The sequence below is a fragment of the Ornithodoros turicata genome, chromosome 7, assembly GCF_037126465.1.
Source record: "Ornithodoros turicata isolate Travis chromosome 7, ASM3712646v1, whole genome shotgun sequence".
Lineage (NCBI taxonomy): Eukaryota > Metazoa > Arthropoda > Arachnida > Ixodida > Argasidae > Ornithodoros > Ornithodoros turicata.
The window spans coordinates 54,063,253-54,114,975 of record NC_088207.1 but is presented as its reverse complement, the minus strand read 5'-3'; the positions used below and the strand labels follow the sequence as shown (position 1 = coordinate 54,114,975).

The 51,723-nt window shown below is 43.8% G+C and overlaps 4 protein-coding genes and 1 long non-coding RNA gene across 6 annotated transcripts; 1 reads left to right on the top strand and 4 right to left on the bottom strand.

Annotated features, from left to right (window-relative positions):
* Positions 1–681: 681 nt before the first annotated feature.
* On the bottom strand, positions 682–13,644 carry LOC135401573 (menin-like). 2 transcript variants are annotated; one of them, XM_064634047.1, is made up of 10 exons: positions 13,199–13,644; positions 12,425–12,577; positions 10,986–11,161; positions 10,577–10,842; positions 9,951–10,126; positions 9,386–9,558; positions 6,491–6,673; positions 6,323–6,425; positions 4,314–4,442; positions 1,052–1,166 (listed from the first exon to the last, which is right to left on the bottom strand). In XM_064634047.1, exons 1-9 carry the CDS (start codon positions 13,608–13,610, stop codon positions 4,351–4,353), a joined length of 1,734 nt encoding a protein of 577 aa, XP_064490117.1. In that variant the 5' UTR covers positions 13,611–13,644; the 3' UTR covers positions 1,052–1,166; positions 4,314–4,350. The 2 variants fall into 2 exon arrangements, with proteins under 2 accessions (XP_064490116.1, XP_064490117.1); XM_064634046.1 differs by lacking the exon at positions 6,323–6,425 and having other exon boundaries at positions 682–1,166.
* Positions 13,645–14,436: 792 nt separating this feature from the next.
* Positions 14,437–15,511, bottom strand: LOC135400119 (uncharacterized). Its single transcript, XR_010424529.1, has 3 exons — positions 15,378–15,511; positions 15,123–15,292; positions 14,437–14,718 (listed from the first exon to the last, which is right to left on the bottom strand). It is a non-coding gene; the product is annotated as an uncharacterized LOC135400119 (long non-coding RNA).
* A 3,847-nt stretch (positions 15,512–19,358) lies between these two features.
* Positions 19,359–23,992, bottom strand: LOC135400118 (cytochrome c oxidase subunit 7A-related protein, mitochondrial-like). Its single transcript, XM_064631849.1, has 3 exons — positions 23,861–23,992; positions 23,487–23,576; positions 19,359–19,569 (listed from the first exon to the last, which is right to left on the bottom strand). The coding sequence occupies exons 1-3, from the start codon at positions 23,873–23,875 to the stop codon at positions 19,423–19,425; spliced, it is 252 nt and encodes an 83-aa protein (XP_064487919.1). The 5' UTR covers positions 23,876–23,992; the 3' UTR covers positions 19,359–19,422.
* A 485-nt stretch (positions 23,993–24,477) lies between these two features.
* On the top strand, positions 24,478–32,346 carry LOC135401572 (putative lipid scramblase CLPTM1). Its single transcript, XM_064634045.1, has 12 exons — positions 24,478–24,702; positions 25,926–26,156; positions 26,235–26,393; positions 27,090–27,207; positions 27,590–27,675; positions 27,730–27,847; positions 27,907–28,009; positions 28,112–28,344; positions 29,390–29,676; positions 29,742–29,877; positions 30,589–30,756; positions 32,042–32,346. The coding sequence occupies exons 1-12, from the start codon at positions 24,643–24,645 to the stop codon at positions 32,206–32,208; spliced, it is 1,866 nt and encodes a 621-aa protein (XP_064490115.1). The 5' UTR covers positions 24,478–24,642; the 3' UTR covers positions 32,209–32,346.
* A 978-nt stretch (positions 32,347–33,324) lies between these two features.
* On the bottom strand, positions 33,325–51,293 carry LOC135401571 (glutamine-dependent NAD(+) synthetase-like). The gene is made up of 18 exons (XM_064634044.1): positions 50,825–51,293; positions 50,706–50,766; positions 48,555–48,671; positions 47,797–47,850; positions 47,591–47,732; positions 47,449–47,537; positions 46,351–46,468; positions 45,676–45,807; positions 44,897–44,971; positions 44,428–44,546; positions 43,828–43,979; positions 42,519–42,687; positions 40,919–41,161; positions 39,325–39,456; positions 39,194–39,263; positions 37,880–38,002; positions 37,088–37,264; positions 33,325–35,333 (listed from the first exon to the last, which is right to left on the bottom strand). The coding sequence occupies exons 1-18, from the start codon at positions 50,907–50,909 to the stop codon at positions 35,082–35,084; spliced, it is 2,310 nt and encodes a 769-aa protein (XP_064490114.1). The 5' UTR covers positions 50,910–51,293; the 3' UTR covers positions 33,325–35,081.
* Between the last annotated feature and the right edge of the window lie 430 nt (positions 51,294–51,723).

Genomic DNA, 51,723 nt, shown 5'->3' with positions numbered 1-51,723 from the left:
GCACCAAACCCAAAGTACACAGCTGGCATTTACCACCACACAGTTAGAAACTACCACATCTACGTAGGCTACTTGGAGAGACACTGAGAATGAAAAATAAATATACACATTGTGCGTTCATGTCATGCTATAATACATAAGTCTTTTGCAGAATTTGTGTCATCACTTTGACTGAGAAAAACGAGAGACAGCGCCGTAAAAGTCGGGACAAAGTACAGGGTTCGCCAAGATAAACTTCGGGGTTTGTAACGAAGATAAAACAAATTAGAACAGCGTCGTAAAGCCAAAGTAGATGTTAGAAGATGTATTTATTTATGCCCCAAAATTTTATGTCGATAATGCCGCTTGGTCCGTTTCTCTGCGGATAAATCGTGAAAATTAAAAAATCGCCGCTGCCTAAATGGCTACACCTGTGTTTCAGCTTCTTTCGCCAGATTGCAGACGCCAGATGCATTCAGTTCCACTTGTTCAGATTTCAATGTCGTCTGCAATGCCGCGTTCGACCGTTTCGCCATCTGACGGAAAGGAGCTGAAACACAGGTATAGCCGAATAGGGAGCGACGGTTTTCTAATTTTCACGATTTATCCACAGAGGGACCGACCAAACGGCAGTATCGACATAAAATTTTGGGGCGTAAATACGTCTTCAAACGTCTACTTTGGCTTTCCGACACTGTTCTTATTTGTTTAATCTTTGTGACAAACCCCAAAGTTTATCTTGGCGAACCCTGTACATATGGCCTCAAAACACACAGCCCCAATGGAATGTACGACACTGGTAGTAGCTGGAAAACGCCCGTTTTCATACTACAGGGTCACGTATGGCTAAGGCTAAAATGCATACTAGAACAGCTCACAGACGACAGAATAACTTGTCAGGTGGCTACACACCCCGTGGCCACTTGACGCCACAAACTCAGACACGCAATGACAATCTGAATGAGAGAAAAAAATAAAACGGTCGAAATACATTGACAAGGGCGCGACTACTCCCTACGGCTGCGCTTGGTGTGTCGCGAGAGGTGAGGCCCCGTACGTTTCACTACCTGCACCTGCGACTGCGCGGTCAGCTGCAGTTGGATGGCTGAGGCGTTGAGTTTCTCTGACAGGAGCAGGTCCTTCAGTCCCGCCATCTTCTGACTGGTCAGCGTCACGGACACAACCTCCTGTGATAGGTTCCAGATAGAACGTCACAACGGGACTTTTCAAATGACAAAAAAAAAAAGAAATACCCAAACGTATTTAGGGCCGGAGGTCTCTGGAAAATATTTTTTTGCAAACTTTGGGAGGTAAAAATCGGGCATGCAGTTCGGGGGAATGTGGCCATGATATATCCGTACGATACGGGTAAAAGTTGAGTTCATTAAGCTCATTATGCGTACGAAGAATGAAAAAAGCAAATAGCTTCCAAACTAAGTAATAGTACTGTGCATTAAGAGGTCCGCGGTAATTCAAGCCTGCAAACAGCAGCTCAATCTAAACACTCGCTTACAAAAGGGTCATTCAACGTCAAATGATCCAAACGTGCTGGTCTACCATAAACGATATTTGTTTAAAAATTCAATATTTGTTTAAAAATTGTGCAGGTAGAGGACTTTGAGGGAACAGCAGTTTCCAAGATCTCTGTTCAAAGTATACCTCCTTCAATATTTCAAACTGCTCGAAAGGTTGCACTGAGTGAGGAAAGTGCGCCTTACATTTTTGCGATCAATTGGTATCTATAGCTTTTCAAGAGTGATTTTTATCTAACTGGAAAATGCGTACGTATGGGCTCCCTACATTGAATCCTCGCATCACTACAGGGAAGACAAGCCTGCAGGGAGTCATAGAGGGTCCAATCCTAACGCAAAGAGACCTTTATATGTGGGCCAGATAAAGTCTTAATATTGTGGCCCGATGGGTTTCGAAGGAGGGTGTTGCTCGTGAAAGGAGTATTCTGACCGACAGACACACACAAAGGTCACACTGTGCTGCTGCTGTCGTGCACCTAAGAATGGCTGGAACGAAGCGGTCTCTGAGGTCGGTGGATTGTGCGTTTCTGGTCAGTACGACCATTCGCTTTAGGACTAAGATCTGCGGGAACGGTGGTGGTCATATTAACGAGGGTTTCACTGTATGCGTTATAGGTCTTCAGCCACGACTCTATAAATGTCATTTGTGAAGATAAGCCCAACGCAATCACGAACCCCGCTAACGCGAATATCGCAAACCCAATCCAAGAAAATATCAAATTGACGCCTTTTTCTTAGCTATGTATATCAACGGGAAGACTTGGTCCCCTCAAAACCGCGAGGCTTCCTTGCCTTGTGAACGACGATTAAGCAGCATCCCAAGCAGCACAATGCACTTCAGTGCATTGTGCTGCTGTGGTGCATAGGGGTGGTTGGTATGTGTCTTATCAGCACTCTTTAGCTTCACGAGTCTGTTCAAGGCCTTCCACCTACCCGTCCACCCCTATTGCACTCGACTTTCAGTACATTAGGCTGCTTGGGATAGTTCATTTGTGTGCACCGTGCTGTGGTGAATCGTTCCTTCCTCTGGCAGAGAAATGCGTGAGAAATAAGTAAAGGTGTCCCTGACATACAAGCGAAAGGTCGGCGCGTAGTCGTGTGCGGCCCTGCAAATTGTTCCAATAAACGGCACGTTCATACGCTGGAATTATTGGGCATTTTCCCCCATTGAAATGCAGATGGCTTTGCCGGGGCATCAGTTCGAATTACGTAACAGGATTGCGTTGTATATATATTTCCAGTATGGATATAGTATAACTACTTTGCTTAATACAACGTTGTTACAAGTCTTCACGTGAGAAACGTCAACAAGGTGCGCACATTCCACTTTCGTTTCTGCATCAAAGTTCCTTTACGTTAGGCGAAATAATTACGCTTATTTTTGGTCCCAATTTCTTTTCAGAACTATCGTTCGCTTCTTGAAGATCGCCGTAAAGTATGCCACAGAGTCAAACCAAACCTTGAACCAAAAACCGTTATTTTTTGCCAGACCAGAAACGAACCGAAACTATTGGCGCCATCTCGGAGATAAACCGGAACTGAACTGTTAAAAAAAAAACAAATTTGGTTCAAATAATGGTTCACACCTACCCCAATTACTGGCAAAATGGGAGAAATTTGAAATTATGCTTCGTAGTGTGTGACTGATGTATGCCGCACTTCCAAGAAAAAATGAAGTGTGACATCACAAAGGACGACGTATAAATGACCAAATTGACCCTATGTGAGGATATTTAGTCCTTCTGGAGACTGAAGTATTTACTCACGTAATTTGCGCACTTTTTCTAAATAAAAAATAAAAAATCGAAAAAGTTGCGCGGAACCTTGTTTACGATATCCAAACAACGCAAAATTTTAGTATGCCGGACACATAGGCTTCCAGTAGAACCGATACTGACGTTATCACTGCATTGCTCAAAATAAGTACTCACATACTGTGGAGGCTGTCAGGAGGCAAAATTGCATACTTGTACAGTACGGCCTTCATACATCAAATTCACAAAGAGTGTTCCCTTTTTCACTCACAGGCGGTTGAGGTGCTGATTTTGAGCGGATGGTCTTTGCCATTGGTTGGTTCATGAGCCAGAGCATAACCGTTTAGACCAATCACTACATAAGTGAAAGTTACATGATATAGGGGCGCTAGCGCATATTGAAAGGATCAAAATTAGGTTCGCAATTTGCTACGAAAGCGGGGCTTTGGACTTACAATTAAAATATACGCGAATACTGGCCCTGTTCTCAACTCCCGAGACGAAGTTCTAATTACCAGTTAACTCTGATTGTGGGTTGAGGATAGTTTCTTGTCCTCCGCGTCAAAACAACCTCAAGGATCTCCTGCCCCGCTCCGTCACACAAAATTACGTTGAACAACAAAAATACATGTATCGCACCAATGAAGAAAAGTCCATATTATTGAACTGGTTCATGAACCGAACCGTTTGGAATTCACTGGTTTGAACCACTATAGCTGCCTTCCAGAGCTGAACCGCAAGCAATAGCATTTTCGGTTCAACTCCTTGCTTGTCACAAAGTTTAAAGACACTGGGCATTGTTTTGGCTGCGAGGTCTGGAAACTCTGGTATCCAGTTTCCAGCAGTTACAGCACAGGATGAGCTCACTAGTGAACGGAAGTACACAGCCCCACAGTCATGCGTTCTGGGTCGCGGGACAAAAAAAGCCCGTTCAGGGAGCAATCAAGTTTTACATGAATCACTGAATGTGAGATTCAGGCAGTAAATTTGGGTAAATCCAAAAACCTCAGACACTAAATATACGTTGCAAATGACAAGTGGTGCGCACCTTTTGCTTAGTGTCGGGTTGTTGCACCTTTTTAGGCTCAGAGAGAGGGAAAAAAGGCTCGGGGCTCGAGTGGCCGTTGGACTTGATGCCAAACAGGTCCGGCACGGAGGAGTCGTCTCCTTTTGGACTCTGCTCCCAACATACAGAGAACAAATTTATGGCGGTCTCCTTTTTAATCCAACACCAAACAAACAATCCGCAAGAGCTCTCTCTCTCTCTCTCTCTTGCAATCACTCAATTACACACTCCAATTAGGGCTCACTACACTTGGTAACTTTCAGAGGAACCCGTTTCTTTTTCGGGTAACTTTACCAAAGTAAATTATGCTAAGTTCCAAGTTACTTTAAATTCACTTTTCACTTGCGTACATGTATTTTCTTGCTTTCTCTCCAGCTCTTTCATGGCATGCTATGCCATAAAACGTGATACATTCAATCAAATACGGTATTCTATTCAGGAAGTGAGAACTGCTGCCATGGAAATGAAGCTGAACTATTGTGCTCCCAGAAGGGGTAAGACGCAAAGCGTTCGATTTGTTCGTCATAAACGAAAACAATGTAAGCGTGTTGCACTCCTCCACAGGCAACCCAAGGTCTAACTCAACTGCTCACGATGGGCTGCGCCTGCGTAGCGCTATTTTGTGTCCGAAGTAACTTGGAAGTAACTCATTCTTTTTTCTAAGTAACTCCGTAACTGCGAGTTACATTTCGGGCTGAAGAACTTGGTTATTAACTTAGTTACATTTTTCACACGGTAACTTAACTCGTAACGAGTTCTTTTCGACGGGTAACTTCTCGATCTATGCTTCGTGAGTCAACTGAGATGATGGGCAATACCACAGTGGTCGGTCTGTGGATTGCTTTTGCCCACCTGAAGGTTCTTTAACGTGCAATGAAATCTCAACACACGGAAGCCCGTATTTAACGTCCCTCATGAAAGACGATCTCTCGTCTAAGCAACTTGTACCCTGCCACCAACTTGCTGACGTCCTCGGCCGGGTTCGAACCCGCGATCTTGGGATCAGAAGGCGAACACCGAGGCCGGTGGAACCAATTTTCACCGAAGCTTTACTTACTGCTGTGGTTGAGTTCACCTTTCACTTGTGCATTGATGCAATTGTACACAATGCACCCCCAAAACACTGTTGATGGTGGGCACTGACATTGCGATAGTCCAACTTTGTATTGCAACGTTCAACTGCGGTATACACTGCCTGTCCTCAAATATCGTATTTTGAGTTAACAGTTGAGTGTTCACGTAAGTACAATAACTCATCTGAAATGTTTTCAGCTGTTGCAAGAAAATCTGGATGTTTAGGAACAATTGTATACCTTTAGAAATGGGTCCAAAATGTCCGAGTCAAAATGCGTTACGACTACAGGTTTTCCCGGTGATTTTAATCTAAGCGCCATCAAAACTAATCCACGTGCCATGCAAACTTTATGGGGCATGGATTGATTTAGCTGGAACTTGGATTAAAATCTCCGGGAAAACCTATAGTATTGGACATTTGACGGTGGTCAGTCGAGTCAAACTGGTGATAATTCTCGGATTCCAAAACATTGATTTGCAAGTGTTGAATGACCTCACTAGGTCCAGGAGTTTCTAGGGAAAAAAAAAAGCTGTTCTGCAACTATTAAGTAAGTAGTATATTCATTCAAATGTAGGTCCATTGTGCAGTTTGAGTTTTATGTTGTTTTTTTTCAAAATCGGGATTAAAAATCGTGCTTTCTTCCAGGAGCTGTAAGACAGGGCCAAATCATGCTCCACTGGTATGAATCAGATGGAAAAGAAAATTTTTTTGGTGGGAAATAAATAAAGTGTTATGTCAGACAAATGGCTGTGCTGATTGCCTGTGCTGATTGTGCTGTGATTGTGCTGTGATTGTGCTGATTGTGCAGCGCCTGTATTAGTGACCAACTTTGCGCTTTATTAAGTTCATTTTCGGGGGTTTTCGGTATTACCCTAAGTAACGACGACACAAATTGGAGGAAAAAAACGGGATTCACCAGGTTTAAGTTTCATAATGGTCAAGATTGGCCTCAGAAAGCAGGCAGTGAAGCATGCAAGAGAAGTCAAATTATCCAATGCATTCAAATCCGTGGAAATGTTCTGAAGGAGCAGAAAACGGTCAAATTAGTGTGAGACAATAAAGCGAACAAAGCGGAAAAACACACCTGAGGATCAATGGTAAAGGGTTGCCCTCCGCAAAGAAGATAACCCGGGTTGAGGATGTTGTCTGCACACGCGGCAGCCAATGCTGCAATGTCGGGCCGCGGAGGGGCTCCACTTTGTCCCAGCTGGGACTCCAGGCTGCGGAGGAAGTCCTCTTTCGCTGCCACATTCGCGTCTTGGAAAGCCTGACAAAATAATACTATCCATAAGCACTTTAAAAGTATGTGCTCTAACCACCAATTGTGTCAACTATGATGCAACGGAAACCCCCCAAGCTGCCATACCACACTACCAACCTTTCCAAACCGCACTCTCTTAATGAGCTGGACTTTCGCCCCTCTATCAAAATTGATTGGTCCAAATCCAGCCCACCAACGCTCCGCCCTCAAAGCTCTTTAGACATGTTTCAATCCTTATTGTGAAGGGGGCTCGTTATTTCACCACAAGCATTCATCATCTCAAAATAAAATTGTTGTTACTAAAACGGTGGCAACCAGATATTCGTTTCACATTCAAAATTTTGAATATTTGCACAGCTCTAGGTGCACTGATGGGCTTACCACATCAATAACCAACCGATGTACGTACATTAAGCATAATTAGAGCCTGAAGTTTTAGGGTTTGACCCGATTCATCCCCGAATTTGCACCCCGAATTAAAGGTTGCCTCTTTAGGGTGAAGCCCGATTTTTACCCAGCAAATTGCCCTCACTGAATTGTCTGTAGAAAATGCACACTAGCTTGTATAGCAGGAAACACAAATTACATCACTGTTTGTAACAAACCAGTGCAGTTCGTTAGAGTAATAGAGCCCGATTTCTCCCTAAATTTAACATATTGGAAGCTTTTCGACCCGAATTCACATGAATTTAGAGCACATTTTTATTCCCTCAATTTTGACCTCCCGAATTTGGAAAAAAATATTTCCGGAAAGCTTCAGGCTCTAAGCATAATGTATCTGCCCAATGCAGCTGTGTGTAATTGCGATGGTGTGCAGTGTGTTGAGATTTTGGCACACGTTAAGGGACTCTCAGGTGGCCAACATTAATCCAACAACTGTGGAGTCTCTCATGATCATAGCTGTCTCGCACAGTTGTCCAAATTATTAAACGTGTATAATTGTAATTAATTGTGTCCACATTTCGTTATTTACGTAGCGGCAACTTTCGTGTAAATGCCTTCCTGTGAACCTTGTGCTTGATGGCGTCTTTGCACATATCTATCAGGCTCCCGTATGTGCAAAAATGTATGTGCGTACAGGGGGGTCGGAGCCCCTCGTGGCAAGGGCCTTAAGGGGAAGTCGCTTCTGCGCAAGACAATAGAGAACGTTTGTTTGCACAGCGATCGTCAAAACAGAAGTACTGGCGTGTTCTCCTTGCTTTGCCCTTGTCAACGACATATTTTGCAGAATTCCGGGATTATCCGTCGATTTGTATTCAGCCCAAATTCGCAAATATTTTAGTGTGAGACACACTATCGAGATGGCAGCACGTGTTCGAGACGCACCAAACTTTAATTTTTTTAAAAAATCAATGGCTCAACCTTGTCCTCTAAAAAATATGCCACCAACTACAGAAAAATAAGAGAGTTCCAGTACCAATCTTATGATGATAGTTTAGAGCGTTCACATGTCCTACGCGAACGAAAATCGCCCATAGACTTCTGAAGAAGTGATTCCCCCTTAACCTAACTTAAGCCAACATAACCTAATCCACAGGAGCTATTGATGGGCTTATTAGAAACGACTCCTTGCAATCCGATGAGTGCATATGGGAAGGCGCATCCTTGATTAGCTTGAGGTGAAAAAGAAATTGGCATTTGAGCAGCACAAGCTGAAATATTGGTTGACTGTTCCAATAAGTGCGATAAGACAAATAGAAGAAAGTATATAAGCTGATAGTAAGCCAGCGCAGCGTGTTTTAACTTGCTCTCGTCAAAAGCACTAAAAAGGCTCTGCCAAGTGTTGACAGCAGACAAAGACTGCACACCAGGGAACTCTTTCTTTATCGCCGCAAAAATGGCCATTTTTGGATGGTTTGACAATACTTTTGTGGCTGACACTTCAAAATATGTTGCTATATAGGAAAATGTAGCCAAATCAATGCCCTATCGAAGGATGTAAGTTTCACAAACAAAGCTGCCCATGTATTTCCAAAATTAATTTTGGGACACACAACAATTGGTGCAAGCTGTAGAAACCTCATCAAGATACGCCTGTATATTGAACAAAGTGTCAATCTATAACTTCCAAAATATACAAAATGTGGCAACCTTCCTCAGAAAAAGTATCTTCAAATATCAACGCTCCACATCAAGAGGTTCACGAATTGTGGAAAATAGCATCAACACCCATGTTGTTCATGTAACAGAGTGACAGAGTTCATTGAAGGCCTACAACAGAAATTAACATCATAATCTCTGCAGAAAACTTTAGTTTCATATTCAGCTTTCCTGCTTTGTACCACATGTTGCTACTTCACCGCTTTTCTATTCTTGGGCATCGGATGGCTGAATAGCAGCTTGGCAAATATAGTGCCCAGAAAATGACCTTTGGGTGGCGGACAAGAATAACAAATGATACTGCATAGAAATGCCAATAACGACCAACCGCAAAACCAACCAAATTGGGTGCTTCAAATGATACCGATGATAGTGCCAATACCAACCAACGGACGTGTGCCATAGTACAATTTTTACCTTTTTATTAGGCATCATATTACGTATTCGAATTGATATTTGAGGTTTTGCGTATTCACACAGCTCTGGTGGCATCCTACGGCAAAACCTAGAAAAATCCCAAGGATCACTGTTGTCAGCAGCTAAGAGGATAATCGCTGAGACATCACAGCTGGCATCCATAAGTAATCACCACTTATGTGAATAGAAAGTGAAACGCACCAAGCTTTTATGAGTAAGATGACAACTCTTCTTGGGAGTGTCCTCTGCTCTACCTTCTTCCTCATCCTCACTAGTGAGCACTGTAGCAGACGCACGGACCGAGGCTGGAAATTTTGCAATGGTATGCACTAGGGGTCGGGCCCAACCAATGTGCAGCACGGGGGTTGCCGACCCTGGAATGAAAAATTTATGCCTAGGGTTTTACACGTTGATCATACGGTGGCAAGAAGGTCACGAGACATTTTCTACTGAACTTTGTCTGGCATAATCACACTGCGTGCATTGCTGATACTCTCAGAATAGCACAGTCAATTGTAACAGGATAGACATGGCAAGAAAACATACACACAGCGGTCGGCGAGGCCATCAAGACAACATGTGCAGCGGTGCTTAGGAACTTTGAGTGCGCTGCTCGTTTAATGCTATGCCCGCTCGTCTCAGTAAAATACTGTAAATGTTATTTACAGCTTCACTGCTGTCTTAGATAGCGACGCTTTCATCGCAAAAGCGGATCCCAAACATGAGATAAGACGTAAAGGCGAAATGTGTGGAACAGAAGACATACCCTCTTCCCAAGCACAAAGTCCGTCATAAAAACGCAAGAGGTGCGCGAAGCAATGGGCATCGCGGAGTAACGTTCCGTCTCCTGCGCTGCTCAGCTTTACCACTTGAGGTATCAAGTCATTGGCAATTTCCATGAATTCCTTGTAGATTTCCTCATCCTCTCGGCCGTAATTGAATCTGAGAGAGTCAATGCCACCAATGTCATAAATTAATAATTTACAAACGATTTAATTAATTAAATAATTTAATTTAATTTTTAAATTAATTAATTTAATATTTTGTTTAATTATGAGTATTAATTAATTACTTAATGATGATGATGATGTAGATGATGTCTTGAAAGGAAGAGTGTCATGCAGTATTTTCTTTAGTTATGAGTATTAATTAATTAATTAACATCGTTAAGTTACATTGTTAATTAATTAATTAATTCATACTCATAACTAAACAAAATACTGCATGACACTCTTCCTTTCAAGGCATCATCATCATCATCATCAAGGAAAACAGATTTGTTGTGGAACGCATCCATGACGACTCATTCCAATACAGAAAGCAAATCTTATCTTATGATATTACACTGTTCTTTGCAAGCCACTCAACTTTGACGTTACTTTGCGTACTTACTTGCGTATGACATCCGCTGCATCTGCCCACGCCTTGAGGGCTTCGGGCAGGTACCCAGAGCGGTACAGAAAGCTGCCCAAGTACGTGTACGGATAGACGTGCATGTTGCAGTAATAAGTGCGAGCCGCGTGGATCGCTTCGGCAAACAAGTCCTTTGGGGGGGGACGCCCTGGGGTTGGGAACAGACCCTCCAGTTCCCCCAGGTTCCCCAAGGCCATGGGGTAATTGCGCAGGTGACCTTTGTCATACAGGAGCCACAGGAGTTGCTGAAACGTAGCATATTTTATTTGTAACAAACGTAACTAAATTATTAATTAATTAAATTAATAAATTAATAATTTAATTAATTAATTTAATTCATATTTAAATTAAAAACGTAATTAAATATAAATATATGTGTTTCACCCACCTGCTGTAAGCAAATAAGTTGGTTGCTATCCGTAGTCGGGGCAATGGAAGGGTTGATGGCGGACACGAGCGCGGCCACCTCCGTAGGACGGCTGCACTGGACCGCGTTCCCGTTGAGGTAGAGCCAACTCTTCTCGCATGGTATGGGTTCACCACGCCTGTCTTCGTTGCCCTTGCCTGATACACATTTCAAACTTATTTAGGATGATTGTCAGTGCCACTGAAACCTCGTGACACTACAGGTTTTCCTGGCGATTTTAATCCAAGTGCCAGTTAAATTAATCCGTGCCCCATAAAGTTTGCATGGCACACGGATTAATTTCGATGGCGCTTGGATTAAAATCGGCGGAAAAACCTGTAGGGTCCAGGTGATGTTGAGCAACCTCATTGGTGCGTTTGGGGTAAGGAGTGCAAATGCACATCGAGGACGCCTACCCAAGGATACAAGGGCTTGAGCAGCCGAAAACAAAAAATTTTTGGAGGAGGAGACTCACCCCTTTAAAGGAGCACGTACCGTAATTTCACGCGTATTAGCCGCGGCTTATGCGCGATTTTTTTTGCTTATGCAGAAGGAACCAAAGAAAAGAAGCAAAAGAGAAAGGAGGAAGAAGCAAAAGAAGGAACCGAAGGTTTATGCAAAACGCATTTCCAGAGGATCCCCGAATGGACCTTCCTAAATTTTTTTACTTTCTTTTGTTCTCTCTTGCCCTGCAGATTTGTAAATCCCATTTGCTGTAAAAGTAAGTTTTCCACCATAGAGAGCTAGGGGCTTTAACGATTACAGTTGTCCCTCCTCTCCCATAAGTAAGTATGAGTAAGTACGTAAGTAAGGGAGTTATGCAATACCACACCAGGCTGCTCTACAAGAGACAGATGGTAAATTAGTTTCCACAGTAATGACAAAAAATATTTTGCGTGGTGGCTCCTTTAAGGGGTTATCTGAGCTAAACGTAAAAGAGTGCGGACGTACGATTGCAGATGCCGATGAGGCGTCACTTGCTTACAACCGCGAGTGGTCTCACGTCCGTAACTGAGGCGGGTTTATATCTTGCACATAATTTTTTTTTTTTTTTCCTCAGCACAGTAATGCACTTTAGGGCATCACAAAGTTATGGAATAAAAAAACGCAACTAGAAATTGTTGACAGCATGCGTGGTAGAAACGAGAAAGAAATAACCATCGAAACATCTAACTTCACAATTCAACTTAACGATGCTCTTAACAGTCTTTGTTATTTTTGATTCACGATTCAACTCGGAGATTCACTCTCGTAATATTCGGTTTTTGTTTTCAGCTCTTTTTTGTTACCGAAAATTCTGTCTGGCTACTAAAGGATGTGCGCAACGAGGTAATGCATTAAGCTGACCTGTCGGTCAATAAATTTTTTCCTAATCGTTTGTGTCGATAGACATTGCCACTTTCATTAAAAAGACATCTCACCATGCCAGGTGACCTCAGCAGTTTCACAGCCATCTTCTCCAAAAGTCACCCAAGCATGATCCTCAGAGAGAGCAAGATGGACATCATGAAAACCCAAGACCTGGCAGGCAGCAACCACAGCAAACGCCACACCAAAGCAATCTAACTTGTTCCCTGAAAATTAAAGCAACCTAGTGTTCACTCCTGTTCAGTGTTCTATTTCTTTCTGGCCAAAAGTTTTCAGAGTAGCACACAACTGTGCATGAATTTACAATTTTTTCCAGTGTTCGCTACGTCTTGTCGAAGATGACAGTAAATTGTGGCACTATGTAATGGCGTGTTGTAAATGACACAGAGATTATCCTACGAGAACCTAACTTTGTTAGATTTTTCTTGAGTATGTTACTGCGTCTCTTGCATACATATCACGATATTATATCGGATTCTGAAACAAGCAAAATACATGGTTCCGCGGCAAACACCACCACCATCTTCGTTGCGAATGAGGAAAATTGAATAGCCCCAAAATAACAACAGCACAACATCGCGACATATCTTGACCAACAGCTGCCGACATGCACCACACTGCGTCGAAACAGAAACCGACTCTTGCTTAGAAACGTCCATTTCTGCTCCATGATAAAACTGCCCCATAAATTTTGCGGTCATACTGCGCAATTTGCGCATACGGCAGACAATCAGACGTCACTGGAGTAACTTATAACGAAAAAGATCCAACACTATTTGCGGGTTATAGTTTTGATGCAGAAACCGGGCACTTTGCCAAGCGCTCACCGGTAAGGTAGCTAAACAGTGACTGAAGATGAGGCCGGTCTTTGTAATAACTTCTTGTCAACGACGACCAAATAACATCGGACACTCGCTTCACCAGCTCTCTGGATCCGGTTGGTCCAGCATTTTCCAGCAGGGTTAAGTCGATGGAACCCTTTATTTGACAAACAAACTTGACGTACAGCGCTTCTATGGGACCGAACCCAACTTCGGGGAAGCTGCACTTGATGTCACTTAAATCGTCGACATTGTGGCTACGGTGAGATGTCATTGAGTTTTCGATGTTCCCTGTGACGATAGAAAGGAGTGCCAGGTCTGGTTCGTCGTTGTTTTCCAGCTGGCTTCGGAAAAATTCGACGACATCGTCGATTTTCCGCAGTGGAAAATGACGTTTCACGTTCACTCCAAGCGCCATGTTCTCGTTCCGCCGCGCACTTTGCTGCACAGTGTTGCTGGATGATCTTCTGTTCGTAGTTCCCGCGAACATGACAACCGATGAAAGATGGAAGTATGTGTTTGTCCTTTCTATGATGTTCCAGCCTCAGAACATCAGTTCTCTCATGACAACCGATGCATAATGCAAAACCCCGAGACTACCCAGTGGACAACCCTGAGACATCCCAGAAATGTCACAGACGTCTCGTACGTCACATTGATGTTGCATGGATATCACAATGTGACGTTATAGGTACTCATAGCTTGTACATCCCTGCGACATCCCATGGACATGGATCACAGGATATGTCACAGTAAGAAGAATGACTCAATTTTAAGGAAATAAGTTCAATAAATTTGATTCAATTGATTTTTTGAATAATTCTGTGTAGGTATATGGCGTATGTAATGGGAGTAATACAAGTAAGCAATGCAAATAAGTAATATGTATGGTTTACATGTGCAACATCTTTGGGTATAGAATAATGGGACTAAATATGCATGAAATAATAACAAGCGAAAAATTTAACTTGTAAGAGCATGAAGTATGGGGAATTAGTAAGAACATTAGATATTTATGTCATTCACGTGCTGCTATATGTGCAAAATATTTACGTAAACACTTCAAACAAACGAGGTGAGCTGTCGGCATTACAGCTGCATTCAGCCGATAATCACGAATAGAAAAAAAAATAAAGCCGAAACAAAATGGCAGAAAAAAACGCCTAATAGGAGTCTGTCCACTTACGCAGCAGCTCAATAAACAGTATCAATAATAATGAGAAAATACGTACCGGGCCCTGAGCACGTACGCAAGTAAGTCCGTGCAACGTCCCGGCATCTCCGTGCAACTTCCTGTGAGGACAAACGACGGATCTTTGTGGGAAGTCCAAACCACGGCCACTCGGAGATGTGGGGGACGTCTGTCGGAAAAATATGTCTTTCTCCCAAGGAGATCCGAATTCCCGGGAGCTTCCCGGGAAAGGATATCCCCAGGAGCACCACGGGAAGTTTTGTTCCGTTTGGGATGTCACAGGTACGTTCCTGCGACGTGTGGTTAGTGCCGAAATCCTGGTCTCCTGGATGTCCTGTGGATGTAAATGGGATCTCTAGCTTGGTCCCCAGGATATTCTAACATCCAAATCACGATATCCTGCGTACGTAACAGGAATGTATCTTGCCCACCGGGTAGGGAACACGAAGGGACAGACACAACACGAAGTCTCAAACACAGCTCAGTTTGAGAGCTGTGATTGTGAGAGCAAGTGAGCTGTGTTTGAGACTTCGTGTTGTGTCTGTCCCCTTCGTGTTCCCTAGTCTCGGGGTTTACATTATGCATCACACCAGCTCGCTTGCTTCCTAGCCATTTTTGCATTGTCATGAGAACCGATATGGCGCTCAGAACGGAGAAGAAAATTTGCAAGTGAAAACAAGCAAGAACAACGGTAGTGGATATTTATTACAGGATATTTGATATGACTTGCATACATACCTGCCAGGCAGAACACCATCTCCCACGGACGTCCGAAATAGATCCCTATGTTCATATCCGAAAATGAACCTCCGTGGGACTCCCCCGGGATATCCGTAGCCGTGGAGATCCGCAGGAGATCCTGTTACGGTTGTTTCACGGATTGTCCGGATCAGCTCCTTGATAGGATCCTGTATGGATCATGCATTGCAAGAGAGATAGAAACGCGGGACGATGTAGCACTGCACAAATTCGACTTTCTATGAACCAACTCACTTTCTCAAACCAAATGAGTATAAGAAACAGAGACACTATCTCCACGGTGACTTAATACGCAAAGCAATTTCTCATTTCATTGTTGTTTGCGTACGCAATCGAATTACACGTAGACATCTCCCCTTCATTTCGACTCACGGGCGAACAGGGCTCTCGAACATGTAGAAGCTCGCGAGAACACCAACGTACAGTGTCTGTTTAATGTTTCGAAGTGAATGCTTGGCGGAGTGGCCCAATTTCTCGTCCCTGTTTATTTTTCATTTATTTTTCTTTTTTGAAACGCCGCGCTTATTTTCCATGGAGGAAGGAAGCACAGGAGCGGCCGTTTCGCACATATTTCCGTGGGACCCCTCTGGCGGTCGCTCTTGTCAAAACCGCCATTACTTCCTGTCCACCACGTGATCCTCTCTAAAGTTTCGGTTTAGCAATGCTTTGTTGCTCGCGCTTCTTTCCGTGCTTTTATGCTTTTCCATTGCCGAAACAACGTTTTGTTAACGTGCTCTTACCGCGGCTGTCGTTCAACAAAAAGCAGCTCTGTCACGAAACTAATGCTTCATTCGTATCTGCATGTCTGTGAGAGAGTCATCTTGAATCGTTCGATTGCAAGGTGGCGCTGTGCTACAGCTGCAGATTCATTTGATTTCCTCCTTTGTTGTACAAGTTTGATTCCTGGCATGCTTTACCACTTCGGCAACGAACACACAAAACGTGGCCACGTCGTCACACAAACGTCGCTACCATGAATGATGTTTCTAGTCCTGCGTTCTTGTCCTGCAGACCGTGATCGGTCATGTAGTAGAAGGGTAAACCAGGAGTAAACCTCCGAACACACAAATAAAACTGGACGCGCGGCGTTCATCGCAATGCAGATAGCTGAACTGCAAGACAATCACGACTCCCGTCGTCTGCTTTATAAGCTGGCCTGCGCATGCTCTTGGGGTCACGTGAGCGGTCACATGGTAGACAGGAGCATCCCAGAATGCAACGCGAAGGCTGGCATGCCCGTCCCAATGGCAAAAAGTTGGAAGGGCCGCTCCTGTGTTTCCTTGCTCGATCCATGTTATTTTCCATCATGGGAAACAAAGCGGAGCAACAGAACAAAAAAAAAAAACACCGGCGACAGTGGCAGGTGTGAAAAAATGGAGGAAAGACGCTTTATATTCTATTACAAAGCGTATACTATTTCTGTGTGCTGTACAGACATTTGACAAATCATGGTGCCGCTTGAGACTGGACATAACTTATCATCAATTTTTCGCCTGTCACTGCAACACAAGTGTCTTGTATATGTATCATGCGTAAAAATAAATCGCTTTTCTGTCCTTTAGTGATTTCTATATTTTAATATAATGATTAAAAATAATCAAATCATTTTAATTTCAACATAAAAGAGTACTTCCGTCCGTCGTCCGTCACGCAGCCCGCATTTTCAAATGGTACCACCGTGGGATGTCACTGGGATGTTCGAGAAGCTGACAAAACGGTGTCCGTAGGAAGTATTTTGTCCCACTAGACCCGTTCCGCAGGATGTCGTGAGATTCCTTTTAAGACATCCGTAGGACCTCCATGGGATCGATTTGTTCTGTCTGGGATCTGCGTCTCTGATAACGTCTATTTATAAACCTCTACCCGAGAAACGTCATCATGACGTTGGTAGACAGACCGAAACCAAAACAGATCGGAAGGGGAGAGCTGGGTTCCACGAATGGGCAATTGTTCATTGAAAGAAAAGTAGGACCGAAGGTCGCGTCCCTTTCAGAGACCATCGTAATCCCCTCAAGACCGTGGCTTTCGGACGCGACCTTGTTCGCCACTAGCTTTGAACGTAGTTCAGCTCTACCAAACTCGTGGCGCTGACGAGTTGACGTCATGACGATTATGACGTCATTTGTTTACAAACAGGTAGAGGTCTATTGTCACTGCAACGCACCCCAGAACGGTAGAAGTTATATGTCCAAATTACGTCAGCAGGGATGACATGTGGACCCTCTCAGGATGTACTAGGGTGTGCCACCGACAGGCCCAACGTACGTCCCACAGGCATTAGCTAGAATGACGTGTGGACTCCACCAGGATGTCTTGGAATGTGCCACCGGGAGGTCCAGGGTACATCCCACAGACATCATAGACAATTCCCCAGGACATCCTGTAGCTCCCGTGCTGGACGCCATGGGACGTCCCCTGGACATCGTTGTGTTGTTTGGGTACTGCAAAAGTGTATATAAAGAGAGTGTTCCGAACGTGACGAAAAGCATGCATCTACCTCGCACATACAAGATGTTGAGAATCACCTCAAAACACTTGCGTGTTACAAGCAGACTTCTTGTTTGTTTTGCAAGAGGGTATGGGTTGTTTGATATATTAGCTCATTGACCACTTCTGAATGTATCTCTATGTTTTCGGAAATGGCGCTTAACCCTAGCGAGAACGAAAATAAATTGTCATTTTCAGTGCATATAATCACATTTGCAACTAAATATATATATATACATTATATGTGAGTGTATACTGCACGTTGCTCAATTTTAGGTTGAGGTGTACAATAAACTGGAAGCGTGCTTGAATAATTCAAAATTCTGGAACTGAAACTTCAGCACACTTCCTGGATATATTCCAAAGCTCTGTTCCAAAATTCGTGAAGTGGCCTCTTTCATTCGCATAGGCGCTGCCTCGTTTCAAGACGAAAGATTCTCCCGTTAAAAGCCTGCAACTAAAATTATCCTATTTAAATCCACTGTGGTAATCATTCACCTTTGGTCTGTACGTGGAGCGTGACGGACCACCACGCGCACATTTTTCTTCCTACATGATTTTTGCCCACCACGGGTGCTCCCGCGAGATCTCATGTGCTCTTCGCACATGAGGTCACATGGCTACGAGGGTGCGAGAAGCGACAGCGAGCAGAGCCCTTCGTAGCCACCTATCGGCAGGCCCGTCGGCTTGACTCGCTTGCAGCCGCCGAGTAAGCAGGCTTTCTCTAGCTAGGTTGGCTAGGTGGTGTAGCATTGGCATTGGCTCGCGTGGTTTAGCCACTGATCTCTATGTATAAATCTCTCTTTTACAATCGAGATCAGTGGGTTTAGCAGACGACGGAACCAGAAGACGCCACGCAATATGCCTCTCCCAGAGGGACTTTACCTCTGGTTCGGTCCTGGCGTTCGGGTGGCAACGGTCAGTTTGGCCATGAAATGACCACTCGAATGGACCATATCCATATTCGCGTCGCCCCTGGCGACGGAATGTCGAACGTCGTGTCTTTCCTCCCAATAATGGTGACGGGATTTTCGGACAGGCACGTTGCGTGGGAAAGTAGAGAAGATTGGAAGAAGAATGCGGAAAGAGTGAAAGCGCATATTGTACTCGTTACGAGACCTCAAATGTCCGCGTAACCTTGAAACCGATTATCTCCCCACAATGAACATGACAGTCTCCCGCAGGTGGGTCCATGGCGATGTTTTCCACTCAAAGATGGCGGACTCAACGGCTGGGCATGCGCATACGCGTTGTCGGAATTGGTCCATTCGCTATAGGAGAAGCATGTGTCATTGTGGCAGGGCATTAGTTGCTCAGCTGAGCACTTCCAGCATGGGTGTTCCCCTTACCCAGGCGCGGATCTAGGGGAGGTCCAGGAATCCGAAACCCCCCTCAATTCCAGACTTAAACAAAGGGTTCAGTGGACCAATCCCAGCATGCACCTGGCGCTTGTCCATAGCGGACCCCCCCTCGGAAAAATCCTAGATCCGCCCCTGCCCTTACCCACCCATGGAGCTTCAAGGAAACTTGTAAAAATTGTGAACTCATAATTCATAGCTGAAAACCCACACCACAGCGTCCAACTCCAGGAAAAGGATGTTGCACGCTTTGTCCCTATGCTTTCAAGTGCACAAACACACCATTTTCGTTTTGGTCATGTCATCAGGCACTGGTGCACTCAACCGTTCTTTGTGTCTGCGATCAAGAAATAGCTTGCCAGCAGTAAAATAGGGCGGTATTCAGATAGACTTTATTCTTCTATGGTACACACTACCATTCTTGAAAGGCTACTCTAATTGGCCTTTTTCTTGGGGAACATGAAATGGAAGAGGCTGTTGAAACAGAAACCTAAAGAGATGACGCACAAGCCCATAGTGCCCTGGAATAACACACGATCAGATACACCCCTCTTCAGGTGGACAGGAACACCATCGTCTTTCTGAAATGGGTCACACACCACATGAGAGCTCACCCCTATTGCTGGGGTTCAAAAGTGCAGAGAAACTGGTTCGACCCCGCCAAACGCTACGACAGGGTGGTTTATTTTTTATTTTATTTTTTATATTTTGAGGGTACCCATCAACGACCGTGGGGTCTAACGGATGGTGCACCAGGACACAGAAAACACAATACAAAGCATAAAACAACAAACAGCAAATAAAGAAATGTTAAGGGTTAAACAGTTCTCGCGTTGCTGTTAGGAAGAGAAGATTTAAATGATGAGAATGAGAAAAAAAAGATGTCAATATCATAATTCTGGCAGAGAGTATTCATGGTGCGCTGCAAGCGAGATATAGGTGCACAGTAATGGGCCATATTTTCATGAAAAACAGGTTGGGATCGCAAGTTACGCAATGGTAGATGAACAGACACCGAAGATAACAAATCAGGGGGGTTAAACCCCATTTTGGGGAATCCTCCTCCCCCATAATACCCCCCTGACGACATGTACAACTTTGACGGAATACTTGAGCTCGCATTAATCAGTAGCTCATCTGGATATGCTAAATAGGTTTCCATCACCAAAACAAGGCCTCGTTTGAAAATTTAACAAAGGCTGTAGATATGGTACACACACATGGGCCGGGCACAAAGTGGATGTGGTCCCATAGACAGGCTTATGGCTTTGTTTTTAACAAAGAGGAATAAATACCAAAGAACAAATGCTTTTACGAGAAAGCATAATAATGCATAAAATGAATTGAAGGAGTACAGAGGGCCATCCAAAAAAATTTCAGATTAAGACATCTGATAAAAGTGTGTGTGTCATTATACCAAATAGCGCGAAAGGTCTTGATGTGTGCAATTTGTTTCCCAGAAAAAAAACTCACATAAACATAGCTCCGCGCGTTCACCCTTAACTCGCCACTCCAGCTATAATGAGGATGAGGAGGTATGATGACACGTCACCGATGATGGTATAAGGAGACTCGTTCTGGTTCGCAGGTCAGGGGGGGTCAGCGCCTTGTCCCTTTGCCGCCGTAAACCTGTTTTGCAAGTTCTCCCGGAGAATTGGGGATAGAAGGAGCGGCCGAAGCATTACCGAGCAGGGAGAAAGGCTTTATCAGAACCCCGAACAGCCGAGTAGCAGACGACAGCGGAGTAGCAGACAACATTTCTCTAGGCCAATCAGCGAGCGTTCTCCTTATAGCGTCAGCGCGAGGTTCCAGGCAGATCACAGGCTGGTACTGCTCTTCACCACCGTTGCGCACGGTCGCTTTTTGCGGCGTATTTTAAATTCAATTCCCGCGATAATTATGACTCTGTGGTGTAAATTACTTCGCATGGTGCATCTTACTGGCCTACTTAACAGTTTTATAGGAAGAAAACTGGGTGTTAAAAATGACTTCTGTGCTACTTTAAGGGCGAATGTTTCGACAGTTTCTTCAGGATGATCCACCTTGTTTACTCAAGAGACACCCGAGTGTCTGATCCACCCCCTCCCCACCCCAGTGGAGGTTATGTTCTACACAAGTCGTGTTGTTAGAGCCTGCGTGCATGGGAAAACAGCATGTCCAATCTGACCGCAATATTGTCACACAATCGGCTAGTGTTGACTTGAAAGAAACGAGGGTGTGCTGTGTCTTAACTTGTCAGTCGTAAAAGTAAAAGGTCAAATCAAAGTTTACCCTTCTGGTTTGTTTTTCTCAATCAAAACAGGGCCTAAATTAATGAGCAAGTTAGGGTGGTAAAAGGTGAGTTTAGTGGGGTGCACATTTACCCACAGATGCATTGTGGGTGACTTTACAATCCCCTGTAGATTAAATATGGATGCACGTGCAAAAAGCTGAGAATGGAGTTTAAAGCAGGGAAGGGTAACATACGTATTTTTTGCTAGCGTTTCCATTTTCGTTAGTGCTGTATTTTCGTTTCCGTTATCCGTTTCTGATACCAGCTTTTCAATCACGTTTCCGTTACGTTTCTGTTACTGTTTCCAGTAATGCAAAGGCCGTTACAGAGCTGCAGGGAGGACAGCCAGTCCGGCCCCGTCCGCACCCAGTTTTACCCAAGTGCTGCTTCAGTGTCACACGTACAGACTACGCAAGTAATTATGCATCTTTAGGATGCGCGCATCTTGCAATTTAATTTTTTTTTTAAAGGATAGGAACATGCCTTCGGTCCTTACTCTCTCCGAGTCTTGCAACTCAAGGTGGGCTTAACCTTCATCCAATGCAGCATTCATAAGCGGATGCCCACAGTAGTAATACTGCCATAGCCACGGTGAAATGAAAAAAAGAAAAAGTAAAAAAAATAAATAACTAAAAATCATAGGCTGTCATCCTCACGGTATGGTGGAGTATGGTCATGTGTTGATGCCATCAAGTTACGAGGACTGGGACGAGCAGGTAAGCGAGATCCAATATTGAGCTTTGATTCCATCATCATGCGTAGTATTTAGCACAGTATTGAACAGAAACATTTTTTCGGTTTGTTTCGGGTTCAGGTTCGGCCATAAAGGTTCGGGTCCGGTTCAGCCCTGGAGTTCACATATATCGGCTGGATTATAACTGGTTCAGAGAGTGTAAACCGGTGCGGAACCGGTTCGAGGTTCTAATATGCTACAAAATTATAGGTGGCCACTAAAAATGATACAAGCTCTCTTTGTTAAGTTTTTTTATGCATTTATTTCTGTTTTTCGACCAACAGGACATCCCTTCCCCGAGCAATGTGCTGCCAATCTAGGCTGGCAGACCGCTCGAGTCTCCACATCACCCCCCATCACAAACCAACCCGAACCGAACCGGTATCCCGAACCGGTACCCGAATTTTAGATCAGCTCCAAGATGGCACTAGTAGTTAAGGTTCAATTCCAGCTAAAATTTAAGTTTTTTCGGTTTGGTGCGACGCTCTGGTATTTAGAGTACTACAGAGAATCGAGTCATCAAAATACAAAATTAAAATGAAAAGTCACTCAAATATCATCACACAATAGCAATGGCCATTACCCGAATTCAATACCAGACGATAATTTTCGTTTCCGTTCCTGTTAGCATCTCCAATTTCGGTAATATACTGTTTCTGTGTCCATTACCATTAATCTTTCCTGGTTTAAAGGAAACCCATCTACGAAACCGATACCATTATGTTTGCCGAAAACCTAACTGGCTCATTTTTTGTTCGAAAAGTTTTCTATATTAACTCTTTGCGTCCAAAGGTCTTGGTTTCTGCTGCGGTGCTTTGGGAGCGATGTTTGGCCGTTTGAAGCTTCTGTGGTGCCATTCGTGGGCTACTTTTACAAGTATAATCGTAATATCGCTGGAAAGTGAGCGTCGCAGGGCAGCCCAACATACACACACTCAGCTACGGAGACACCAAATTCATGTGTGTTGAGTGGGACACACGCGCATCCAAGCCTTGCGAACCTTTGCAGACAAGTAGAAAAACACGTTCTCTTGTACATAACCCAAGTGCAAATATAAGCATTATGACTATCAAAGGCTTAATGAATATTCGTAGGAAACTTTCCGCATACCATCAAGTGCGTATGTTGTTTATCATGAGCTACCCATCTTGGCAGGCAATTGTAATTTTTGTTTATCTTTGAAAGGGTTCAGTCAACTAATTTGAAAGATAAACTATGCCAGCCACAGACCTAAGACGACATACACTTGGTAAGTTTTAGTGCTTGCAGCTTGCCTTTCTCTTCCCGTGTCGATAATGAGGTGAAGCCAAACTTTCCGATTCTTATGTTTTACATTCCGTATGTTACCCACGTACACTTTTAAACACATTCAACAAGTGTTAAAAGCCATAAGCCGTCCACAGAACTACCACATACAACAGCAGCCAAGAGTGATAGGGGGTCCATAGCGTGAGTAGAAAAATAGTTTGCTCGTACAACACGCGGCTACTTACGGAAAACAGTCGCTGTAGTTCCTTTATCCTTTCCAGAGACGTGAAAGTCCTGGCATGCTGGCTCACATGCTTGCTTGTTTTCACCAGAGCCTGCGAAAAGTCAAGACCCAAAGGTATCATATCTCAGGCAAAAATCTGAGCAGGTATCCCAAGTGGATCTGAAAAATAAGTGGAACCGCTTGGGAAACAGAATGGAACCATTTTGTTTTTCAAGTGGTTCCACTTGGGTTCCGACTTAAATTTCTGCCACCCAGAACCTTTTAGGATATCGCAAACCGGGGGTTACACCTAACAGTTCGAAAGCTGGCTTCAGGTGATCGGGCATCAATTAGCATTGCCCTTGCTTTTTCGAACAGGATGGTATTTCAACTCACCCGTGCAGAATTCATAATTTCAGAGACAAGGCGCAAACGCCAAAAGCAGCAGCTCAAATAAACGTTCCCAGTGGTTGAAAAATTGTCCTTCCCAATTGTCCTTCCAACACAAGGTGTGCAACACGTTTTGAAGAAATCGGCTGAGACTGGCCATTTCTCACTTGCCAAATCTGCTAAAAGCATAGACGGTGTATACATCGAGCCAATTTTTGCTGCTTTTTTTTAATACGTAATAATTTATTTCTTGAATGGAAGGTGTTCTTTTCTCATAGCAAACTAGAACTAAGAGAACGTGGCGAACGTAGATTCCCACTTTGCACTTCTATGGTTAAGTGCCTTTGCAGACGACATTGAGTACCAGTACTATTTACTTTCAAGCCGTAATCCTTGAATACTTTTTTAATTTGCGAATCAGTTGAACAATTAACAACCCCACACTTTTTGTACACTTATTTATATGCGTTACATATTACTGAATATTTTATTGAAAAACTAAAACTACCTTCGCTGTGACCACGATCGCTTCTGAACATTTTTTAAAAAAGTACTAATGGTACCGCGCTTCCAGAAGAAAAGGAAGAAAAAAACGTCCGTGAATTGCAGCAATTTTGACGCGATCGGAGACATTGCAACATTGCGACATGGCGACATAGCCAACAGCCGAGTGCCGATTTCTTTCTGTCGTCGTCGTCGTCGCAAGGTTCATTTGGTCCTCGTCGTGCTTGGGGATTTCGTCCGCTTCCTACAACCTACGCGGAGAACCCGCGCTTTACACGGAAGCGATGACCGAAAACGCCGATTCACAAGCTGAAAATGTTACACACTCCGAGCACGGGGATGCGGTAAGAACCATCCATTCAGTACACTGCGCACGCTTAAGTGGAGGTGGAAATGGGTTGTTTTTTCAACCATTCCCAAGACTTCACTGTCCACTGCACTGTTCAACTGATGGTGCTGGCTATAAGCCCTTACGGAACGTGCTCTACGAGACATTTTAATGTATGAAAAAAGTATAGGCTTTGTTCAAAGCGTAATCGTTTGAGTTCTTTTGGTTTATGCTCACGAATGTACTTCGTTCAAACAATGCGCATGTAAAATTGTGACAGTAGTTTTTTTAATGTAAACGTAAAACAAACGTATCCTCGCTGTTGCAAATAGCGCAGTTTAAATTGTAAGCAACAAAACGTCTTGTACCTTATCTCGGGGATAGATAATAAAGTCATAAATGGAATCTCTGGCAGAGTGACTGCCGAGAGATTGTAGTTACGAAATATTGGATGACGGAAGTCGTGTTCTTGTTGAGCACCCAATGTTGACAGTGTGATAATGATCATACCACTATTTCAGTCACACGTTATATGCACGGGTTCCTACAAACCCGAATTGTATAGATATTTGGATGGCCCTGGCCTAGTTGCATGGTTGGTTGACACTCATGTTAGAAACCAACTGCAGGTGACCGAAGTGATTACTACTATGATACTACTTTGACTATTAGGTTTCGTAAAAAAATCAATCCTCCCCATCATGTTGTCTTGCCAAGAAAAGAAAAGACAGTAATTTTGTACCATAATCAATTAAAAACCTTAGTGCAGCAGGTGATGGTGAAAACAAGGGACGAGGACGATGAGTAATTTTATTTTTGTTTTTATCAACATAGATGTACATATTTTTTAATGCCTGCTTAAGCCAATTATCGTGTATGCATGTTTCAGATGACGGCAATAGTTTATTCGAATTATTTTGTTCATGCTTAGCGTAATTTTATGCCCCATTAATTGATTGACTAAATGCCATTGCTATGCTGGATACCAGGATTGGGCAAATTTTTTTCCAGAAATAATTTCTTTTCGCGAGTCTGAACAAGGACTTAGCTTTATTTCTTAAAAGCCCGTAAAGCCTCACATTATGACAAAGTTTTTGTGCCCTTCCAAGCTTTGTTATTACCGCTACAAAAGCCATAACGGGTAGAAGGTCAGCTCAAATGGACAAGATTGCGAATAAAAATATTGTAATAACTAAAATTTATCCAGATTACTCTTTGGGTTGTGTTTATCTCGAGCAGACGTCACAGGGGTCAGCATTGGTCCAACAGCCGCAGCAGCAGCCAGAGCAGCAGCCACAGCAGCAGCCACAACAGCAGCCGCAAGCATCTTATTGGTCTATAGCGAAAGGACTTGTGATAAGGGCAGCTATCGTATACTTCGTCTCCAGTTATTTCCGCAAACAGCCTGCTGCCCCAAATGCCACAGACACAGTTGGCTCTTCGAACCTCTTTTCCAATGGTACTATCATGGTAAGCCAACATTTTTTTGGGCCTCGTAGTGTAACAAATGGGAATAAAAAAAAAATGTAATCGCACGTTTAACCCCAGGACATGTACGTGTACGTGTGGGAGAAAGACACGTTTTCGAATTTTGAAGTCGCCTCGGCTCTGCTGTGGAAACAGACTGACCTCGTCTATGGAGACTGGGAAGGCGGACCAAACCACGACTCCATCTACACGCACAGTGCTCGCATCAAAGCCTCTCAGGTGCACCTTTCTTCTTCTTCTTCTTTTTTTTTGTTGTTGTTTCTGCAGATATTGTTCACAAAATGTCATATCAAAGAAAAACCCTGAAAACTACAAAACAGCAGGAATTGTTGGAGGAGTTTTTTTGTGGAAGAAATCTGACATTTTCCAGTCTGTTGTTTTTCCAATCGTACTATATTGCGTGGTCAATGGCAAACGCATTCTTTTGTGTCTTTGTTTTGCTCAAAGAACCACAGAGATTGACTGGCCAATGTTGATACCTGAATAACTTTCAGAGGAGCATTCCGTATTAACCTTCTCGAAGGACTTTGCTGGCCTTGCACGAACAGTGTCAAATTTTTAGCTCAACAAATCCATTAGTGAATGCAGGACCAAGACATAACACATTGGTCTGTCTTGACACTGCATTAGCACTATTTGCACACTCATGGAAGATCCACTCTTCTCAACAAATCACCATTAGCTAACCAAGTGGTCATTATGTCTGAGTGCACATCCGCATCTCATTGTTTAATTCCCAGCATAACCACCAGCAGTGGGGTAGAGTATCGGCCCCTGGCGATGAAACTCCCCATTCGTCATTTAGCAATAAAGTTGCTGTTGCCTAGAAAGATCTTTCTTGCTTTAGTGCTCCGTGTGGCTTTCAAACATTGATTCTTGCAGTGAAGCTGACCAGCACATCCTTTTTTTTCGTAGAACGTGAAGAACAATGGGACACTCTACCTGCATGTCTACTTTGTTCTGAGTGGCAAGTCGCCGGACCCAAGAGCAGGAAGTGACTACTCCAACGTTTACACCGTGTACAGAAAGAAACGTAAGCTAAGGTGTCGTAAACCACGAGAATCATTGAGGCAGACCACAAATATGGACCCACACAAGGCCTCCAACGCCCAGCCCAGAAATTTAAAAAATTTGCAAGGGGGATGGGGGTGATGTGGGGGTATTCTACAGGGGGCATCCAAAGTGTTGGTCTGGATTTGAGTGAGGAAAGGAGTAACCAGGAGCTGTCTCTTAAAATACAGCAGAATCCTGTGCATGTGTGTTGAAATTGTAACTCTCTTCTCATCTTCAACAGTGGCTGCTATCCATGTCAGCCAAGAAATATCAAGCAGAGAAAGTTGTTAATGTCTTTTGCGAGCTTTTTTATACAGTCCCGAGCTTCTTGGGTGATACCATTATTCTGCTGCTGTTTCCAGAGCTCAACAGGTATAGGAAGTTGCGCTATAAACGGACCCAGAACCTGCTGACTGGCCAGACCGCAGCCACTCCAGAAATGGTGGAGGTATGTAGCAACTTATCCTTTAGACGATTGAGTTAGCTAGTCCCCCTTTTTCAGAAAGCAGAGACGATGAAAGAGGAAATCCTGTCTCACTGGCACCCTAACTTGACCATCAACATCATCGATGACCACACACCGTGGAACCCCAACAGAGTCCCACCTCCCATCGACCAGTGTAATTTTACCCTCTGCTCGACCGGATGCAGTTTTTTGAAAGCTCTCTCTTTTTTCTAGATGTCGAGTTTGAGCCCAGCACTGGCCAGTACTACCCCATTGTGTACCTCAATGACTATTGGAATCTGGCCAGAGACTATAAGCCCATCAATGAAACCACAGAGTAAGAATACACCCTGAATGTATGGTGATAGTTTACCCCTCACATATGGCTGGGACTAGATGGAAAAATTGAGCTGTGTAACGCTGCTTGCTTGGCTTGCAGGTGGCTTGACCTGGAACTGGTGTACCACCCACTGAGCATGTTCCGCTGGCAGCTCTACATGGCTCAAGGCATGCGCAGTTTTTCCTTCTTCGGCCAAGACCTGCTAGAGGAATCTGATGAGGACAGGGACTCCCTCAAGGAAGCCTTCCTGGAAACGTCTCCGTACCTCCTGGCAGTCACCATTGCTGTGTCTATCCTACACAGCATCTTTGAATTCCTCGCTTTCAAAAATGGTAATTTATTTGGAGAGGAACCATGCAGAACAGACTCGCGTTGTGTCATCCAGAAACGCATTTGTAGGGTTGCCGAGGAATCAGAACCATGACTTTTTTCGGTCCGGGTTCAGCTCTGCAGCCGCGCAAAATATTGGTTCCAACCGGTTCAGAAAAAAGTGAATTTTGAGTAGATTGCCATGGGTTAAAAGCAAGCACGTCCTTATGATTCTCAAATAACACAAATTTACTTTTGTTGCTGTTGTTGCTGACACAACACTGCATATTAAAATTAAGTAATATGGTTACTGGTTCAGGAATCAGTTCAGAGGTGAAATAATTGTACTACTGACAGATCTTGTTTTGACTGATCTGAAACGGTTACCTCATACCTTTCTCTTACAATCGTGTACGGTGAGCGAGCTTAAGCTCGCTTTCATGTAGCAAAATTACTGCCCATGGACTGGTTAAACCGGGATTGAACAAAGTAACGGTTCCAATCCCTGTAAATGTCCCAACTGCTGACAGATTTTTTTTGTGTGTGTGTGGTTGTGTGTGGCGGGGGGGGGTCCTCTCTGAGCCGAACCCGAACCGAACCGATATACCTGAACCGGTTCAAGCTGATAGTTTCGGTTCAGCGGAGCTAAACCTGAACCGGACCTAAAAAAATACCGGTTCCGATCCCCGAATAAAACTGAAATCTAGATTTGTAATTACTGCTTGACATTGAAGCCTTTGGGCTCGCCCGGTCTTAGTTGAACTAAAAATTACCAATTAGTAGCCAGTTTTGCTAGGTGGAAACATGACAAGCCCTTAAAGTTGAAAATCATGAAGAAGCTCTTCTGACATTTCTGGACACCATCGGACTTCGATCGTTATTGTGAAGGGGCCCGTTATTTTATTCCCCCCCATTCCATCCAGCAATGGGGTAGAGGTATCGCCTGTGGCGATGAAACTCCCCACTCTCCAAGGTCGACAATAAAGTTGTTGTTGTTGCCCTTAAAGTGGCTGAAGCGCAGACGGACGGTAGGTTGGACTGAGAGCCTCCATCGTACTTCTCCTTCAGATATCCAATTCTGGCGCAACCGTAAGTCCCTGGAGGGCCTGTCAGTGCGCTCGGTCTTCTTCAACGTGTTCCAGTCACTGGTGGTGCTCCTGTACATCCTGGACAACGAGGCCAACACATTAGTGCAGATTTCTGTCTTTGTGGGCTTGGCCATCGATGTCTGGAAGATCCACAAGGTGGTCAACATTTCGCTCGACCGTGACAACCCGTGGCTGGGGGTCATCCCACGAGTACGTTTCTCGGACAAGTGTACCTACGTCGAGTCCTCTACGCGGCAGTACGACCAGGTGAGAGACAGGACGTTACGATCAGTGGATTGTCTCGGATAGAAAAAGGACGAAATTGTTTGCAGATGGCGTTCAAGTACCTGTCTTGGGCACTGTTTCCCCTGCTAGGTTGCTACTGCATATACTCTCTCATGTACCAAGAGCACAAGGGCTGGTACTCGTGGGTGCTCGGTGTCATGTATGGCTTCCTTCTCACATTCGGTGAGTTGTCTCTTTTAGCTATGGTTGCGAGATGTCTTCTGAGGGTTTCTCTTGGATCACGAGGACTGTCCCGAGAAATTACAGTTAGAAAAAAGCAAACTTGACTCGTGTTTATGGGGGGAAACCAAGAGCACTAAAACCTAACCATTTTCTCGAGGGTTTTCACTTCCTCTGTTGAATACCTATGCCCTATAAGCTGCATTATAACTAGACCCTGAAGTTTTCGGGTTTTATATTTTTCCAAATTCGGGGGATAGAAATCGGGTCGATAAATTGATGTAAAAAATTCACGCAAATTCGGGCAGAAAAATTACCATCAGAGTGAGTTCGGGGAGAAATCGGGCATTGTTGTAGAATAAATGTTCACTGTACCGTTTATCCAGAGTGCCGCCAGAAGTAAGGGGCAGCCGCATATTTTGTGAGAAACTAGTATGACGATGCCTCGAGGTGCCTAGCCTAGGTGCAGTTTTGCAGGTAGAAATTCGGTTTAACCCTAGGTAGGTGAACCTCAATTCAGGGTGCAAATTTAGGGAAAAATCGGGTTTAACCCTAAAACATCAGGGTCTAATTATAACTATGCGAGTAAATGCTCTTTTTGTACAATGTGGTGTTGTCAAGAGTAAGAAACCATGCTCAAGATGCCTCCGCAGATATTATGCAGCGATGCAACGAAATGAAATTTGATGATACATGAGGGTGTTCTTCAAAAAGGTTTCATCATGATGACACCACAGCTGTTTATCAACTACAAGCTCAAGTCAGTGGCTCATCTACCGTGGCGGATGCTCACCTACAAGTTCCTCAACACGTTTGTAGATGACATGTTTGCCTTTGTCATCAAGATGCCCACCATGTATCGGCTGGGATGTTTTCGGGATGGTAAGTTGAACATAGACAACGGAGTGTTTCCAGTTTGAGAGATGCATACATGCCATCATAACTACTGGCTTGTTTGTTTATACATAGAGCCTGAAGTTTTCGGGAAATATTCTTCCCTAAATTCGGGGAGTAGAAATCTGGTAAATAAACACGTGCTCTAAATTCATGGAAATTCGGGTGGAAAAGCTTACAGTATGTTAAATTCGGGGGGAAATACGGTTTAGTTACTCAAACTAACTGAACTGGTTCAGTACAAATGTTGATGTAACTGCATTTGCTGAAAAACAAGTTAGTGTGAATTCCTACAGACGTCTCAGTGAGGGCAATATTTGCCGGGTAAAAATCGGGTTTCACCCTAAAGAGGCAACCTTCAATTCGGGGTGTAAATTCGGGGGAAGAATCAGGTTAAACCCTAAAACTTCGGGCTCTATTTATACATGTACTAATTTTTATCTGTCATCTACAGTTACAGTTGAACGATATTTGTCGCCATTAACTGTTGAAGGCATTCTGTTGGGGGGACTGATTTCAAAATTTGAAACTGTATATAAGAACAAGTCTGTTCTGGATCTCTAGTTTCATCATTGATTTAGGCTTCAAACAGCTCAGGAAATAGTGCACAAAAAGTTGATCAGACATTGATATGGCAGCACTCCCTTTAACTTACCCACACTGGAGGATGATCTGCCTTGCTAAGGGATTCACTTAAGGGATCCACAAGGGATTTTGTGCACAAAGTCACGGGGAGCATTGCTTTGCTGTTCCTATTATGGTTCGCTGCCAGGCACCGGCTTTGTTGCATTGCTGTGTTCATGGAACTTGTCTCTCTTTAAAAATGCAAAATGGCGAACAGAATCCTGTATATCCCACGTACAACTCCGACTCGTCTGTATGTCTGTCTGACCTTGTCGAGCCACCTCCAACTGATTGCGTTTTGTTTTTCATTTTCATTTTTTTTGTTGTTGATATTTGTATCGCGTTTGTATTTCTCTTCACCCTTACCCTTTTTTCTTGTACCATGTGACTGGTTTTTGATATATGCTTCACCACTTGTAACAGGTCCTCAAACCTGAAGAAGTGCAGCCTACTGCACGAAAGTCTTGTTTTTAATGTATATAGTAAACAGCTGATGCTCTTAACCTTCTTTGTTATTTTTGTTATTCTTATCCCTTTTATCTGTAATTAACCATTCTCGTATTCAAGTTATGGTATTTCAAGCTACATAAATGTATGGTGTGCAAGATTCCACATTAAAGAGCAACATGGCCCATTTTTTTCCTTGCAGACATAGTGTTTTTGATATTCCTTTACCAACGGTGGATCTACCGGGTAGATCCCAAGCGCTACAATGAATTTGGCACCAGTGCGGAAGAACATGCCAACGGCAATGTCCCGGCCTTGTCTGCGGACGCCATCATGGATAAACCAGCCGACCTCAAGAAAGATGACTGATCGGATTATGTCTCTGGAGAAGAAGTCACGAGAGGAAGCTTGTTGGAAGAAGGAAGTTTGTTGACAGTGAATGTTAAGACACGAGTCTGTACTGTGGAGTCCTAGAAAAGGAAAAAAAGTAAATTATGTCGCCATGTCTGTGGAGTATTCATTTGATGGAGGAGTTGTCCAAATGAGCTCAGCTGTTGTTGTCTAATAAAAAAGACGTACAGAATGCCACCTACGTGACATCCTTTGCATTAGAGGACATATGTTGTGGTCTCACCAATCACAGTAATTAGTGGCAATCTTTATTGCGCATAAAGGAATGTCCATGGGGCCCCAGTTGAGCCAGCAAAGAAAACTGATTACGTTTATCTGCAGGGAACTTTTGACACCTACCTACTATGAGTAAGTTTATCAAATTATCATTGAAATGTATGAAATTTGCTGGGCTGTCACTTTTTCCCACAAAATAAAGCGCATGTCATATTTACCTTATTCTACTCCAAAAAGATACATGGCCAACTACAATGGTAATGCATGTAGCTGTAAAAAAATTGCAAACGAACGTCTCAAGATGCACAAATAGTCTGCCGTACCCAACTTTCCATGGAGGTAATTATCATTCTTACCTTGCTGTCATTATCAGCAGACGCATACCCGAGGGTAGAGTCCTTCTCACCCTCTTCCCCGGGCTTCTTGACGGATGTTTTTTTTCACCATGTGTTACCATTGTAGTAGGAATGTAGTGCGGGGTAAACCCAACCTGCGCTTTGTTTCTGGCAAGAAAAGTTGTGTTGACTAAGCAGATTTCGGTATCGAGTTCAGGAAATTATAGGCATTCCAATTAAAATTTGATAAAATTACTTTCAGTACCGACTTCCCTCAGATAAATGTTGTTCATAGCTTTTTTTTTTCATGAAATGCTTTTTTGTTAAATTTTTTACATGGTTTTTTTATGCACCTTGTATACTTGTGCCGATGAAATACTTCCACGGGGCTTTCATTTTGCTGCATTACCCAACATTATCTGAACTGCCTATACTGGGCTATTGTCAAAACACCTTTTCTTTTTTTTTTAGGTCAAATATCTGGCTACCTTCTAATCCCAACCAGCACAAAGGTTGCAGCGTGTAAAAAATCATTAAGTACATTATTTATTTTCAATGGCAACAAACACTTTTAAGTAATTTACCGACTGAGTGATGTATTCCAGAGAGACTTGTGCTACAGAAGAGGTCACCAAGGCCAAAAACTGAGTGTATATATACGCATGCTTCTGTAAAATCTTCAGTGTACCGTACGCAGAGTGGTCTTTGTGCACCCGCAACGTCTGTACATTTCTTTAAAGTGGCATAATCACATATCTAAATAAACACATGAAAAAGTTACTTGTGTCTCCTTCACAGAAGCACCATAAATTTTGATAAAGCTGGTAGAGACCTGTCACTGTACTCAATATGTGACTCATTTACAAAAATATTGTGCAAAGTTAGTACCTCAAGGCACACCAGGTTCATGCATGGAGTGCTTTTCCAATTAGTAGTAATGAAGCAAGAATTGCAAGGAAGTTCTTACTGAAAGAAAGATTGAATTCTGAAGGACTTTGTAACAGTTGGAATGGCTCAACTGCATTTATAATAACATTTGTGAAAAAAAAAAAAAATGCAATACAATTATCTGGGCTGTTGTAAGAACAAAGTGCTCAACCCAGGAAAGCACGTCAGAAAAAATTTTCACGACAGATCATTGACTTTCTCTACCAGAAAATAGGTTCTTCGGTTGTTTCCAAAAGTTGTTCGTTTCCAAAAGTTTTGTTTCCAAAACAGTTGTTTCCTGCAAAGCAGTTGTTCATGAAAAAAAGGTTTTGGAGATATCAAATGAGTGTCTTCATGCCTTTTTTTCATGCTCTGGAGCATTTTTATTTCTGAAACCCCCTGAGTATTTTGTGCTGTGCAAGTGAGATTTAATAGCTTCTTAAATTGTTATAGCTAATAAATTAATTTTATACGCACACTTTATATTTTTGGGGACATTCAGTCATTTTTGTGAAATCCTTATTTTCAAGCCTTTGTTGATAAAGCAAGAATATCCCATAATATACATACACAAATTTCCTAAGCACTGGTTGTTGCATAAGAAATGGTTTTGCAGACAAGCACTGACTTTTAACGTTGCTTGTCACAAAGCTCAGGACGTTAACATGGCAAAATTCGATGGTAGATCACTAATCCCCATGAGCTTATTTATGAGTTTGTTACAAACAAGTCTGTTCAGCTAAGAACTGTCTCAATGTCTCGAGATTATTTGCATTTGGTACAGTCCCCACTATTTAAGTGAATGTATTTGTTAGGCAACGGTAAACTGGCCAACGGTGATGTAAACGAGCTGAAAATACCAGCAACAACCCAGACCTTTTTGTGTGCTTTTAGTGTACAGCTCCAAACAGTCTAAGGAAATTTACACCTGGTGGATGCGCAACATCATCAATTAACAATACGCTCCATAATACTTGATTTGTTGACCACTTAATGCGAGCCAACCATACCAGTAACTACACCAGTACCAGCATTGTAAATACCAGTAACAACAAAGACCTTTTTGTGTGCTTTTACTGTACAGCTCCAAACAGTCAAAGGAAATTTACACCCGGTGGAAGTGCAACATCATCAATTAATAATACGCTCCATAATACTTGATTCATTGGCTACTTTGATCGAACCATACTGGTAACCACACCTGTACCGGTGCTCAAGTGTGTTGTGAGTACATCAAATACTTGTCAAGGCATTCACAGCTCATCGATATATGCAGTCATAATACTAATAGGTTCATATGGCAACAGGCTTGCGGTGACTGATGAACAATTTACAATGGCCTCCGTTACTTTGTCACATCATCCAAACTCCGCCGTTATTCCTTTCATTCCTGTATTCATCGCTGCACAGTTGAGGGTTTTCTTGGACGTTTGGCACGAAGACACCCAAATTCCAGACCCGGTATTCGGGGGTCTTGTCCTTGGAGGGGGCCGTTCCGTCATTTGAATAATCTAGCGCAAGGTTTGGACCCTTCTGAGACTTGTCCTGACGACCCAACGACGGACCGTTTGAAGAAATGTCCCGCTGGAGTTCCAACAGCTTAACCTAAAGGAAAAGTACCTTAATTCACTTTGTCCAACCATTACAAGGAAAGTTTGCTCCTTGTAACGCATGAAAGATGAAAGACACTGAAAAGGTTAGCCAGCTGTAGGGATCGAACCCACATCTTCTGGATTGCCGGTCCAGGACTCTACCAATTGAGCTAAGCTAACACACCTCTCCAGTGACTTTCGGGGTGCGTCATCTGAAGGGACAACAAACCAACCACTCACTGTCGTCCCTTTGTCGTCCCTTCAGATGACGCACCCCGAAAGTCGCTGGAGAGGCGTGTTAGCTTAGCTCAATTGGTAGAGCCCTGGACCAGTAATCCAGAAGATGTGGGTTCGATCCCTACAGCTGGCTAACCTTTTCAGTGACTTTCATCTTTCATCGTTGATTTCTTAGGCAATTTGAGGCTTTGTTTGTTTCTGTCCCTTCTATGTTGTTCCAGCCTCAGAACATCAGTTTATCTCTTGTAACGCATGTTTGGAGCACATCATCTTAACGGCGCAACACCACCAAATATTTCACCATGAGGTATTCGAATTGAGCCTTTTCTGATTATTCAAATTCGATTCGCAGTGTAAGTGGAACATTCGTAAACTATCCGCAGTGGAAATTTTGCTGTTAGCGCAGCTCTAGTGAAAGGCGTAAATATCATGAGCGACGCATAGCGAATGACTCTTCGGAAGGTAAAAACGTTGGACATTGCCTGGCAATAACCGTAGGTACGCGAAAAGGGAAAACACATTCAGGACAGTCAATGTCGCCTTGTAACAGCTTATACATAAAGGTAGAGTCCAGTATGAGGCATTGCTGTGACAAGATAAGCAGATCCAGTTTTCTGAATACGTACTCCTGATCGTAGTAAGACTGCGAACGAATATGTCTGTCGTATAAGATATGTATGAAATTCTGCTGCACACTTTCAAGTTAAGAAGCATTAGTAACGTTACAAGGTGACTGAAGCAAAGTCAAGTTTCTTTAATAAGAGAGCGTTTGCAGAAGTGAACGTCTTTGTAAGGTATGTCATTGTGTCTAACGTGCAAAAAGCATTGTTATCAATATAAGAAATATGTACTGTGAACGTCAACTCGGGAATCAGCAAGTAGACCAAGGTCCTCAACAACATAGTCGTGTCGAAGATGTGTAGCGCCTATCATATAACTATACATAGCAATGCATTTGACCATTTTGTGAAGGAAATTACGGTACTCTTACGCAGGTTTAGGCAAAGTAAATTGCTCATACACCAGGAGTATATAGCAGAGATGTCCTGCTGCAATAAACTGCAATCGCTCTCAGATGTGATACATCGGTAAAGCTTGACGTCATCAGCATATTGAATAAGCTTTGAATATCTGACACTTAAGTATGTATATGTCACTGACAAATATATTAAAATATAGCAGATGTCCCTGCACAGACCCCTGTGGAACCCCGGACAATGATACAAAACACGATAAGGAACCGCGTATGCGCACCATTCTTCCTGTTACTCAGACAAGAAGAAAACTACAGGTTTTCCCGGCGATTTTAATCCAAGTGCCAGCTAAATTAATCCATGCCCCATAAAGTTTGCATGGCACATGGATTAATTTCGATGGCGCTTGGATTAAAATCGGCGGGAAAACCTGTTGACAACCCAAAGTTACATAATTTTGTAAGAGAAGTGGGTGATTAACAAGCTTTAGATAAATCAAAATAGACTGAACGTGGGTGCCCATCACAATGTGAACGTGAACCCACTAGGTGTTTACCTGCGAGTGAATGGCAGTGAACTGCCATAGCCAGAGGGCGTTGTAGAGGAACGGACGGTGGTCGAAGCGATTGTCGTCTGGACTATATGATTCAGCGTGGTAGGAAGGGGTCAGGACAGTCATCTTATGCCGGTTAATGGAGTAGCAACGGAAGAAGTGCTTCACCTTTTCTGCAACCTTGTGAGATAAGATTTTTTATTTATTTATTTAACGATACTAGTGGGACAGTAACAGGAGTGGGCACACACAACACATGTACATACCCAAACATTCGAAACACACTGGTAATGCTCTATAACCAATGACGGAATATTCCGACAACATGGCAATGGAAGATGACAATGTGGGTGCAGATACCGTACCAATCACGAATCGAAAAAAAAAGAAAAAAAGAAAGAAAAACGATGAGGTATAACTATCACGTGGTACACAAACAAGACTACTCATTACTTGGTACATAAATTTGAGATGGTGAGTTCTACGTCTAGTCTGTAGTTGTGGTAATCCCAACATTCCGGTATCTGTAGTGGTATTTGTTATAGTTAAAACGCACAGCTTTTGTCTGAATGCGTTCAACTTTATCAATACACCCTTCGGTGTGTCCCATATGATGTCACCATAGTCAATAAAAAGAAGAACTAAGAGTTTTGTAAGCTGTTTACAGGAGCCAAACGCTAAGATCGGCGAAGAAAATAAAGCCGTCTGAATGCTTTAGTATAGATACCGTCAATAATATGTCTGTTCCAACTTAGGTCTGTCTGTGTGGTCGTCTTAGCTAAGGGTTGCTCTCACCTGAGAGGGAGGATCTTTCCAAGAATACACCAATTTCTCAAACATGGAATAAGGCCCGCAACACAGCTGTTTCCGTAGTCTTCCAAAAGCACTTAGCTCCTCGTACGTCATTCCCATGTCCACCTGTGACAAGGTGATCCATTATATCCTACAACACGGTTACACTGAAGAACGTGGTTAATGGTGCTAATGCAAGTTGAATTTGTGGCACTAAAAAGACATGCACCACAGGTGCCCTTTTGTTGAGCAAGTATGCAACGTTCTTCCAGAACAATGTCTAATAATGCATTAAAGACAACGCCATACGAAATGATGATACTGAATAAATCACTCGCAACATATCAGCAACACAACCTTTAATCTCATCACCATTAATTCTTTGTGTTCAAGAATGGATCCATCTTACAGCAGCAATCCGGAACCAAATCATACCTGCATGCTTTCTTATGATGCACAGATCACGTGCCAATTATTTCAGTTCTTACACAGTTTCGCTGAGGTCACTTTCAGGCGGCTTTCATTCTGCGTCCAAGTCACTGATTTCAGATGAAACATCTTAATCGATGTCTCCGTGTTATGTAAACATTGCAGCGACAGAAGTGTCAGGGTGGTGATATCGATGTGTTGCCTCAAAGTTGTCAGGTCTTTCAACAAAGTGTTGAGAATATTACGAGTATTTCAAATTTCTAAGGTTTAAAGACATGTATAAAGGATGTCACGGCTACCATCAGCAAAGTTTAAAAAAAAAAGACTGAGTGCTCCCGACGATGGAAATTAACTGGATGTCGTTAACATACTAAAAAAATCAAGTGGATGAGTTTTGCACGACTCTCATGGATCTGGTTCCAAGAGGCACTTGCTGCACGCAGCAGTAGGAAGGGCATTCCAAGGGCATTCCAAGGGCAGTGGCCTTGGGAGCCACAAGCACTTGAGGCAAAAGCTGCATTCTAAGTGACATGCAAGCAGGCTGTCATTTAGCGCACTTTGTTTTATCGAGGAAAAACTTGGGTTGGCTGTTTCTCGTTCTCTACAACTGTTCAATTTACACCTTTTCCCTCAGTAATTAAAAATCTGCCAATTAATTAAGAGCAACAAAAAATACTGGCGAGTAGGGTACACACATCCCGTTGGTTTCATTTTTGCAGAGCGCTCCATCCCTTTTCAAAAGCGTGGTCCCTGGGACACACTGCATAATATCGTAAGTAGTAAATATGACATTAATATTCTGCTTCAACCAACTATCACAACAGAATAGTCCCAAATTTATAGTCCCAATACACTTAGATTGAAAACGTCAGCATGCAAGTACAATACCTCGTCTGATTGAACACACTGTCCATTCTGTAGTGGAGTCAGCTCTGCAGTTGGTGTTCTCATTAAAATGCTACAATGCAATGCAATATACGATTCAATACTCCATCCAAGGCACATAATGCATATCTTACTCATTCAGTGCAGAAAGCTTAAAAGCGTTGTGGGCATATCTCAGAAATCTGACCAGGTCCACTTTGCTAATTCCACCAATAGGATTTATATCACCACTCGAGCAGTCATATTTGGTGAGGTAGCCTCGGAGCCTGCAGAATATCATGTACAAGAATAATTTTAAACGTTTATCGCCACAAGACATGCGATAACGACATGCAAGAGCATTTGTCACAGCAACAATTAATGCTTGTTACAGCCAGAGGTGTATCTATGGTATAGGAACAGAGCAACAATTAAAGGAGTACTGAGGGCCATCCAAAAAAATTTCAGATGAAGACATCTGATGAAAGTGTATGTGTCATTATACCGAATAGCGCAAAAGGTTTTGATGCGTGCAATTTGTTTCCCAGAAAAAAAACTCACATAAACATAGCTCCGCGCCTTCACCCTTAACTCGCCACTCCAGCTATAACGAGGATGAGGAGGTATGATGGCACGTCACCGATGACGGCATAAGGAGACTCGTTCTGGTTCGCCGGTCAGTGGGGGTCAGCGCCTTGTCCCTTTGCCGCCATAAACCTGTTTTGCCAGTTTTCCCGGAGAATTGGGGATAGAAGGAGCGGCCGAAGCATTACCGAGCAAGGAGAAATGCTTTATCAGAACCCCGAACAGCCGAGTAGCAGACGACAGCGGAGTAGCAGACAACATTTCTCTAGGCCAATCAGCGAGCGTTCTCCTTATAGCGTCAGCGCGAGGTTCCAGGCAGATCACAGGCTGGTACTGCTCTTCACCACCGTTGCGCACGGTTGCTTTTTGCGGCGTATTTTGAATTCAATTTCCGCGATAATTATGACTCTGTGGTGTAAATTACTTCGCATGGTGCATCTTACTGGCAAACTTAACAGTTTTATATGAAGAAAACTGGGTGTTAAAAATGACTTCTGTGCTACTTTAAGCAAAGGAAACTAGTGTTGGCACAGTCGTGTGCTGCCCACCTTTTAAAAAAAAACTGTCACGAGCACTAAACTGCTTGCTGAACATTTTCTGGTTATGATGCCTCCCCATTAAAGAACAAAACTCACAACGTCCAACTCGGCAGGTCCTTTAGGTCCAGCGAGCATATTTATCGGGGTGTTATTAAAAAAAAAAAAAAAAGCTATTTCCTTCTCTGCATCACTACAAAGTGAATCGTAATGCTGTACTCCAGTGAGGGTCCATCCTTTACGAGTAGAGCCTGAAGTTTTAGGGTTTTACCCGATTCTTCCTCGAATTTGCACCCAGAATTGAAGGTTGCCTCTTTAGGGTGAAACCCGATTCTTACCCGGCAAATTGCCCTCACTGGGATGTCTGTAGGAATGCACTAACTTACTTGTTTGGCAGAAAAATACAGTTACATCACCGTTTTTACCAAACCGCTACAGTTAGTTTGAATAACTGAGCCCGATTTCTCCCCGAATTTAGCGTACTCGTAGTTTTTTCACCCGAATTTGCACGAATTGAGTGCGCACGTTTATTTACCCGATTTTTACCCCCCCCCCCCCCCCCCGAATGTAGGAAAAAATATTTCCCGAAAACTCCGGGCTCTATTTACGAGTCAGTAGGCTGCCTTACCCTTCATCAACATTCCCAGTGGCAAGCACGAGAAGTCCTCCTGGCCTGTCTCGCACCCACAGCATGAGTTGCGCAAAGAGGTAAGCGACAACCATGCGCACCCTTGCCTGGACATTCTGCAGGGCCAGGTCCTCCCTAGCACCGCCACCGAGAGCTCGGAAGCGCGGCCGTTTTCCGGTAAGCGTTGTGAAGATCGCCACTATGGCTGTCACGGCCGCATCAATCGCTACTGCAACGTGATAACTGCAAAAATTCAACCACACAAGTTATGCGTGCCACTCTGGTGCTCCTTTAAAAATTCCACAGAGTTGCATCAGCACAATGACTACAACGTTACTACAACGCGACTACAACGTGCGTACAACGTTATCTCGTATAACGATATCCCTCGTCAAACGATGGTTTATGATTTTACCGTCACAATATACGTTGTTTCTATGTCGAAACGACATGCGTATGAGCGATGGAGACCGTGGTTCCGAGTACTCGACTAACGATGTTGGACGATGCTGTTCTAAAGCGGGCTTCTCCTAAAGCACGCAGGCGTTAGGTGAAGCCAACTTGCGGAATGGTGACGTGTAATGTTGCCCGAAGTTGTCCCGATATGTTCCCTGGTTCCCTCCACGAGTCCTGGTCACTGTTTTCCTAAGCCAGTGCGATGTCACATGGCTTCGCGTTTTTTTTCTTAAGCATCTGTTTGTTTTGATTTTGCTATAAGCGGGCTAGAGAGCGACTTTTCGGGGACGCGCTATTTAGGTCAACCCTCGTTTAACGATGTACCCCATATAACGATGGAATTCGCGATTACCGTCAATATCGTTATATGCGGGTTTCACTGTACGTTCATTTGTGCAACTTCGACTTTGTTAAAGCACTACGACATTCAGCACAGGTCGAGTGTCCCATATTTTGATACTCCTTCTGGTAGCTCAAGCGCAAGTATTTTCCCGTGTTTGACACAGCCTCGGAGCAAACCAAGTAAAATCTTTCCAAATGGCTCGGGGAATCAGCCTTTATATCAGAGAACAATGCCTCTTCTTTCGACGCACCCTATTTCTTGAGCCCAGTACTTTATTTTGCGAAGCAAATGGAACAATGTAAATCGGTAGTGCACGCACATGTATAATACGCATATACCCGTTAAGTTGAATTTGTCTCAGATATGCCGAGCAGAGTGCAAGTGTGGTTTCCCAACATTCATCAGACACTTCTGGTGTCAGCTTTGTACTAGTGGTGGGAGAGAACCACAACAGCATTCGGTTGAGTTTTGGTTTCCATGTGCTTGGTCTATGGTGACGCTCCACTGAACATAGATGATTGCAACAAAGGTCAAGAAGAAGTAAACTGTGTGTTCGACACGCCCAACAAATTTCCAAAGTACCTTCATGTTTGTCATTAAAGGCAACAGCAAGTTGGTACATAGTGACCAAGGAAACAGAACAAGGACAGGATGATTGTTTGTCTGTCCTTGCGCTGTTTCCTCATGTCATGGAGTTTATGGTGCACAAACAGCATTAAAAAAAAAACTGCCCAGAAAAATATTTTATCGAACTGACTACACTGATTAGGTCACTTAGAAGCCTCAATCAAGCTACCATACCTTCCAATCTGGTTGGCCAGGTCCTTGGCAAGAGCTCTGGTTTCACGAGAGGAATTATCTGTCCCCATGTAGCAGGTGACAAGGACACGGTTGCAGAGTTCACGAGGCTCTCGTGGGTGGTACTCGGGGCAGCCCACGATGCGACGGACATCCTTTAGGACGTCTTCCTCTTGAAACAAGGACACACACCGTCAAGCACGACTTCTCTTTCAAACTGCCGGGTTTTCGGACACATAAGGACAAAATTATGCACTGTGCACTATAGTTGCAAGCATCCAAGCATCCACTTTTATGTTATTATTAGAGCTTGAAGTTTTCAGGAAATATTTTTTCCTAGATTCGGGGGGTAAAAATCAAGTAAATAAACATGCGCACTAAATTCGTGCAAATTCGGGTGAAAGAACTTCCAGTACGCTAAATTCGGGGAGAAATCGGGCTCAGTTATTCAAACTAACTGTAGAGGTTTGGTACAAACGGTGATGTAACTGCATTTTTATGCCAAACAAGTAAGCTGGTGCATTCCTACAGACATCCCAGTGAGGGCAATTTGCCGGGTAAAAATCGGGTTTCACCCTAAAGAGGCAACCTTCGATTCGGGGTGCAAATTTGGGGAAGAATTGGGTAAAACCCTAAAACTTCAGGCTCTAGTTATTATCTCTGTGACTACACAAGGACTTGCTCCTTCCAAAACCTAAGGATAAGGCCCTTCTTTTTCTGCTGCGACAAATCCTGAATTCCGCAGCAGGGAACTACGAATTCTGCATCTTTCCGCGGTAAAAGGCAAATTGCCCTAGCTCAGACAGAAAATACGCTCTGTTAGCTCTTAGTGTAGAGGAACACGGTTAAATCTAAAAACTTTTGTCACTTAGCGTAACAAGATACATTGTATACCTTCTTCTGAGAGGGGGTGACGTTTGTCACTGACTATCAAATTGTGCTTGCTAAGTGACCTCTCTGCATGTACAGAGTTTACTGTCACACAGAGTTACTTGACAGCTATGGACACCAAAGTAGGGGTCAGCGTTTGCATTCCACTCCAGAGTCCCAGGGAGTTGAGGGTTAGAGAGAGGAGTTAGAGGGTTGTTCCAGCAAACACATGGGGCCATATCATGGCCCCTGAATTAAGCATAAGCAGAACTGAGTTAAGCGCGCGGTTTCTGCAAAATTCCGCGCAAAACCTCATATTCCGCGTCAGACCCGCAATTCCGCGAATTTTTGCGGAATCGCGGAACCACAGAAAAAGAAGGGCCTTACCTATGGACGAACTAGGCTTCGATAAACATTCCTGAAATTAAGGTAAATGAATTACCCCCATCCTGGACTGCACTGCAGACCAATCGGCACATAGAGTACACTATGCTGGCAACACTGGCACTGTCAATTCCTCCGCTCAGGGGCAAGAAGAATCCTCCTTGACCACTGCGTCTCAAGTAGTCCCAGAGCCAGCAGGCAGGTCCCAAGCTACCAACACAAAGTTCACCTTATAATGCATCAAATAGTATCCAAGGTGGCACTATTTATTTCGAGGTAACAAGTGAGCTCCGTTGAGTAAAAATTTTGTCGCCAATGCATCCTTGTGTCTACCTGGGTTCTAAACTGGGTGCCATACCTTTTCCAACTACCTTTACATTATACTATACTAGATAGCAGACATGCGGGACTCTTGGGGGGAGAGTTGGCCAATGTCCGTTGAACGTCCATGCAACATCAAGTTGGTGTATTACTACGTCAACGGCAACACCATGAATGGTGGCTGATCTTGCTTGGACATTACTGTGTTGCCGTCAGTGTTGAGACATGGTTAGACAGACAGTAGGAAGAAGTGGGAGGTGCGGCGGGTAGTGTGCATCCTGGGCAGACTTCAGGGGTGACTCCCTAAGGGCGTCATGTAAGGGGGCCTATGCATCACCTGATTTCTTCCTCCGGAGTGGGGAAAACCCAGTCCATGGTGGGAGTGGGCGCCAGGTCTTGGGTTTGGGATAGACTGAACTCCACAACAACCCTGGGATATGCTTCAGACTGGGCTGCCTATTATAGAGAGAAAGGTGGCTACAAGTTTGCATTTAACCAACAAAAGCAAAACCCATACTGCCAATGTACCCAAAACAATTTGTGTCTTCCATAACCCTGCGTCTCGGATTTGAGAGTGACTATGTAGAAAAGTACTATAGGTTTCTTCCAGAATTAATGAATTATGTTTCATATTTTTTTCCACATTAGGAAAAGTTACTTACTGGATGACCATGTGATGTAACCGTCCGATTTTGAGTCAATATCATTACAAACAGTCTCGACCTGCTGATCACTGTCACCAGCGCTCCTTCGTTTCTTGGGTGTTACCTGACTGGTTGCAGAGGAAAGACCGAAATTGTATTTACCTTGAGAGCCCTACTCCTAACTAGGTTGCGATATGCCCTGACGTCTTCCAGGTCCACTGTTGCTGTGCTCACTTCCTGAAACAACAATTTTTTCTCCAATTTTGACGCCATACGTGAGGCACCTTTTTCGTAACTGCCCAGTTGAACGGGAGAAGGAAAAGTATGACTCAGCTACTGTCCAGCCTTGGTTCATTCCATGCCACTCTAGCCTTGGTATGAATGCTCACACGTTTCTTTCTCGCATTGCTACAAGCTAGGAAATTCTCGTATGTATTCCTCGTAAGCTCCTATGTTCCTATTCCTGTTCCTATTCCTATGTAAGCTCTGACGAGTGTCTTCGTCCTCATTTCATCAACGCACCACTCCCATATGCACAAACTAACTTCGTTTATATCCTCGAGCCATGGGCTTTATATCCCGTTACTCTCCATTAAACTGTCTCCTGTCTCGACAGGAAGTCTTGCCCTGTTATTTAAGACCTGTCTCCAGTGACTGACCCCAGACAAAAAAAGGAAAAGGTCAAAGGAAAAGGTACACCATGTTCCCCGACCCGACAATGTCAATGTCAGCAAGTGCCAAGGATGGGGGCCATTGACACATCATCGTACGAGAACGAGTTCATGTTCAGACACGGATACAAATTCTCGATAACGGGATAAAAAAAATCCTTGTGAGTAAGTTGGAGTTTTAAACTGGAGTAAACTGGGGTTTCCTGGTTAATCGGATGACTGTAGTTTGACTCGATTATCTTGATAAACGGTAGATGATTTTATGCTCACCACTTCTGGCAGAGCAAACTGTTTGGCAACTGTCACGAAATCCCCGTTGATGGCAATGCTTGAACATCCTTGATAATAGACTCTCTCACCGTCACAGCCACGCAGGTTGTTAAACATGTAGATTCCTCCGCTCTACGACAAACACAACACATATCAACACACCACACACAAACACACATATCAAATGCACTGCACAGAAGACTGGCCTGGAGTGTCACTAAATCTCCACCACAGATCAGTACAAGGACGATGTCAAAAATTTTTGTGCTCATCCGCAAATGAACCTGTGGCTTCAAAGTGGGAACAGGTCTGGTTTGCTGGTTAATTAGAGAGATACAGAAACCACCCGACATACTGCAATCTATACTGGAGCACATGACGTTGCAGAATTATTCTGCAAACAATCGTAGACTATAATGTCCTTTGTAGAGCACTTTCATAGCCAACGGAAGACAATCACTTATAAATGGTCTGCACAACTTTTGGCTAAAAGATTTTTGTCAAACGACATTGTGCGACACATTTTTTTCACCAGTGAATGGTGTATCAATGTGCTACCACTGTGATAACCAATCAGTCAATCAATGGAAGGATGATGTTAACCAGTAGCAATCACTATGTTCCACAAAGGTACAGCTTACTTGTAGACACACAATTACTGTGTGTACCACTAACCTTGGCCGTCGCAGACTTTATCAGGTCAGCTATGACGTAGTTCTTGCGGAGTTCGTGGTAGGAACCACTGCCATTGACAATGATCTCCGCTCCATCCAGTGCTTGTGTAACGTGAGTGCTTCAACATTTGTCACAAAAATTACTTTCCTTGTATAGTGTACGCAGTAGAAGCATGTTGGGGGACACTAAAAAAAATCCACTCGTACAGCAGCACGGCATGGCAGGCTGATATGTATACAAAAGTGCTTTAAAGGAGTACAGAGAGCCGTCCAAAAAATGTTCAAATTAAGACGTCTGATGAAAGTGTGTGTGTCTTTTTACTGAATGGCGCTAAAGGTTTTGATGTGTGCAATTTTTTCCCCAGAAAAAACTCGCATAAACATGGATCCGCGCCATCACCCTTAACTCCCCACTCCGGGTATTAAGAGGAGAAGGTATGATGCCACGTCACCGATGACGTTACAAGGAGAACTCGTTCTGGTTTGCCGGTCAGTGGGGGTCAGCGCCTTGTCCCTTTGCCACCGTAAACCAATTTTGCCAGTCCTCCCGGAGAATTTGGGATAGAAGGAGCGGCCGAATCATTACCGAGCCAGGAGAAAGGCTTTTTCAGAGCCCCGAACAGCCGAGTAGCAGACGACAGAGGAATAGCAGGCAACATATCTCAAGACCAATCAGGGAGCATTCTCCTTATAGCATCAGCGCGAGGTTCCAGGCAGATCACAGGCTGGTACTGCTCGTCACCGCCGTTGCACACGGTCGTTTTTTTCGGCGTACTTTAAATTCAATTTCCGCGATAATTATGACTCTGTGGTGCGAATTACTTCGCACGGTGCATGTTGGCCTGGCACTGGCCTGTTTAACAGTTTTATAGGAAGAAAACAGGGTGTTAAAAATGACTTCTGTGCTACTTTAAGCAACACTCCTTGGTATCGTGAGAGTTGCGTTATAACCATCAAAGTGTAAACTTTCTATTTCCTTGTAAACTCCTCGTACGTGTCAACTAATTCGGCATGCCCTAGAACAGAGTGTCCGTTACTCATTGTCTACTTAATAATAATAATATAATAATAATTAATCTAAAAGTGTAGGTGCACACACCTGCTGGGATTCCAAAGCTCTTCGCAGATTTCAAACCCAATGCACGTGTCAAGCGTTGAAATCAGCGCATCCCCAAAAGTCACTGTCCTCTGTAAACGAATGTTTTATGACAAAGCGACCTTTTTTTTTCCTGTCCGCGTACTTGGCCAGAAATTTCCTGAATCATTCTCGGCAGGAAATACTCCTCAACTTGCCGAGCCTTCGTCCAAGGAGCAAACCATCGTGTTTCTCTGTAGTTGCCGTCATCGCATAGAATCATCTTGGGTCGTATCAGCAAAATTTTCCTGCTCACAAATTGTTGGCCCGTGTGCTTATTATGTATGTAAAGTGAACGTAAGAAGTACTTACTTATTTAGAAAAATCACTCTGCAATTATAGGTAACATTTCTGTGCATGACAGGCCTGAAATGTAGATGTAAAATTTCTGTAAATGACAGGCCGTAAAAATACTTAATAAAGTACCGTATTTACTCTTTAAAGGTCTTATCTGTTCTCAAATGGATTGAAAAACACTTTATATAAGTTCAATATAGGTAATACACATCAATATTCTTTACCTCAAGTTAGTACATTGATGCACATAATATTTTTTGTTGTTGCTTGTTTGTTTTTTCTCTCGTAAAATGGGTCACACGAAACTCGGTGACAAAATGTGTGCAGCCCATACTCATCATTAAAATGTCTGAGCACCTTCACAAACACTTGACCAAGATGTACTTGGGGTATTAGGCATAAAATTGTAATGGCATCTTGTTCATCAGGCTAAAACAGTAGCACGTTATCTGCGCTTTTCTGCACATCGTAAAAATGATGCTGGAAAAAAAACTTTCCAACGTGATAGGAGCTTTATACCCCTGCCACACAGGCAGCTTTCAATGATTCTTGAATTCAATGATCATTGAGCGCTCGTTTGGCGCCACCAAGCGTGTAACGTGTCAACTTCGCAAAAAAGCATTGGATACGATGCTCCCTGAAAGGTTGACACGTTACACCCTAGATGGTGCCATGCGCATGTTCAATGACGATTGGTTTCAATCACCATTGAAGGGTGCACGTGTGGCAGGGGGTATTAGCGAATTTGAAAGGAACAATAAAAAGAGACTCACATCCCCACATCAATGAGAATATCCTGACAGAGAATGTCTCTGAGCAGAGCTGCCACCACCTCCCAGGAATGGAGCAAAGTGTCACTTTCGTGAAAGTGGTCCGCACATCCGTAGCCCCTAAACAAAAATGGACTCGTTGGACAAATGTTGACACAAAATCAAAATGTCACTTCTTCTCAGAAAATATTCACTTTGTTTATTTTGTTTGTTTGTTTTTTACTTTCGTGTTAGCACGGCGTACAGATGGGGACAGATGGAGAGAGGATGGCAGGAAGGGGTGGGGGACAGGGGGGTTAGTACGCGTCCTGGGCAGACTTCAGGGGGAACTGTGCAGACATTCGTGTCTGGAAAGTCTTCGGAAAACCCAGGGAAAACCTCAGGCAGCACAGCCGGTGGTAGGACTCGAACCGACCAGCTCCCAGTCGGCACGACACCCATGATTGAGAGGACTTAACCCACCCAACCATGCCGCTGGTGTATTCACTTTCAGTGCTCCATTCACTGGCATTTAAACTGCCGGCACAGAAATGTGCAACAACTTTCTCTCGCATATATTGCCTCGTATTTTTCCGTAGTCTCTATTACATATTGACCCGTGTTGCTTATTTTCGAAACATTCGTACAAAGTACGACACAAAAAAATGGTGTGGTAATAGCTGAACATGGTGATGTGACGACGACGCGCTACTGTGCCTAGCAGCCGGTTCTACCGGCACCGTCCTAGCGTGAGGCCACGATCATCTGCCCGCTTGGACATTCCATCACTGCCGGCCAGGACTTGTGTGGAGGAATACTACCTCTTCAACATTTGGTGACCTGAACGACGAACACCGTGTTCGGAGTGATTCTATCATTCATCGTCCTAAATTCTTTCGGCAAACCAGCAGCCAACCACCTTCTAGCAGGCAAAGTGCACGTGATGATCGTCCCAGGCACTTTGCAGACGACAACCAGCATTCACGCTCTTGTGCCGGTCGCGGTACTTTCACCCACTCAGCGACAATCGCATTCATGCAGCAACAATCCATGCTCAGCAACGACGGTCAACGACATGCTTAACAGAGCCAACAGAATCAGCAGCCCCTCAACCACTCACTCCACATTTCTAGAACCTGCCTGCATCGCAGTGCTCTTGTACCCGCCATCCTGCTGCATCAATCACAAGCCATGTGTCCAGTCGTCCATCATCCACACATCAACCACATTCTCTTCATGGTATCAACGCAAACCTCAACCACATGCACCGCTCCGTGTCTGAGGGGGGAGTGATGTGGCGGCCTGTGGACGACGACGACGGCGCGCCTCTGCTGCACCTGGCACTGTCCTAGAGTGTCCTAGCCACACACATCTGCTCATTGGGACATTCCATCATCGCCGGTCAGGACTCATGTAGGGCAACACCACCTCCTCTACGGTTATTACAGCGCAGATTCGAGACTGGAGGAACAAAGAGACGAAGACTATGTTCAACTAGGATTTATTGCTGCAAACAGGTGTCCTCTTTATATCTGCTCATCAGTCATCCTGGATCCTTCATTTGGAGAACACCCCAATGCTATCACCCCTCGGAAACTCGTCTCCTCTGGAAGTACCTTCAGTGGAGATGCGTTCAAGGTAACATTTGCATCCACAGTCGTGGTACAGGCACTCGTACGAAGTAAATGAATTCCTTTCTTTTTCTCAATGAACTAGGGACAGAAAAGTGAGTGCGTAGTAGTCCGTCAGTACAGTTACTTGCAGAGGAGGAGAGTTTCCGAGGCACAATAACAGCATGCACTTGTGGCAAAGGATCGGAAACGAATTGCGAGGAGCAGGTACACAAACGGAAGCGTTAAAGGACACCCAATAAATCAGAGATGACTGTTGTCTGTGCCTCTTCCTTGTTCCTGTGTTAGAGTTGTGTTATGCTCGCCTATACTGAGTGTTTGCGCATTAAAATATGCTGAGTACGCTTATAAACACCGGAACGGCACACCAAGCCAATGCGAAGGGATGCCTTTAATCCACTTTGCAACACAAACTGTACAATAATGTGTGAACCTGTTTGCTCTACATTGACAATTTCCCGGTTGTTGAAAGCATTCGATGAGGGGTGTAAGAATTCAAAGCTTACCCGTTCAACTCTACAGCTGTTGTAAAAGACAGACTCACGTTATCTCCAACTCCGGCCCGCTGCGAAAGGATGCTCCTTTTGCCTTTGCCTCCTTGACACCTTCACATAAACACAAGTAAACTTTACGCTCACAAAATTATCATTGACTGTTACGTACTCTGCAAGATCCTCCTGTAATTCCCATCGAAGTCCATGGCCCACTGGTTGAGCGTGGATACAGCTAGCGTAACTTTTCGTCCCATGTTCTCGGAACACTTCAGTATAGCCAGTCGTTTTCAACTAGAGTAACTTTTCTCCGTGACCTTCCGGGGATCCTTGCACCCTCCGAACCAAATGCAGCGGGAAGGGGAACCAGGAACTTGCACCACTTGCAATGCTTGCACCGATAATTTGGTTTTGGTTTGCACCCGTGCAGCTGCCCAGTCGAAGGCACCTTGCCTTGTGACCGCTTGTGGCTTATCGGGCTTATCTCTTCGGATCGGATGGATGGAATGACATCGGCTTTCCCTTTGCAACAAGCTTGACACATTAATTAAAATGGGAAGGATTACTAATTTGTCGATTTTTGAGTTGTGTTTGCAGAGACGAAAGAATCTGCGCATGCGCCCTGGATGGGTGGATTAATAGTCAACGAAATCCGGATATGAGTGAGCCACTGCGGAGTCGTTTCGCTGTAAAGAAATAGTGTTACCGGTAAACGGGCAAACGTTGGCAGGCGAACAAAACAATGTCGTTCTCTGGAATCTGCTGGTGAGATCTACGGATAATTCGCTGCATTGAAACATTTCTTGTTCATGTAATCAATGGCAGTTAAGGAAGTCATTTTTAAAACCCAGCATTGCGCATGAAGCGGCGCACGTGTACAAGACCCCGGGGGACTACGTTCCATATGATATGTTCTACACACGACCTACTAGATTATTCAAGTCATGCAGCGACCATGTTATAATCAGCAACCCCTATGAGGAGCCCGTCCGCACGATCCGCTAGGGGCGCTACTCATCGGCACGCGAAATCTGCACCACGATTGGGCGATGGAAATTTGAATTCTGAACG

Bases quoted from the DNA above. Each gene is read 5' to 3' on its own strand.
- LOC135401573 (XM_064634046.1), bottom strand. From the start codon at position 13,610: ATGGCGCTTGGAGTGAACGTGAAACGTCATTTTCCACTGCGGAAAATC. The intron at 11,162-12,424 runs GTGAGATGTCTT...AATGTGTATCAG, and splicing joins TGCTGAGGTCACCTGGCATG to GCAAGGGCAACGAAGACAGG. The intron at 10,843-10,985 runs GTGGGTGAAACA...GCTACGTTTCAG, and splicing joins AACTTATTTGCTTACAGCAG to CAACTCCTGTGGCTCCTGTA.
- LOC135400118 (XM_064631849.1), bottom strand. The intron at 19,570-23,486 runs GTAAGTAGCCGC...GACCCATTTCAG, and splicing joins AACTACAGCGACTGTTTTCC to AAAGACGATGGTGTTCCTGT.
- LOC135401572 (XM_064634045.1), top strand. From the start codon at position 24,643: ATGACCGAAAACGCCGATTCACAAGCTGAAAATGTTACACACTCCGAG. The intron at 24,703-25,925 runs GTAAGAACCATC...TATCTCGAGCAG, and splicing joins ACTCCGAGCACGGGGATGCG to ACGTCACAGGGGTCAGCATT. The intron at 27,208-27,589 runs GTAAGCTAAGGT...TGCTGTTTCCAG, and splicing joins CACCGTGTACAGAAAGAAAC to AGCTCAACAGGTATAGGAAG.
- LOC135401571 (XM_064634044.1), bottom strand. From the start codon at position 50,909: ATGGGACGAAAAGTTACGCTAGCTGTATCCACGCTCAACCAGTGGGCC. The intron at 47,851-48,554 runs GTGAGTCTCTTT...TCTACATTTCAG, and splicing joins ATTCTCATTGATGTGGGGAT to GCCTGTCATGCACAGAAATG. The intron at 38,003-39,193 runs GTATTGTACTTG...ACCTTGTCACAG, and splicing joins AGTGTGTTCAATCAGACGAG to GTGGACATGGGAATGACGTA.